Source organism: Buteo buteo, chromosome 14, assembly GCF_964188355.1.
Source record: "Buteo buteo chromosome 14, bButBut1.hap1.1, whole genome shotgun sequence".
NCBI lineage: Eukaryota > Metazoa > Chordata > Aves > Accipitriformes > Accipitridae > Buteo > Buteo buteo.
Window position 1 is genome coordinate 44297 of NC_134184.1, and position 69720 is coordinate 114016.

Here is a 69720-nt window from a genome sequence, read left to right on the forward strand (position 1 = left end):
TAACCATAACCCTAAACCCTAACCCTAACCCTAACCCTAACCCTAGCCCTAACCCTAGCCCTAAGTCGTACCCTAAACCTAATCCTAACCCTAACCCAACCTTAACCCTAAAACTAACCTTAGCCCTTAAAACTAACCTAATAGAAACCCTAACCCTAACTCCTAACCCTAAGCCTAACCTAACCCTAACCCTAACTCTAGCCGTAACCCTAACCCTAACCCTAACCCTAGCCCTAACCCTAACCCTAACCCTAACCTTAGCCCTAACCCTAACCCCTAACCCCTAACCGTAACGCTAACCCTAAGCCTAACCCCTAACCCCTAACCCCTAACCCTAACCATAACCCTAAACCCTAACCCTAACCCTAACCCTAACCCTAGCCCTAACCCTAGCCCTAAGTCGTACCCTAACCCTAATCCTAACCCTAACCCAACCTTAACCCTAAAACTAACCTTAGCCCTTAAAACTAACCTAATAGAAACCCTAACCCTAACTCCTAACCCTAAGCCTAACCTAACCCTAACCCTAACCCTAGCCGTAACCCTAACCCTAACCCTAACCCTAGCCCTAACCCTAACCCTAACCCTAACCTTAGCCCTAACCCTAACCCCTAACCCCTAACCGTAACGCTAACCCTAAGCCTAACACCTAACCCCTAACCCCTAACCCTAACCATAACCCTAAACCCTAACCCTAACCCTAACCCTAACCCTAGCCCTAACCCTAGCCCTAAGTCGTACCCTAACCCTAATCCTAACCCTAACCCAACCTTAACCCTAAAACTAACCTTAGCCCTTAAAACTAACCTAATAGAAACCCTAACCCTAACTCCTAACCCTAAGCCTAACCTAACCCTAACCCTAACCCTAGCCGTAACCCTAACCCTAACCCTAACCCTAGCCCTAACCCTAACCCTAACCCTAACCCTAACCTTAGCCCTAACCCTAACCCCTAACCCCTAACCGTAACGCTAACCCTAAGCCTAACCCCTAACCCCTAACCCCTAACCCTAACCATAACCCTAAACCCTAACCCTAACCCTAATCCTAACCCTAGCCCTAACCCTAGCCCTAAGTCGTACCCTAACCCTAATCCTAACCCTAACCCAACCTTAAACCTAAAACTAACCTTAGCCCTTAAAACTAACCTAATAGAAACCCTAACCCTAACTCCTAACCCTAAGCCTAACCTAACCCTAACCCTAACCCTAGCCGTAACCCTAACCCTAACCCTAACCCTAGCCCTAACCCTAACCCTAACCCTAACCCTAGCCCTAACACTAACCTCTAACCCCTAACCGTAACGCTAACCCTAAGCCTAACCCCTAACCCCTAACCCCTAACCCTAACCATAACCCTAAACCCTAACCCTAACCCTAACCCTAGCCCTAACCCTAGCCCTAAGTCGTACCCTAACCCTAATCCTAACCCTAACCCAACCTTAACCCTAAAACTAACCTTAGCCCTTAAAACTAACCTAATAGAAACCCTAACCCTAACTCCTAACCCTAAGCCTAACCTAACCCTAACCCTAACCCTAGCCGTAACCCTAACCCTAACCCTAACCCTAGCCCTAACCCTAACCCTAACCCTAACCCTAACCTTAGCCCTAACCCTAACCCCTAACCCCTAACCGTAACGCTAACCCTAAGCCTAACCCCTAACCCCTAACCCTAACCATAACCCTAAACCCTAACCCTAATCCTAACCCTAACCCTAGCCCTAACCCTAGCCCTAAGTCGTACCCTAACCCTAATCCTAACCCTAACCCAACCTTAACCCTAAAACTAACCTTAGCCCTTAAAACTAACCTAATAGAAACCCTAACCCTAACTCCTAACCCTAAGCCTAACCTAACCCTAACCCTAACCCTAGCCGTAACCCTAACCCTAACCCTAACCCTAGCCCTAACCCTAACCCTAACCCTAACCCTAACCTTAGCCCTAACCCTAACCCCTAACCCCTAACCGTAAAGCTAACCCTAAGCCTAACCCCTAACCCCTAACCCTAACCATAACCCTAAACCCTAACCCTAACCCTAACCCTAACCCTAGCCCTAACCCTAGCCCTAAGTCGTACCCTAACCCTAATCCTAACCCTAACCCAACCTTAACCCTAAAACTAACCTTAGCCCTTAAAACTAACCTAATAGAAACCCTAACCCTAACTCCTAACCCTAAGCCTAACCTAACCCTAACCCTAACCCTAGCCGTAACCCTAACCCTAACCCTAACCCTAGCCCTAACCCTAACCCTAACCCTAACCTTAGCCCTAACCCTAACCCCTAACCCCTAACCGTAACGCTAACCCTAAGCCTAACCCCTAACCCCTAACCCTAACCATAACCCTAAACCCTAACCCTAACCCTAACCCTAGCCCTAACCCTAGCCCTAAGTCGTACCCTAACCCTAATCCTAACCCTAACCCAACCTTAACCCTAAAACTAACCTTAGCCCTTAAAACTAACCTAATAGAAACCCTAACCCTAACTCCTAACCCTAAGCCTAACCTAACCCTAACCCTAACCCTAGCCGTAACCCTAACCCTAACCCTAACCCTAGCCCTAACCCTAACCCTAACCCTAACCCTAACCTTAGCCCTAACCCTAACCCCTAACCCCTAACCGTAACGCTAACCCTAAGCCTAACCCCTAACCCCTAACCCCTAACCCTAACCATAACCCTAAACCCTAACCCTAACCCTAACCCTAACCCTAGGCCTAACCCTAGCCCTAAGTCGTACCCTAACCCTAATCCTAACCCTAACCCAACCTTAACCCTAAAACTAACCTTAGCCCTTAAAACTAACCTAATAGAAACCCTAACCCTAACTCCTAACCCTAAGCCTAACCTAACCCTAACCCTAACCCTAGCCGTAACCCTAACCCTAACCCTAACCCTAGCCCTAACCCTAACCCTAACCCTAACCCTAACCTTAGCCCTAACCCTAACCCCTAACCCCTAACCGTAACGCTAACCCTAAGCCTAACCCCTAACCCCTAACCCCTAACCCTAACCATAACCCTAAACCCTAACCCTAACCCTAACCCTAACCCTAGCCCTAACCCTAGCCCTAAGTCGTACCCTAACCCTAATCCTAACCCTAACCCAACCTTAACCCTAAAACTAACCTTAGCCCTTAAAACTAACCTAATAGAAACCCTAACCCTAACTCCTAACCCTAAGCCTAACCTAACCCTAACCCTAACCCTAGCCGTAACCCTAACCCTAACCCTAACCCTAGCCCTAACCCTAACCCTAACCCTAACCCTAACCTTAGCCCTAACCCTAACCCCTAACCCCTAACCGTAACGCTAACCCTAAGCCTAAACCCTAACCCCTAACCCCTAACCCTAACCATAACCCTAAACCCTAACCCTAACCCTAACCCTAGCCCTAAGTCGTACCCTAACCCTAATCCTAACCCTAACCCAACCTTAACTCTAAAACTAACCTTAGCCCTTAAAACTAACCTAATAGAAACCCTAACCCTAACTCCTAACCCTAAGCCTAATCTAACCCTAAACCTAACCCTAGCCGTAACCCTAACCCTAACCCTAACCCTAGCCCTAACCCTAACCCTAACCCTAACCCTAAACTTAGCCCTAACCCTAACCCCTAACCCCTAACCGTAACGCTAACCCTAAGCCTAACCCCTAACCCCTAACCCCTAACCCTAACCATAACCCTAAACCCTAACCCTAACCCTAACCCTAGCCCTAGCCCTAACCCTAGCCCTAAGTCGTACCCTAACCCTATTCCTAACCCTAACCCAACCTTAACCCTAAAACTAACCTTAGCCCATAAAACTAACTTAATAGAAACCCTAACCCTAACTCCTAACCCTAAGCCTAACCTAACCCTAACCCTAACCCTAGCCGTAACCCTAACCCTAACCCTAACCCTAGCCCTAACCCTAACCCTAACCCTAACCCTAACCTTAGCCCTAACCCTAACCCCTAACCCCTAACCGTAACGCTAACCCTAAGCCTAACCCCTAACCCCTAACCCTAACCATAACCCTAAACCCTAACCCTAACCCTAACCCTAACCCTAGCCCTAACCCTAGCCCTAAGTCGTACCCTAACCCTAATCCTAACCCTAACCCAACCTTAAACCTAAAACTAACCTTAGCCCTTAAAACTAACCTAATAGAAACCCTAACCCTAACTCCTAACCCTAAGCCTAACCTAACCCTAACCCTAACCCTAGCCGTAACCCTAACCCTAACCCTAACCCTAGCCCTAACCCTAACCCTAACCCTAACCCTAGCCCTAACCCTAACCCCTAACCCCTAACCGTAACGCTAACCCTAAGCCTAACCCCTAACCCCTAACCCCTAACCCTAACCATAACCCTAAACCCTAACCCTAACCCTAACCACAACCCTAGCCCTAACCCTAGCCCTAAGTCGTACCCTAACCCTAATCCTAACCCTAACCCAACCTTAACCCTAAAACTAACCTTAGCCCTTAAAACTAACCTAATAGAAACCCTAACCCTAACTCCTAACCCTAAGCCTAACCTAACCCTAACCCTAACCCTAGCCGTAACCCTAACCCTAACCCTAACCCTAGCCCTAACCCTAACCCTAACCCTAACCCTAACCTTAGCCCTAACCCTAACCCCTAACCCCTAACCGTAACGCTAACCCTAAGCCTAACCCCTAACCCCTAACCCTAACCATAACCCTAAACCCTAACCCTAACCCTAACCCTAACCCTAGCCCTAACCCTAGCCCTAAGTCGTACCCTAACCCTAATCCTAACCCTAACCCAACCTTAACCCTAAAACTAACCTTAGCCCTTAAAACTAACCTAATAGAAACCCTAACCCTAACTCCTAACCCTAAGCCTAACCTAACCCTAACCCTAACCCTAGCCGTAACCCTAACCCTAACCCTAACCCTAGCCCTAACCCTAACCCTAACCCTAACCCTAACCTTAGCCCTAACCCTAACCCCTAACCCCTAACCGTAAAGCTAACCCTAAGCCTAACCCCTAACCCCTAACCCTAACCATAACCCTAAACCCTAACCCTAACCCTAACCCTAACCCTAGCCCTAACCCTAGCCCTAAGTCGTACCCTAACCCTAATCCTAACCCTAACCCAACCTTAACCCTAAAACTAACCTTAGCCCTTAAAACTAACCTAATAGAAACCCTAACCCTAACTCCTAACCCTAAGCCTAACCTAACCCTAACCCTAACCCTAGCCGTAACCCTAACCCTAACCCTAACCCTATCCCTAACCCTAACCCTAACCCTAACCCTAACCTTAGCCCTAACCCTAACCCCTAACCCCTAACCGTAACGCTAACCCTAAGCCTAACCCCTAACCCCTAACCCTAACCATAACCCTAAACCCTAACCCTAACCCTAACCCTAGCCCTAACCCTAGCCCTAAGTCGTACCCTAACCCTAATCCTAACCCTAACCCAACCTTAACCCTAAAACTAACCTTAGCCCTTAAAACTAACCTAATAGAAACCCTAACCCTAACTCCTAACCCTAAGCCTAACCTAACCCTAACCCTAACCCTAGCCGTAACCCTAACCCTAACCCTAACCCTAGCCCTAACCCTAACCCTAACCCTAACCTTAGCCCTAACCCTAACCCCTAACCGTAACGCTAACCCTAAGCCTAACCCCTAACCCCTAACCCCTAACCCTAACCATAACCCTAAACCCTAACCCTAACCCTAACCCTAACCCTAGGCCTAACCCTAGCCCTAAGTCGTACCCTAACCCTAATCCTAACCCTAACCCAACCTTAACCCTAAAACTAACCTTAGCCCTTAAAACTAACCTAATAGAAACCCTAACCCTAACTCCTAACCCTAAGCCTAACCTAACCCTAACCCTAACCCTAGCCGTAACCCTAACCCTAACCCTAACCCTAGCCCTAACCCTAACCCTAACCCTAACCCTAACCTTAGCCCTAACCCTAACCCCTAACCCCTAACCGTAACGCTAACCCTAAGCCTAACCCCTAACCCCTAACCCCTAACCCTAACCATAACCCTAAACCCTAACCCTAACCCTAACCCTAACCCTAGCCCTAACCCTAGCCCTAAGTCGTACCCTAACCCTAATCCTAACCCTAACCCAACCTTAACCCTAAAACTAACCTTAGCCCTTAAAACTAACCTAATAGAAACCCTAACCCTAACTCCTAACCCTAAGCCTAACCTAACCCTAACCCTAACCCTAGCCGTAACCCTAACCCTAACCCTAACCCTAGCCCTAACCCTAACCCTAACCCTAACCCTAACCTTAGCCCTAACCCTAACCCCTAACCCCTAACCGTAACGCTAACCCTAAGCCTAAACCCTAACCCCTAACCCCTAACCCTAACCATAACCCTAAACCCTAACCCTAACCCTAACCCTAGCCCTAAGTCGTACCCTAACCCTAATCCTAACCCTAACCCAACCTTAACTCTAAAACTAACCTTAGCCCTTAAAACTAACCTAATAGAAACCCTAACCCTAACTCCTAACCCTAAGCCTAATCTAACCCTAAACCTAACCCTAGCCGTAACCCTAACCCTAACCCTAACCCTAGCCCTAACCCTAACCCTAACCCTAACCCTAAACTTAGCCCTAACCCTAACCCCTAACCCCTAACCGTAACGCTAACCCTAAGCCTAACCCCTAACCCCTAACCCCTAACCCTAACCATAACCCTAAACCCTAACCCTAACCCTAACCCTAGCCCTAGCCCTAACCCTAGCCCTAAGTCGTACCCTAACCCTATTCCTAACCCTAACCCAACCTTAACCCTAAAACTAACCTTAGCCCATAAAACTAACTTAATAGAAACCCTAACCCTAACTCCTAACCCTAAGCCTAACCTAACCCTAACCCTAACCCTAGCCGTAACCCTAACCCTAACCCTAACCCTAGCCCTAACCCTAACCCTAACCCTAACCCTAACCTTAGCCCTAACCCTAACCCCTAACCCCTAACCGTAACGCTAACCCTAAGCCTAACCCCTAACCCCTAACCCTAACCATAACCCTAAACCCTAACCCTAACCCTAACCCTAACCCTAGCCCTAACCCTAGCCCTAAGTCGTACCCTAACCCTAATCCTAACCCTAACCCAACCTTAAACCTAAAACTAACCTTAGCCCTTAAAACTAACCTAATAGAAACCCTAACCCTAACTCCTAACCCTAAGCCTAACCTAACCCTAACCCTAACCCTAGCCGTAACCCTAACCCTAACCCTAACCCTAGCCCTAACCCTAACCCTAACCCTAACCCTAGCCCTAACCCTAACCCCTAACCCCTAACCGTAACGCTAACCCTAAGCCTAACCCCTAACCCCTAACCCCTAACCCTAACCATAACCCTAAACCCTAACCCTAACCCTAACCACAACCCTAGCCCTAACCCTAGCCCTAAGTCGTACCCTAACCCTAATCCTAACCCTAACCCAACCTTAACCCTAAAACTAACCTTAGCCCTTAAAACTAACCTAATAGAAACCCTAACCCTAACTCCTAACCCTAAGCCTAACCTAACCCTAACCCTAACCCTAGCCGTAACCCTAACCCTAACCCTAACCCTAGCCCTAACCCTAACCCTAACCCTAACCCTAACCTTAGCCCTAACCCTAACCCCTAACCCCTAACCGTAACGCTAACCCTAAGCCTAACCCCTAACCCCTAACCCTAACCATAACCCTAAACCCTAACCCTAACCCTAACCCTAACCCTAGCCCTAACCCTAGCCCTAAGTCGTACCCTAACCCTAATCCTAACCCTAACCCAACCTTAACCCTAAAACTAACCTTAGCCCTTAAAACTAACCTAATAGAAACCCTAACCCTAACTCCTAACCCTAAGCCTAACCTAACCCTAACCCTAACCCTAGCCGTAACCCTAACCCTAACCCTAACCCTAGCCCTAACCCTAACCCTAACCCTAACCCTAACCTTAGCCCTAACCCTAACCCCTAACCCCTAACCGTAAAGCTAACCCTAAGCCTAACCCCTAACCCCTAACCCTAACCATAACCCTAAACCCTAACCCTAACCCTAACCCTAACCCTAGCCCTAACCCTAGCCCTAAGTCGTACCCTAACCCTAATCCTAACCCTAACCCAACCTTAACCCTAAAACTAACCTTAGCCCTTAAAACTAACCTAATAGAAACCCTAACCCTAACTCCTAACCCTAAGCCTAACCTAACCCTAACCCTAACCCTAGCCGTAACCCTAACCCTAACCCTAACCCTATCCCTAACCCTAACCCTAACCCTAACCCTAACCTTAGCCCTAACCCTAACCCCTAACCCCTAACCGTAACGCTAACCCTAAGCCTAACCCCTAACCCCTAACCCTAACCATAACCCTAAACCCTAACCCTAACCCTAACCCTAGCCCTAACCCTAGCCCTAAGTCGTACCCTAACCCTAATCCTAACCCTAACCCAACCTTAACCCTAAAACTAACCTTAGCCCTTAAAACTAACCTAATAGAAACCCTAACCCTAACTCCTAACCCTAAGCCTAACCTAACCCTAACCCTAACCCTAGCCGTAACCCTAACCCTAACCCTAACCCTAGCCCTAACCCTAACCCTAACCCTAACCTTAGCCCTAACCCTAACCCCTAACCGTAACGCTAACCCTAAGCCTAACCCCTAACCCCTAACCCTAACCATAACCCTAAACCCTAACCCTAACCCTAACCCTAACCCTAGCCCTAACCCTAGCCCTAAGTCGTACCCTAACCCTAATCCTAACCCTAACCCAACCTTAACCCTAAAACTAACCTTAGCCCTTAAAACTAACCTAATAGAAACCCTAACCCTAACTCCTAACCCTAAGCCTAACCTAACCCTAACCCTAACCCTAGCCGTAACCCTAACCCTAACCCTAGCCCTAACCCTAACCCTAACCCTAACTCTAACCTTAGCCCTAACCCTAACCCCTAACCCCTAACCGTAACGCTAACCCTAAGCCTAACCCCTAACCCCTAACCCCTAACCCTAACCATAACCCTAAACCCTAACCCTAACCCTAACCCTAACCCTAGCCCTAACCCTAGCCCTAAGTCGTACCCTAACCCTAATCCTAACCCTAACCCAACCTTAACCCTAAAACTAACCTTAGCCCTTAAAACTAACCTAATAGAAACCCTAACCCTAACTCCTAACCCTAAGCCTAACCTAACCCTAACCCTAACCCTAGCCGTAACCCTAACCCTAACCCTAACCCTAGCCCTAACCCTAACCCTAACCCTAACCCTAACCTTAGCCCTAACCCTAACCCCTAACCCCTAACCGTAACGCTAACCCTAAGCCTAAACCCTAACCCCTAACCCCTAACCCTAACCATATCCCTAAACCCTAACCCTAACCCTAACCCTAACCCTAGCCCTAAGTCGTACCCTAACCCTAATCCTAACCCTAACCCAACCTTAACTCTAAAACTAACCTTAGCCCTTAAAACTAACCTAATAGAAACCCTAACCCTAACTCCTAACCCTAAGCCTAATCTAACCCTAACCCTAACCCTAACCCTAACCCTAACCCCTAACCCCTAACCGTAACGCTAACCCTAAGCCTAACCCCTAACCCCTAACCCCTAACCCTAACCATAACCCTAAACCCTAACCCTAACCCTAGCCCTAACCCTAGCCCTAAGTCGTACCCTAACCCTAATCCTAACCCTAACCCAACCTTAACCCTAAAACTAACCTTAGCCCTTAAAACTAACCTAATAGAAACCCTAACCCTAATTCCTAACCCTAAGCCTAACCTAACCCTAACCCTAACCCTAGCCGTAACCCTAACCCTAACCCTAACCCTAGCCCTAACCCTAACCCTAACCCTAACCTTAGCCCTAACCCTAACCCCTAACCCCTAACCGTAACGCTAACCCTAAGCCTAACCCCTAACCCCTAACCCCTAACCCTAACCATAACCCTAAACCCTAACCCTAACCCTAACCCTAACCCTAGCCCTAACCCTAGCCCTAAGTCGTACCCTAACCCTAATCCTAACCCTAACCCAACCTTAACCCTAAAACTAACCTTAGCCCTTAAAACTAACCTAATAGAAACCCTAACCCTAACTCCTAACCCTAAGCCTAACCTAACCCTAAGCCTAACCCTAGCCGTAACCCTAACCCTAACCCTAACCCTAGCCCTAACCCTAACCCTAACCCTAACCTTAGCCCTAACCCTAACCCCTAACCCCTAACCGTAACGCTAACCCTAAGCCTAACCCCTAACCCCTAACCCCTAACCCTAACCATAACCCTAAACCCTAACCCTAACCCTAACCCTAACCCTAGCCCTAACCCTAGCCCTAAGTCGTACCCTAACCCTAATCCTAACCCTAACCCAACCTTAACCCTAAAACTAACCTTAGCCCTTAAAACTAACCTAATAGAAACCCTAACCCTAACTCCTAACCCTAAGCCTAACCTAACCCTAACCCTAACCCTAGCCGTAACCCTAACCCTAACCCTAACCTTAGCCCTAACCCTAACCCCTAACCCCTAACCGTAACGCTAACCCTAAGCCTAACCCCTAACCCCTAACCCCTAACCCTAACCATAACCCTAAACCCTAACCCTAACCCTAGCCCTAACCCTAGCCCTAAGTCGTACCCTAACCCTAATCCTAACCCTAACACAACCTTAACCCTAAAACTAACCTTAGCCCTTAAAACTAACCTAATAGAAACCCTAACCCTAACTCCTAACCCTAAGCCTAACCTAACCCTAACCCTAACCCTAGCCGTAACCCTAACCCTAACCCTAACCCTAGCCCTAACCCTAACCCTAACCCTAACCTTAGCCCTAACCCTAACCCCTAACCCCTAACCGTAACGCTAACCCTAAGCCTAACCCCTAACCCCTAACCCCTAACCCTAACCATAACCCTAAACCCTAACCCTAACCCTAACCCTAGCCCTAACCCTAGCCCTAAGTCGTACCCTAACCCTAATCCTAACCCTAACCCAACCTTAACCCTAAAACTAACCTTAGCCCTTAAAACTAACCTAATAGAAACCCTAACCCTAACTCCTAACCCTAAGCCTAACCTAACCCTAACCCTAACCCTAGCCGTAACCCTAACCCTAACCCTAACCCTAGGCCTAACCCTAACCCTAACCCTAACCCTAACCTTAGCCCTAACCCTAACCCCTAACCCCTAACCGTAACGCTAACCCTAAGCCTAACCCCTAACCCCTAACCCTAACCATAACCCTAAACCCTAACCCTAACCCTAACCCTAACCCTAGCCCTAACCCTAGCCCTAAGTCGTACCCTAAACCTAATCCTAACCCTAACCCAACCTTAACCCTAAAACTAACCTTAGCCCTTAAAACTAACCTAATAGAAACCCTAACCCTAACTCCTAACCCTAAGCCTAACCTAACCCTAACCCTAACCCTAGCCGTAACCCTAACCCTAACCCTAACCCTAGCCCTAACCCTAACCCTAACCCTAACCTTAGCCCTAACCCTAACCCCTAACCGTAACGCTAACCCTAAGCCTAACCCCTAACCCCTAACCCTAACCATAACCCTAAACCCTAACCCTAACCCTAACCCTAACCCTAGCCCTAACCCTAGCCCTAAGTCGTACCCTAACCCTAATCCTAACCCTAACCCAACCTTAACCCTAAAACTAACCTTAGCCCTTAAAACTAACCTAATAGAAACCCTAACCCTAACTCCTAACCCTAAGCCTAACCTAACCCTAACCCTAACCATAACCCTAGCCCTAACCCTAACCCTAACCCTAACCCTAGCCCTAACCCTAACCCTAACCCTAACTCTAACCTTAGCCCTAACCCTAACCCCTAACCCCTAACCGTAACGCTAACCCTAAGCCTAACCCCTAACCCCTAACCCCTAACCCTAACCATAACCCTAAACCCTAACCCTAACCCTAACCCTAACCCTAGCCCTAACCCTAGCCCTAAGTCGTACCCTAACCCTAATCCTAACCCTAACCCAACCTTAACCCTAAAACTAACCTTAGCCCTTAAAACTAACCTAATAGAAACCCTAACCCTAACTCCTAACCCTAAGCCTAACCTAACCCTAACCCTAACCCTAGCCGTAACCCTAACCCTAACCCTAACCCTAGCCCTAACCCTAACCCTAACCCTAACCCTAACCTTAGCCCTAACCCTAACCCCTAACCCCTAACCGTAACGCTAACCCTAAGCCTAAACCCTAACCCCTAACCCCTAACCCTAACCATATCCCTAAACCCTAACCCTAACCCTAACCCTAACCCTAGCCCTAAGTCGTACCCTAACCCTAATCCTAACCCTAACCCAACCTTAACTCTAAAACTAACCTTAGCCCTTAAAACTAACCTAATAGAAACCCTAACCCTAACTCCTAACCCTAAGCCTAATCTAACCCTAACCCTAACCCTAACCCTAACCCTAACCCCTAACCCCTAACCGTAACGCTAACCCTAAGCCTAACCCCTAACCCCTAACCCCTAACCCTAACCATAACCCTAAACCCTAACCCTAACCCTAGCCCTAACCCTAGCCCTAAGTCGTACCCTAACCCTAATCCTAACCCTAACCCAACCTTAACCCTAAAACTAACCTTAGCCCTTAAAACTAACCTAATAGAAACCCTAACCCTAATTCCTAACCCTAAGCCTAACCTAACCCTAACCCTAACCCTAGCCGTAACCCTAACCCTAACCCTAACCCTAGCCCTAACCCTAACCCTAACCCTAACCCTAACCTTAGCCCTAACCCTAACCCCTAACCCCTAACCGTAACGCTAACCCTAAGCCTAACCCCTAACCCCTAACCCCTAACCCTAACCATAACCCTAAACCCTAACCCTAACCCTAACCCTAACCCTAGCCCTAACCCTAGCCCTAAGTCGTACCCTAACCCTAATCCTAACCCTAACCCAACCTTAACCCTAAAACTAACCTTAGCCCTTAAAACTAACCTAATAGAAACCCTAACCCTAACTCCTAACCCTAAGCCTAACCTAACCCTAAGCCTAACCCTAGCCGTAACCCTAACCCTAACCCTAACCCTAGCCCTAACCCTAACCCTAACCCTAACCTTAGCCCTAACCCTAACCCCTAACCCCTAACCGTAACGCTAACCCTAAGCCTAACCCCTAACCCCTAACCCCTAACCCTAACCATAACCCTAAACCCTAACCCTAACCCTAACCCTAACCCTAGCCCTAACCCTAGCCCTAAGTCGTACCCTAACCCTAATCCTAACCCTAACCCAACCTTAACCCTAAAACTAACCTTAGCCCTTAAAACTAACCTAATAGAAACCCTAACCCTAACTCCTAACCCTAAGCCTAACCTAACCCTAACCCTAACCCTAGCCGTAACCCTAACCCTAACCCTAACCTTAGCCCTAACCCTAACCCCTAACCCCTAACCGTAACGCTAACCCTAAGCCTAACCCCTAACCCCTAACCCCTAACCCTAACCATAACCCTAAACCCTAACCCTAACCCTAGCCCTAACCCTAGCCCTAAGTCGTACCCTAACCCTAATCCTAACCCTAACACAACCTTAACCCTAAAACTAACCTTAGCCCTTAAAACTAACCTAATAGAAACCCTAACCCTAACTCCTAACCCTAAGCCTAACCTAACCCTAACCCTAACCCTAGCCGTAACCCTAACCCTAACCCTAACCCTAGCCCTAACCCTAACCCTAACCCTAACCTTAGCCCTAACCCTAACCCCTAACCCCTAACCGTAACGCTAACCCTAAGCCTAACCCCTAACCCCTAACCCCTAACCCTAACCATAACCCTAAACCCTAACCCTAACCCTAACCCTAGCCCTAACCCTAGCCCTAAGTCGTACCCTAACCCTAATCCTAACCCTAACCCAACCTTAACCCTAAAACTAACCTTAGCCCTTAAAACTAACCTAATAGAAACCCTAACCCTAACTCCTAACCCTAAGCCTAACCTAACCCTAACCCTAACCCTAGCCGTAACCCTAACCCTAACCCTAACCCTAGGCCTAACCCTAACCCTAACCCTAACCCTAACCTTAGCCCTAACCCTAACCCCTAACCCCTAACCGTAACGCTAACCCTAAGCCTAACCCCTAACCCCTAACCCTAACCATAACCCTAAACCCTAACCCTAACCCTAACCCTAACCCTAGCCCTAACCCTAGCCCTAAGTCGTACCCTAACCCTAATCCTAACCCTAACCCAACCTTAACCCTAAAACTAACCTTAGCCCTTAAAACTAACCTAATAGAAACCCTAACCCTAACTCCTAACCCTAAGCCTAACCTAACCCTAACCCTAACTCTAGCCGTAACCCTAACCCTAACCCTAACCCTAGCCCTAACCCTAACCCTAACCCTAACCTTAGCCCTAACCCTAACCCCTAACCCCTAACCGTAACGCTAACCCTAAGCCTAACCCCTAACCCCTAACCCCTAACCCTAACCATAACCCTAAACCCTAACCCTAACCCTAACCCTAACCCTAGCCCTAACCCTAGCCCTAAGTCGTACCCTAACCCTAATCCTAACCCTAACCCAACCTTAACCCTAAAACTAACCTTAGCCCTTAAAACTAACCTAATAGAAACCCTAACCCTAACTCCTAACCCTAAGCCTAACCTAACCCTAACCCTAACCATAACCCTAGCCCTAACCCTAACCCTAACCCTAACCTTAGCCCTAACCCTAACCCCTAACCCCTAACCGTAATGCTAACCCTAAGCCTAACCCCTAACCTCTAACCCTAACCATAACCCTAAACCCTAACCCTAACCCTAACCCTAGCCCTAACCCTAGCCCTAAGTCGTACCCTAACCCTAATCCTAACCCTAACCCAACCTTAACCCTAAAACTAACCTTAGCCCTTAAAACTAACCTAATAGAAACCCTAACCCTAACTCCTAACCCTAAGCCTAACCTAACCCTAACCCTAACCCTAGACGTAACCCTAACCCTAACCCTAACCCTAGCCCTAACCCTAACCCTAACCCTAACCCTAACCTTAGCCCTAACCCTAACCCCTAACCCCTAACCGTAATGCTAACCCTAAGCCTAACCCCTAACCCCTAACCCTAACCCTAACCCTAAACCCTAACCCTAACCCTAACCCTAACCCTAGCCCTAACCCTAGCCCTAAGTCGTACCCTAACCCTAATCCTAACCCTAACCCAACCTTAACCCTAAAACTAACCTTAGCCCTTAAAACTAACCTAATAGAAACCCTAACCCTAACTCCTAACCCTAAGCCTAACCTAACCCTAACCCTAACCCTAGCCGTAACCCTAACCCTAACCCTAACCCTAGCCCTAACCCTAACCCTAGCCCTAACCCTAACCTTAGCCCTAACCCTAACCCCTAACCCCTAACCGTAACGCTAACCCTAAGCCTAACCCCTAACCCCTAACCCCTAACCCTAACCATAACCCTAAACCCTAACCCTAACCCTAACCCTAGCCCTAACCCTAGCCCTAAGTCGTACCTTAACCCTAATCCTAACCCTAACCCAACCTTAACCCTAAAACTAACCTTAGCCCTTAAAACTAACCTAATAGAAACCCTAACCCTAACTCCTAAACCTAAGCCTAACCTAACCCTAACCCTAACCCTAGCCGTAACCCTGACCCTAACCCTAACCCTAGCCCTAACCCTAACCCTAACCCTAACCTTAGCCCTAACCCTAACCCCTAACCCCTAACTGTAACGCTAACCCTAAGCCTAACCCCTAACCCCTAACCCCTAACCCTAACCATAACCCTAAACCCTAACCCTAACCCTAACCCTAGCCCTAACCCTAGCCCTAAGTCGTACCCTAACCCTAATTCTAACCCAAACCCAACCTTAACCCTAAAACTAACCTTAGCCCTTAAAACTAACCTAATAGAAACCCTAACCCTAACTCCTAACCCTAAGCCTAACCTAACCCTAACCCTAACCCTAGCCGTAACCCTAACCCTAACCCTAACCCTAACCTTAGCCCTAACCCTAACCCCTAACCCCTAACCGTAACGCTAACCCTAAGCCTAACCCCTAACCCCTAACCCCTAACCCTAACCATAACCCTAAACCCTAACCCTAACCCTAACCCTAACCCTAGCCCTAACCCTAGCCCTAAGTCGTACCCTAACCCTAATCCTAACCCTAACCCAACCTTAACCCTAAAACTAACCTTAGCCCTTAAAACTAACCTAATAGAAACCCTAACCCTAACTCCTAACCCTAAGCCTAACCTAACCCTAACCCTAACCCTAGCCATAACCCTAACCCTAACCCTAGCCGTAAACCTAACCCTAACCCTAACCTTAGCCCTAACCCTAACCCCTAACCCCTAACCGTAACGCTAACCCTAAGCCTAACCCCTAAACCCTAACCCTAACCATAACCCTAAACCCTAACCCTAACCCTAACCCTAACCTTAGCCCTAACCCTAACCCCTAACCGTAACGCTAACCCTAAGCCTAACCCCTAACCCCTAACCCCTAACCCTGACCATAACCCTAAACCCTAACCCTAACCCTAACCCTAGCCCTAACCCTAGCCCTAAGTCGTACCCTAACCCTAATCCTAACCCTAACCCAACCTTAACCCTAAAACTAACCTTAGCCCTTAAAACTAACCTAATAGAAACCCTAACCCTAACTCCTAACCCTAAGACTAACCTAACCCTAACCCTAACCCTAGCCATAACCCTAACCCTAACCCTAGCCGTAAACCTAACCCTAACCCTAACCCTAGCCCTAACCCTAACCCTAACCCTACCCTTAGCCCTAACCCTAACCCCTAACCCCTAACCGTAACGCTAACCCTAAGCCTAACCCCTAAACCCTAACCCTAACCATAACCCTAAACCCTAACCCTAACCCTAACCCTAACCTTAGCCCTAACCCTAACCCCTAACCGTAACGCTAACCCTAAGCCTAACCCCTAACCCCTAACCCCTAACCCTAACCATAACCCTAAACCCTAACCCTAACCCTAACCCTAGCCCTAACCCTAGCCCTAAGTCGTACCCTAACCCTAATCCTAACCCTAACCCAACCTTAACCCTAAAACTAACCTTAGCCCTTAAAACTAACCTAATAGAAACCCTAACCCTAACTCCTAACCCTAAGCCTAACCTAACCCTAACCCTAACCCTAGCCGTAACCCTAACCCTAACCCTAGCCCTAACCCTAACCCTAACCCTAACCTTAGCCCTAACCCTAACCCCTAACCCCTAACCGTAACGCTAACCCTAAGCCTAACCCCTAACCCCTAACCCCTAACCCTAACCATAACCCTAAACCCTAACCCTAACCCTAACCCTAACCCTAGACCTAACCCTAGCCCTAAGTCGTACCCTAACCCTAATCCTAACCCTAACCCAACCTTAACCCTAAAACTAACCTTAGCCCTTAAAACTAACCTAATAGAAACCCTAACCCTAACTCCTAACCCTAAGCCTAACCTAACCCTAACCCTAACCCTAGCCGTAACCCTAACCCTAACCCTAACCCTAGCCCTAACCCTAACCCTAACCCTAACCTTAGCCCTAACCCTAACCCCTAACCCCTAACCGTAACGCTAACCCTAAGCCTAACCCCTAACCCCTAACCCCTAACCCTAACCATAACCCTAAACCCTAACCCTAACCCTAATCCTAACCCTAGCCCTAACCCTAGCCCTAAGCCATACCCTAACCCTAATCCTAACCGTAACCCAACCTTAACCCTAAAACTAACCTTAGCCCTTAAAACTAACCTAATAGAAACCCTAACCCTAACTCCTAACCCTAAGCCTAACCTAACCCTAACCCTAACCCTAGCCGTAACCCTAACCCTAACCCTAACCCTAGCCCTAACCCTAACCCTACCCCTAACCTTAGCCCTAACCCTAACCCCTAACCCCTAACCGTAACGCTAACCCTAAGCCTAACCCCTAACCCCTAACCCTAACCATAACCCTAAACCCTAACCCTAACCCTAACCCTAACCCTAGCCCTAACCCTAGCCCTAAGTCGTACCCTAACCCTAATCCTAACCCTAACCCAACCTTAACCCTAAAACTAACCTTAGCCCTTAAAACTAACCTAATAGAAACCCTAACCCTAACTCCTAACCCTAAGCCTAACCTAACCCTAACCCTAACCCTAGCCGTAACCCTAACCCTAACCCTAACCCTAGCCCTAACCCTAACCCTAACCCTAACCTTAGCCCTAACCCTAACCCCTAAACCCTAACCGTAACGCTAACCCTAAGCCTAACCCCTAACCCCTAACCCTAACCCTAACCCTAAACCCTAACCCTAACCCTAGCCCTAACCCTAGCCCTAAGTCGTACCCTAACCCTAATCCTAACCCTAACCCAACCTTAACCCTAAAGCTAACCTTAGCCCTTAAAACTAACCTAATAGAAACCCTAACCCTAACTCCTAACCCTAAGCCTAACCTAACCCTAACCCTAACCCTAGCCGTAACCCTAACCCTAACCCTAACCCTAGCCCTAACCCTAACCCTAACCTTAGCCCTAACCCTAACCCCTAACCCCTAACCGTAACGCTAACCCTAAGCCTAACCCCTAACCCCTAACCCTAACCATAACCCTAAACCCTAACCCTAACCCTAACCCTAGCCCTAACCCTAGCCCTAAGTCGTACCCTAACCCTAATCCTAACCCTAACCCAACCTTAACCCTAAAACTAACCTTAGCCCTTAAAACTAACCTAATAGAAACCCTAACCCTAACTCCTAACCCTAAGCCTAACCTAACCCTAACGCTAACCCTAGCCGTAACCCTAACCCTAACCCTAACCCTAGCCCTAACCCTAACCCTAACCCTAACCTTATCCCTAATCCTAACCCCTAACCCCTAACCGTAACGCTAACCCTAAGCCTAACCCCTAACCCCTAACCCCTAACCCTAACCATAACCCTAAACCCTAACCCTAACCCTAACCCTAACCCTAGCCCTAACCCTAGCCCTAAGTCGTACCCTAACCCTAATCCTAACCCTAACCCAACCTTAACCCTAAAACTAACCTTAGCCCTTAAAACTAACCTAATAGAAACCCTAACCCTAACTCCTAACCCTAAGCCTAACCTAACCCTAACCCTAACCCTAGCCGTAACCCTAACCCTAACCCTAACCCTAGCCCTAACCCTAACCCTAACCTTAGCCCTAACCCTAACCCCTAACCCCTAACCGTAACGCTAACCCTAAGCCTAACCCCTAACCCCTAACCCTAACCATAACCCTAAACCCTAACCCTAACCCTAACCCTAGACCTAACCCTAGCCCTAAGTCGTACCCTAACCCTAATCCTAACCCTAACCCAACCTTAACCCTAAAACTAACCTTAGCCCTTAAAACTAACCTAATAGAAACCCTAACCCTAACTCCTAACCCTAAGCCTAACCTAACCCTAACCCTAACCCTAGCCGTAACCCTAACCCTAACCCTAGCCCTAACCCTAACCCTAACCCTAACCTTAGCCCTAACCCTAACCCCTAACCCCTAACCGTAACGCTAACCCTAAGCCTAACCGCTAACCCCTAACCCCTAACCCTAACCATAACCCTAAACCCTAACCCTAACCCTAACCCTAGCCCTAACCCTAGCCCTAAGTCGTACCCTAACCCTAATCCTAACCCTAACCCAACCTTAACCCTAAAACTAACCTTAGCCCTTAAAACTAACCTAATAGAAACCCTAACCCTAACTCCTAACCCTAAGCCTAACCTAACCCTAACCCTAACCCTAGCCATAACCCTAACCCTAACCCTAGCCGTAAACCTAACCCTAACCCTAACCCTAGCCCTAACCCTAACCCTACCCTTAGCCCTAACCCTAACCCCTAACCCCTAACCGTAACGCTAACCCTAAGCCTAACCCCTAAACCCTAACCCTAACCATAACCCTAAACCCTAACCCTAACCCTAACCCTAAACTTAGCCCTAACCCTAACCCCTAACCGTAACGCTAACCCTAAGCCTAACCCCTAACCCCTAACCCCTAACCCTAACCATAACCCTAAACCCTAACCCTAACCCTAACCCTAGCCCTAACCCTAGCCCTAAGTCGTACCCTAACCGTAATCCTAACCCTAACCCAACCTTAACCCTAAAACTAACCTTAGCCCTTAAAACTAACCTAATAGAAACCCTAACCCTAACTCCTAACCCTAAGCCTAACCTAACCCTAACCCTAGCCGTAACCCTAACCCTAACCCTAACCCTAGCCCTAACCCTAACCCTAACCCTAACCTTAGCCCTAACCCTAACCCCTAACCCCTAACCGTAACGCTAACCCTAAGCCTAACCCCTAACCCCTAACCCTAACCATAACCCTAAACCCTAACCCTAACCCTAACCCTAACCCTAGCCCTAACCCTAGCCCTAAGTCGTACCCTAACCCTAATCCTAACCCTAACCCAACCTTAACCCTAAAACTAACCTTAGCCCTTAAAACTAACCTAATAGAAACCCTAACCCTAACTCCTAACCCTAAGCCTAACCTAACCCTAACCCTAACCCTAGCCGTAACCCTAACCCTAACCCTAGCCCTAACCCTAACCCTAACCCTAACCTCAGCCCTAACCCTAACCCCTAACCCCTAACCGTAACGCTAACCCTAAGCCTAACCCCTAACACCTAACCCCTAACCCTAACCATAACCCTAAACCCTAACCCTAACCCTAACCCTAGCCCTAACCCTAGCCCTAAGTCGTACCCTAACCCTAATCCTAACCCTAACCCAACCTTAACCCTAAAACTAACCTTAGCCCTTAAAACTAACCTAATAGAAACCCTAACCCTAACTCCTAACCCTAAGCCTAACCTAACCCTAACCCTAACCCTAGCCGTAACCCTAACCCTAACCCTAACCCTAACCCCTAACCCTAACCATAACCCTAAACCCTAACCCTAACCCTAACCCTAGCCCTAACCCTAACCCTAAGTCGTACCCTAACCCTAATCCTAACCCTAACCCAACCTTAACCCTAAAACTAACCTTAGCTTTTAAAACTAACCTAATAGAAACCCTAACCCTAACTCCTAACCCTAAGCCTAACCTAACCCTAACCCTAACCCTAGCCGTAACCCTAACCCTAACCCTAGCCCTAGCCCTAACCCTAACCCTAACCTTAGCCCTAACCCTAACCCCTAACCCCTAACCGTAACGCTAACCCTAAGCCTAACCCCTAACCCCTAACCCTAACCATAACCCTAAACCCTAACCCTAACCCTAACCCTAGCCCTAACCCTAGCCCTAAGTCGTACCCTAACCCTAATCCTAACCCTAACCCAACCTTAACCCTAAAACTAACCTTAGCCCTTAAAACTAACCTAATAGAAACCCTAACCCTAACTCCTAACCCTAAGCCTAACCTAACCCTAACCCTAACCCTAGCCGTAACCCTAACCCTAACCCTAGACCTAACCCTAACCCTAACCCTAACCTTAGCCCTAACCCTAACCCCTAACCCCTAACCGTAACGCTAACCCTAAGCCTAACCGCTAACCCCTAACCCCTAACCCTAACCATAACCCTAAACCCTAACCCTAACCCTAACCCTAGCCCTAACCCTAACCCTACCCTTAGCCCTAACCCTAACCCCTAACCCCTAACCGTAACGCTAACCCTAAGCCTAACCCCTAAACCCTAACCCTAACCATAACCCTAAACCCTAACCCTAACCCTAACCCTAACCTTAGCCCTAACCCTAACCCCTAACCGTAACGCTAACCCTAAGCCTAACCCCTAACCCCTAACCCTAACCATAACCCTAAACCCTAACCCTAACCCTAACCCTAACCCTAGCCCTAACCCTAGCCCTAAGTCGTACCCTAACCCTAATCCTAACCCTAACCCAACCTTAACCCTAAAACTAACCTTAGCCCTTAAAACTAACCTAATAGAAACCCTAACCCTAACTCCTAACCCTAAGCCTAACCTAACCCTAACCCTAACCCTAGCCGTAACCCTAACCCTAACCCTAGCCCTAACCCTAACCCTAACCCTAACCTCAACCCTAACCCTAACCCCTAACCCCTAACCGTAACGCTAACCCTAAGCCTAACCCCTAACACCTAACCCCTATCCCTAACCATAACCCTAAACCCTAACCCTAACCCTAACCCTAGCCCTAACCCTAGCCCTAAGTCGTACCCTAACCCTAATCCTAACCCTAACCCAACCTTAACCCTAAAACTAACCTTAGCCCTTAAAACTAACCTAATAGAAACCCTAACCCTAACTCCTAACCCTAAGCCTAACCTATCCCTAACCCTAACCCTAGACGTAACCCTAACCCTAACCCTAGCCCTAACCCTAACCCTAACCTTAGCCCTAACCCTAACCCCTAACCCCTAACCGTAATGCTAACCCTAAGCCTAACCCCTAACCCCTAACCCCTAACCCTAACCATAACCCTAAACCCTAACCCTAACCCTAACCCTAACCCTAGCCCTAACCCTAGCCCTAAGTCGTACCCTAACCCTAATCCTAACCCTAACCCAACCTTAACCCTAAAACTAACCTTAGCCCTTAAAACTAACCTAATAGAAACCCTAACCCTAACTCCTAACCCTAAGCCTAACCTAACCCTAACCCTAACCCTAGCCGTAACCCTAACCCTAACCCTAGCCCTAACCCTAACCCTAACCTTAGCCCTAACCCTAACCCCTAACCCCTAACCGTAACGCTAACCCTAAGCCAAACCCCTAACCCCTAACCCCTAACCCTAACCATAACCCTAAACCCTAACCCTAACCCTAGCCCTAAATCGTACCCTAACCCTAATCCTAACCCTAACCCAACCTTAACCCTAAAACTAACCTTAGCCCTTAAAACTAACCTAATAGAAACCCTAACCCTAACTCCTAACCCTAAGCCTAACCTAACCCTAACCCTAACCCTAGCCATAACCCTAACCCTAACCCTAACCGTAGCCCTAACCCTAACCCTAACCTTAGCCCTAACCCTAACCCCTAACCCCTAACCGTAACGCTAACCCTAAGCCTAACCCCTAACCCCTAACCCCTAACCCTAACCATAACCCTAAACCCTAACCCTAACCCTAGCCCTAACCCTAGCCCTAAGTCGTACCCTAACCCTAATCCTAACCCTAACCCAACCTTAACCCTAAAACTAACCTTAGCCCTTAAAACTAACCTAATATAAACCCTAACCCTAACTCCTAACCCTAAGCCTAACCTAACCCTAACCCTAGCCGTAACCCTAACCCTAACCCTAACCTTAGCCCTAACCCTAACCCCTAACCCCTAACCGTAATGCTAACCCTAAGCCTAACCCCTAACCCCTAACCCTAACCATAACCCTAAACCCTAACCCTAACCCTAACCCTAGCCCTAACCCTAGCCCTAAGTCGTACCCTAACCCTAATCCTAACCCTAACCCAACCTTAACCCTAAAACTAACCTTAGCCCTTAAAACTAACCTAATAGAAACCCTAACCCTAACTCCTAACCCTAAGCCTAACCTAACCCTAAACCTAACCCTAGCCGTAACCCTAACCCTAACCCTAGCCCTAACCCTAACCCTAACCTTAGCCCTAACCCTAACCCCTAACCGTAACGCTAACCCTAAGCCTAACCCCTAACCCCTAACACTAACCATAACCCTAACCCTAACCCTAGCCCTAACCCTAGCCCTAAGTCGTACCCTAACCCTAATCCTAACCCTAACCCAACCTTAACCCTAGAACTAACCTTAGCCCTTAAAACTAACCTAATAGAAACCCTAACCCTAACTCCTAACCCTAAGCCTAACCTAACCCTAACCCTAACCCTAGCCGTAACCCTAACCCTAACCCTAGCCCTAACCCTAACCCTAACCTTAGCCCTAACCCTAACCCCTAACCCCTAACCATAACGCTAACCCTAAGCCTAACCCCTAACCCCTAACCCTAACCATAACCCTAAACCCTAACCCTAACCCTAGCCCTAACCCTAGCCCTAAGTCGTACCCTAACCCTAATCCTAACCCTAACCCAACCTTAACCCTAAAACTAACCTTAGCCCTTAAAACTAACCTAATAGAAACCCTAACCCTAAATCCTAACCCTAAGCCTAACCTAACCCTAGCCGTAACCCTAGCCGTAACCCTAACCCTAACCCTAGCCCTAACCCTAACCTTAGCCCTAACCCTAACCCCTAACCCCTAACCGTAACGCTAACCCTAAGCCTAACCCCTAACCCCTAACCCTAACCATAACCCTAAACCCTAACCCTAACCCTATCCCTAACCCTAGCCCTAAGTCGTACCCTAACCCTAATCCTAACCCTAACCCAACCTTAACCCTAAAACTAACCTTAGCCCTTAAAACTAACCTAATAGAAACCCTAACCCTAACTCCTAACCCTAAGCCTAACCTAACCCTAACCCTAGCCGTAACCCTAACCCTAGCCCTAACCCTAACCCTAACCTTAGCCCTAACCCTAACCCCTAACCCCTAACCGTAACGCTAACCCTAAGCCTAACCACTAACCCCTAACCCTAACCATAACCCTAAACCCTAACCCTAACCCTAGCCCTAACCCTAGCCCTAAGTCGTACCCTAACCCTAATCCTAACCCTAACCCAACCTTAACCCTAAAACTAACCTTAGCCCTTAAAACTAACCTAATAGAAACGCTAACCCTAACTCCTAACCCTAAGCCTAACCTAAGCCTAACCCTAGCCGTAACCCTAACCCTAGCCCTAACCCTAACCCTAACCTTAGCCCTAACCCCTAACCCCTAACCGTAACGCTAACCCTAAGCCTAACCCCTAACCCCTAACCCTAACCATAACCCTAAACCCTAACCCTAACCCTAACCCTAGCCCTAACCCTAGCCCTAAGTCGTACCCTAACCCTAATCCTAACCCTAACCCAACCTTAACCCTAAAACTAACCTTAGCCCTTAAAACTAACCTAATAGAAACCCTAACCCTAACTCCTAACCCTAAGCCTAACCTAACCCTAACCCTAGCCGTAACCCTAACCCTAACCCTAGCCCTAACCCTAACCCTAGCCCTAACCCTAACCCCTAACCCCTAACCGTAACGCTAACCCTAAGCCTAACCCCTAACCCCTAACCCTAACCATAACCCTAAACCCTAACCCTAACCCTAGCCCTAACCCTAGCCCTAAGTCGTACCCTAACCCTAATCCTAACCCTAACCCAACCTTAACCCTAAAACTAACCTTAGCCCTTAAAACTAACCTAATAGAAACCCTAACCCTAACTCCTAACCCTAAGCCTAACCTAACCCTAACCCTAACCCTAGCCGTAACCCTAACCCTAACCCTAGCCCTAACCCTAAACCTAACCTTAGCCCTAACCCTAACCCCTAACCGTAACGCTAACCCTAAGCCTAACCCCTAACCCCTAACCATAACCATTACCCTAAACCCTAACCCTAACCCTAGCCCTAAGCCGTACCCTAACCCTAATCCTAACCCTAACCCAACCTTAACCCTAAGAGTAACGTTAGCCCTTAAAACTAACCTAATACAAACCCTAACCCTAACTCCTAACCCTAACCCTAGCCCTAACCCTAGCCCTAACCCTAACTCCTAACCCCTAACCGTAACGCTAGCCCTAAGCCTAACCCCTAACCCCTAATCCTAACTGTCGCTGTAGAGACGGACACGACAAGTAATAGATCACGCAAAATGGCTACTTTATTGTTCTAACCCACCTTTTTATACCCTCCTTTTGAGTATGTGTTAGTATATGATTGGTTTGGTTAGTAACTAACAATTCATGATTGCTGAGTTCGTTAGGACGGTTCTTCTTATTACTATCTTGTTTTTGTACTGGTCTTCTCGGATTTTTCCAGACTCTCAAGGATACACTACAAGCTGCTCAAGGTCGCGCTGTTCTCAAACTGTCAGGAATTCCGTAGGCTCGTTGCATCCCCCGACAATTCCCCCTTTTTGTATTTGTGCTAAAGATATTGTCCCAGCTGCCCTCTGCAGGGCCCTTTGCAGAAGGCTGAAAAGACAGGGTAACATCAGGAGCATAGTTATCACAACCAAGATCACTACCCCCACAGTCTTGAGCAGAGATATCAACCATCCAGACAATCCCCAACCCTCGAACATCTTCGTCAGCCAATCTAATTCATCGCTTTCTGTCAGCTTCCTGACTCCCTTCTTTAATTGTTGAATACTACTGAAAATGGATCCTGAGTGATCGGATAAATTCATACAACACATCCCTTCAAACTCATCACAACCATGTCCTTGTGCTAAAAGCAAGAAATCAATTGCAGCTCTATTTTCTAGCATAGCATGTCTGACACTATCAAAGTCTAGCAGTAAATCAGATAATACTACACCAGTCTGTATTCAGGGACCCCAGAATTTGTGATTCCTGGGGTGGCGATGAGGGTGAATGTCCGATTCGTGGAAACCAGGCATTCCCATTCATTGAGTCCATGACCTGCTGCACAGGGGTCTCCATCAATAAGTTCTTAAACTCTGTTGATGTCAGTGTAACCCCCTATTAAACCTGCAAAAAAAGGATTGCTTAGTGTTACTGTACTAAGGTATAAGCAATCTTGTCTGGTCACGTCAGCCAGGGTCATCCAGATGTTTTCTTTGGTTTGCGGTGGTATCCATGACTACGTCCATCTGAGGACTGTGAGGTAGATGAACCATCTGTACATTCTTGTGCTGTCTTGCTCTGCGAACTCAGCCCAGCAATCGGTAGATGCCAGCTTTGCGTGGGCCTCCCCACGGAGGCAACGATGGCCTTGCTGTACACCAGCCCGATGCTCTTTGGAAAATCCCGGTATTTATACAATTGCAGAGGAATGGATTTCAACACACGTGGCCAGCGGGTGCCAAAATCCGCCTCAGTTGCAACCTATGACGCATGCGCTCGCTGGCCAGGCGCGCTGCACGAGTCATAGCCATCCTGTCTATTGGTTCATGGGCTTTGTGATGCGGTTGCAATGCACAGAGAATCTTGACCTGTTATATTAGCCAAGGTGACCTACACTTAGTTTTTTGGTTGAGGTGGTATTTATATTGCCGCACCCTCTGGGATGTTCCAGATGATGACGGTCGCACAAATCGAGCGGGAGTCCATTGTGGGCCTGCATCTGTGGAAACACAAGCATAACCTCGCCCCCAGGTTAATAGCTCACATGGTCAATTCCACTGACCAGTAACTAAATCTTTAACATGTACTTTGATACCCTTTTGTAAATTCTGTGTTGAAAAGAGAGAAGTGTTGAAAAAGAGGAGGTAGGGAAGAATTATCCCCATAACGGAGAAAGTTAACATAAACTGCTTTATCTAAGCATGCCTATGGTGGTTCCCCAATCATTCCCCCTTTTTGTTTTATTTTTGGTTTTTGTTTTTTTTTTTTATTATTCTAGCATTACCTTCCGTATAAAAACCTGGTGAAGTGGTATGACTCCGGATATGCATGATTAAATAAGGTTCTATTCATAGGTGAATACTTTTCCAGAGTTCTAAAAGCACATCAAATAATAATTGATTGTCTGACATGGTCAAAGCTACTTTGTCTAGTCGAGAAACCAAATTAGCTACATACGCTGAGTCAGTTACAATATTTACAGGAGTAGAAAAAATAGAAAAAGCAACAGCCATTGCATGCAGCTCTACCACTTGTGGAGAACCATTTTGATGTACTACTTTGCCGTTCCAGTTATTGTTTTCATACCATACTACTGCTGCTTTATCCGGTATTCCAGAACCATCTGTGAAGACAGTAGGGCCTTTCACAGGTTCCGGCTGGCTTAAGTTTTTCTGACCAAATGGTATTTCTCGAGCAAATTTCAGGAGCGGGTGCGACAGTAGATGATACGAAATCTGTCCTTGAAAACCCGCCATAGCTGCTTGCAGCTCATAATTGTTTGCCAGACACCATTCAAAGTACCAATTTTGAACAGGTAAAACAATCGTAGCTGGATCACGTCCTATTAGTTCTACACAGCGTTTTCTAGCTTTTATGATTACATCAGCAATAAGTTCAAACAAGCCAGAAGCAGTATTTCATGGCTGGAATAACAAAAACATCCATTCTAAATTACGTAATGGGTCATCCCACTCAGAATTCCACTGCACCAAAGCACCAAATGGCAGTTTTGGCAATTAGCACAAAGAATTGTACCAATCAAGACAGATCAATTCGAGAAACAAATTTCTTGAATATACATTGTTCCACCACGTGAATTACATTTAACGCTTCCTTATTCAATATTCTGGGTTCTGTTGGATCATTGGAATGTTTTAAGAAGTCCAATAGAGGTTGTAACTGCGAATTGGTCAGTCCAAGATAGGGCCTGATCCAGTCCAAGGATCCCGTTAATTTCTGTACATCATTGAGTGTCTTAACCGCAAGATTAAGTTTCACAGGTTGGGGCACAGCCTGCATGTTTGTAATTGCCATTCCCAAATATTTCCAGGGTGCTATTTCTTGCACTTTTCCAGGGGCAATAACCAACCCATATTGTCGTAGCGAATTCGTGGCCAAATATTTCATGTCATTCAACTGCTCCTTGTTGTCTGATGCTAACAGAATGTCATCCATATAGTGATAACAATAACTAGTGGGGAATTTTTCCCTTACAGGTGACAGAGCTTGTGCAACAAACCATTAACAAATGGTTGGTGAATTTTTCATGCCCTGCGGCAGAACTCTCCATTGATATCTTTTTGCCTGTTCTGCATGATTGATAGAAGGCACAGAAAATGCAAATATTTCTTTGTCTCAGGAAGCTAATGGAATTGTAAAAAAACAATCCTTAAGGTTCGTGACAATGATTTCCCAATCTTGAGGGATCATGGCAGGTGAAGGCATGCCTGGTTGCAGAGCCCCCATCGTGGCCATGACAGCATTGACTTGCCGCAGGTCACGCAAAAATCACCATTGTCCTGATTTTTTTTATCACAAACACTGGAGTATCCCATGGACTGTGAGATGGTGCAACGTGTCCGGCAGCTAGTTGTTCTGCTACCAATTCTTGCAGGGCCTTTAATTTTTCAATTAGTAGGGGCCACTGATCCACCCACACAGGGTTATTTGTTAACCAGGTTAAAACAAGCGTGGGTTGTCTAACACCCTGCAGCACAGTGGCCCCCGTTAAAAATCCGTGGTAATTCTCACCCCCCACTGCGACAAGCAATCCCTCTCCCATAAATTGAGGGGAGCTGCCGTCACATATGGTTTAATAACTGCTTGTTAGCCCTCAGGATCGGTAATCAGAACTGGTGTGTCTGCCGTCTTTGCTCGCGCAGAGCCTCCCAGCCCCACTACTCCCAAACCAGCCTCCTCTGTGGGCCAGGTGGACAGCCACAATCAGCAGTAATAGTCACATCGGCTCCGGCGTCCAGGAGCCCTGCAAGCCTTACTGTAGTTGGCGATCTTCCGTGATTCAACAGCGTGCACATCACGTGGTCGGGATGACAAGACAGTCCGAGACCAGCAGAACTGAGGGGGTCCCGTAGAGCCGAAGCCTCCATCGCATCGCAGGTGCTATCCTGCTCTTGAAATAGAACTCGAAAAAGGAACAAGTTGAGCAATATGAGTACCTTTAGGGATTAATACTGGTGGGTAGGGGGTCGAAACCATCGTGCAAATTTGATCTGGTGATGTTTTGTGTGGAGAAGTTACATTGATGTGCCCTTCACTGCCACACCCACAGCACTTTCCAGAATTTCTCATAGTATTGGCTATGGTGGTCACCGTGTATTCCAGTGTCCCAGCTTTAGAACATGCAGCTACCATGTCAGGGACAGAAGGATCTCCTGGTAAAGCCTGTATGATCTTTTGACAGTCCTTATCAGCATTATCTCTTGCTAACCGTTTACATAGAATTTGCCTTAAGACCTCATCTTCTACCTGTTTTTCCAGGGCAGCAGATATTTTTTCTACAAATTGTAAAAAGGGTTCTGTGGGGCCTTGGTGGATAGTGGCATATTTTCGCTTCGGAGCTGCCACGTCCATGGGTCGCTTTATTGCCATAAGGCCTATATTGTGTGCTTGTTCGAGAGCCATCGGAGGCCATGTAGCCTGCAGCTGAGGGCTACTATACTGCCCTGCACCAAGCAAAGCATCCTCTCCAAGACCTAATATCAGGTCACCCTGTAGCAGTCGGAAATTATGCTGTGCTGCTGTGCATGCCATCTGCCTCCAAGTAGATTGAAATATTTGCAATTGTACGGGCTGAAACAGCACTTGTGCTAGATGCATAATGTCATATGGACACAGCAGATCTATGCTGATTACACGAATAAGTTGCATCACCTCAGGAGAATTGATTCCGTATTTTTGTACTCTGTTCTGCAAATCCTGCACTACTCTCCAGCCGATTGGATTGTGCTCATCGTGCCGGTTTGTGCCTGGAGCAGCTCTGAAAACAGGAAACGTAACAGGAGCCTCTGCTGCTTTATCTAGAGGCTTGAGAAACGCCGGTGTTAGAGAGCACGGGCTGAGGCGTTCTACTAGATCCCAGTTGCCAGAGTCGGCAGCATATTTTCGAACTCCCTCCCAGAACTGATCAGGGGATCTCGAGACCACAGTTATTGTGGATGGAGGGAGAGCCCCCAGCAGGGGTTCCTTCAGTATGGTTTTATCTGTGAGCTGCAGAGATCGCATAGTGTCAATTAGAGATTTTTCTGCCTCAGTTTCATTTCGGTTCTCACTTTCCATTCGGCCCTCGCATTCAGTGTGACTCTCACCGTCCTTTCGGCCCTCAATTTCAGTACGGCCCACACTGTCCGGCTCGGTGTTAATCGCCACATCATTCTCCTCGGGGGGGGCTGATGGAGTCACCCCTTCTGCAGCCGCACCAGTAGGTGAGGAGGGCCCCTCATCGCCCGGTAAAGTAATTAATGGCGTAGGAGGAGGAGGAGGTGAATAAGGGTATGATCTGATTTTGCCCATGAGGCGTATTCTGCCCGCAACTGCTGAGATTGCAGCATTAGCTGCAGCTGTTACTTGAGCAGAAACATTTTCATTGCTAACATTACCAGAGTGCTCAGCTTTCTTTTGCCAATCATTCGCATCACATTCTGCTTTCCGTTCTTTCAGAGTCTCAGTTAGTAAATGCCATCCGACCGCCAACTCGCACAGCTCTTTCTGTCCTTTAGAAATCTCATCAAACGTTTTCAAGGCCACAGATTGCCATGCACCCACACTAAACGCAATAACTGTTGTGGCTTGAAAGCCTTGCATCCTACACCATAGTAAAATCCTTTTCAAGCCTTGTTCTGGGGTTTTAACCCCTTTTCTTTTTAATAGGGCTCTCCAGGTAGACAAAATCATCTCCTTTTCTTTTATTAATTGCTGCCCCATTCTAACAGTTTTGTACACGGTAGCTCACCTTATTAGGTGTCCAGGCTCAGGTCCGGACCAGGCAGATTCCACTGCTCTCAGCTTCACCGGGCTCTGTCTCCGCAGCTTGTCTCGCTGCCCGTATACTCTTTCGCAGCTCTCGTCACCGCTGGTATACTTCTTGCTAGTGCTGGATTTATTGCCTTTAAATGATCTGTTCGCTCAGACCCATCGGGGTCACCATTTGTCGCAGTAGAGACACACACGACAAGTAATAGATCACGCAAAATAGCTACTTTATTGTTCTAACACACCTTTTTATACCCTTCTTTTGAGTATGTATTAGTATATGATTGGTTTGGTTAGTAACTAACAATTCATGATTGGTGAGTTCGTTAGGACGGTTCTTCTAATCGCTATCTTGTTTTTGTACTGGTCTTCTCGGATCTTACCAGACTCTCAAGGATACGCTACAAGCTGCTCAAGGTCGCGCTGTTCTCAAACTGTCAGGAATTCCGTAGGCTCATTGCATCCCCCGACACCTAACCATAACCCTAAACCCTAACCCTAACTCTAGCCCTAACCCTAGCCCTAAGTCATACCCTAACCCTAATCCTAACCCTAACCCAACCTTAACCCTAAGACTAACCTTAGCACTTAAAACTAACCTAATACAAACCCTAACCCTAACTCCTAACCCTAACCTAACCCTAACTCTTACCCTAATGCTAGCCCTAACCCTAAACTTAGCCCTAACCCTAACCATAACACTAACCCTAAGCCTAACCCCTAACCGTAACCCTAGCCCTAACCCTAAGTCGTACCCTAACCCTAATCCTAACCATAACCCAACCTTAACCTTAAGACTAACCTTAGCCCTTAAAACTAACCTAATAGAAACCCTAACCCTAACTCCTAACCCTAACCCTAGCCCTAACCCTAACCCTAACCTTAGCCCTAACCCTAACCCCTAACTGTAACGCTAACCCTAAGCCTAACCCCTAACCCTACCACAACCCCTAACCCTATTGACCAACCCCTAACCTAACCCTAAAACCTAAGCCCAAACCCTAACCCTAATGACTAATCCCTAACCCTACCACAACCCCTAACCCTAATAACTAAGCCCTAACCTAATCCTAAACCATAAGCCTAACCCTAACCTCTAAACCTAATGACTAACCCCTAACCCTACCACAACCCCTAACCCTAATAACTAAGCCCTAACCTAACCCTAAACCATAACCCCTAACCCTAACCCCTAAGCCTAACGACTAACCCCTAACCCTACCACAACCCCTAACGCTAATGACTAACCCCTAACCTAACCCTAATGACTAACCCCTAACCCTACCACAATCCCTAACCTAAGCCTAACCCCTAACCCTACCACAACCCCTAACCCTAATGACTAACCCCTAACCCAAACCCTAACCCCTAACCCTAAGGACTAACACCTAACCCTACGCACAAACCCTAACCCTAATGACTAACCCCTAACCTAACCCTAAAACCTAAGCCCTAACCCCTAAACCTAATGACTAACCCCTAACCCTACCACAAACCCTAACCCTAATGCCGAACCACTAACCTAACCCTAAACCCTAACCCCTAACCATACCACAACCCCTAATGCTAAAGACTAAACCCTAACCTAACCCTAAACCATAACCCCAAGCCCTAACCCTAATGACTAACCCCTAACCCTACCACAACCCCTAACCCGAATCCCTAACGACTAACCCCTAACCCTAATGACTAAACCCTAACCCCACCACAACCCCTAACCCTAAAGACTAACCCTTAACCTAACCCTAAACCATAACCCCAATCCCTAAACCTAACAACTAACCCCTAACCTAACCCTAAACCATAACCCCAACCCCTAACCCTAACAACTAACCCCTAAGCCTAACCCCTAACCATACCACAACCCCAACCCTAATGAGTAACCCCTAACCTCACCCTAAACCATAACCCCAACCCCTAACCCTATCCCCTAACCCTAATGACTAACCCCTAACCCTACCACAACCCCTAATACTAATAACTAACCCCTAAACTAACCCTAAACCATAACCCTAACCCTAATGACTAACCCCTAACCCTACCACAACCCCTAACCTAAGCCTAACCCTAACCCCTAACCCTAATGACTAACCCCTAACCCAAACCCTAACCCCCAAGGACTAACCCCTAACCCTACCACAAGCCCTAACCCTAATGACTAACACCTAACCTAACCCTAATGACTAACACCTAACCCTACCACAACCCCTAACCCTAATGACTAAACCTTAACCCTACCCCAACCCCTAACAACTAACCCCTAACCTAACCCTAACCCCTAACAACTAAACCCTAACCCTACCACAACCCCTAACCCTAATGACTAACCCCTAACCTAACCCTAATCCCTAATCTAACCCTAATAACCATGATCCTAACTCTAAACATGACTAACCCTAACTGCTAACCCTAATCCTAACCCCCTAACCCACCCTAAACTAACCCTAATGGCTGCGCACACGCGACCCTAACAGCCCTAACCCAATACTAGCCCTAACCCCCAACCCTAACCTAACCCTAATAAGCTACACACACACGCGACCCTAACAGCCCTAACCCAATACTAACCCTAACCCCCAACCCTAGTAAGCTACACACGCGCAACCCTAACAGCTACACGCACGCGCGGCCCTAACCTGCTACCCTAACCCAACCCTAATAGCTACGCACACACGACCCTAACGGTAATGGCTATACACACGCGTGCACGACCCTAGCCCTAATAGCCCTAACCTGCTACCCTAACCCCTAACCCACCCTAACCCGATACTAACCCTAACCTAACCCTAATGGCTACACACATGCACGACCCTAACGGTAGTGGCTACGTGCGCAACCCTAACCTGCTGCTCTAACCCCTAACCTAACCCTAATAGCTACACACACACGCAACCCTAACGGCTACACGCACACGACCCTAACCCTAATAGCCCTAACCCACTGCCCTAACCCTAACCCCCCTAACGGCCCTAACCCTCCCTCCCAACCCTAACCGCTACCCCTACTGGCTACACACACGACCCTAACCCTAATGGCCCTAACCCCTAACCACCCTAACCCTAATAACTAACCCTAACCCCCCCTCCCCCTATCCCTAACCTAAACCTAATGGCCACGCACACACACGGCCCTAACCCTAACCCCTAACGGTTCCCTAACCCTTAACCCTAATCACTCCCTAACCCTAATGGCCATGCCCACTGCCCTAACCCGCTACCCTAACCCCTAACCCACTGCCCTAACCCCTAAACCTAACCCAAGCCCTAACCCTAAACCCTAACGACCCTCAACCTAACCTAACCCTAATCCTCACCCCCTAACCCTAACAGTGTGACTGACATTAATCCTAATGCTGTGACAAAGCATACTCCTAACCCTAATGGTGTGACTAACTCTAACCCTAACCCAACACCCTAACCAGACACGCTAACCCTAACCCCCTAACCGGACACCCTAACGCAACACCCTAAACCTAACGTGACACACTAACCCAACAACCTAACACTAAACCCTTAACAGTAACCCTAACCTGACAGCCTAACCATAAGCTCACAACCTAACCTGACACCCTAACCCTAATCCGACACCCTAAGCCTAACCCTAACCTGACACCCTAACCCGACACCCTGAGCCTAACCCTAAACTGACAACCTAACCATAACCCGACACCCTAACCCAACACCCTGAGCCTAACCCTAAAGACTAACCCCTAACACTAACCCCTACCGCTAAGCATAACCCCGAACTCTAATCCCTAACCCTAACACACTAACCCTAACCCGACACCCAAACCCTAACCCCTAACCATAACCTGATGCCCTAAGCCTACCCTAACCTGACACCCAAGCCTAACCTGAAACCCTAACCTGACACTCTAACCCCTAACACGACACCCTAACCCGACATCGTAACCCTAAGACGAAACCCTAACCCAACACCCTAACCCCTACCTCTACCCCTAACCCTAATCCCTAAGCCTAACCCTAACACGCTAACCCTAACACTAACATGACACAGTAACCCTAACCCCCTAACCGGACACACTAACACTACCCCAACAACCTGATGCTAAACTCTTACCAGTAAGCCTAACCCTAATCCGACACCCTAACCCTATCACCCTAAACCTAAGCTCACAACCTAACCTGGCACCCTAACCCTAACCTGACACCCTAACCCTATCCCCTAAACTGACAACCTAATCCTAAACCTTTGACCTTGAGTCCATGACCCCTGACCTCCACTTTTACCCTCAGCACTGTGACCTTTGACCCCGGACCCCAGTGACATTTGACCTTGGCCCCGAAGCCAACACCCTAACCTGTCACCCTAACCCCAAACCTAAACACTAACAGCCCTAATCCCAAACCCACATCCAGCCACCAGAGGGCGCTGTCCCACCACTCATACCACTCTCTGGTGAGGCCCTGCCCACTGGGTGTAACCCTTGTTAGGGTTCCTCTACAGTAGGGTTTCCAGGGAGTAGGGGTAGTGGAGCCTGGGGTTCTGCAATGCTAGGGTTAGGGGTGTTCTGGGTATGGTTAGGGCAGTCTAGGGTTATGGGTCCCTGGGGTCTAGAGTGCCTGCAAATGCAGGGACCCCTGACTCCAGGGACCACTAACCCTAGCCCCCCTAACCATAGCCCTGCAGATTAGGGGGGCCTAATTAGGGGTTCCCCAGTGGGGTTAGGGTGGGGTTCTATGTCTAAGAAGTCCCCTAACCGTAGAGCACTGGGGGGTGTAATGTGGGGGTACCCCCGCAATAGGGTTAGGGTGGGGTTCTGGGTCCCAATGGTACCCTAACCCTACCTTGAGCTAACTAAAACTGGAGGGGTGGGGCACGGGGCAGCTATTACCCTCATTGATTACTATGGGGAGAGTTCTAGCTTACTCTAATTATTGCATTGGGGGGGTGTAGAGGTGTGCAAAGTAGGGGGTGGGGCTCAGGGAAGGAGTAGGTAGTGGGGGCAGCGCTCCTAATTAGGGGGTGGGGGTTGGGGAAGGATTACCTACAGGGGGGGGCTGCTAATTAGGGGACTGGTGCTGGGGCAGGGCCTGCTAATCCCAGGGCAGGTGCTGGGGGGAAGCCCACTAACACCAGGGGTGGGTGCTTGGGGGTGAACTTACCTCAGGAAGTGGTAGGTGGGTGGGGAAGGTGTAGAAAATCTATAAAAAAAAAAAATTAAGAATATGTAAGTTTGGTGCAGCAGTAGAAATTGGCTTCCTGCCCAGGAGCAAGTGTTTTCTGGTTTGCTTTTTATTAACTCTTTGCTCCCAGAAAGTCTACCAATTTCTACTGCTTTTTTTTAAAAATGTTTACTTTTGAACTTAAAATTAAGTTTAAGCGCAGCAGTACTGTCACTTTCTCAGTTAAACACAGCAGTACTGCAAAATCTAAACTTAAGCACTACAGTACTGCAAAATCTGAGGTGAAGCGCAGCAGTACTGCAAAGTGGCAGTAGGAAAGGGCTTCTGCCCTGGAAGTAAATTTTTTACCTTTGTTTTATAACTCTTTACTCCCAGAGCCTGAGCCATCTGCTACTGCTCTTTTGTTTTAAATTTACGTGCCACAGTAGCAACTTCCACGTGCCACAGTAGCAACTTCCACGTGCCACAGTAGCAACTTCCACGTGCCACAGTAGCAACTTCCACGTGCCACAGTAGCAACTTCCACGTGCCACAGTAGCAACTTCCACGTGCCACAGTAGCAACTTCCACGTGCCACAGTAGCAACTTCCACGTGCCACAGTAGCAACTTCCACGTGCCACAGTAGCAACTTCCACGTGCCACAGTAGCAACTTCCACGTGCCACAGTAGCAACTTCACAATATCAACGTTCAAGTTTCACAGAAGCAACATGCAAGTTTCACAATACCAACTTTCAAGTTTTACAATACAGTTTCACAATAGCAACTTTACATTTTTACAATACAGTTCCAGAATACATTTGTACAACAGTAACTTCAAAAATTGCAGTATAAAATGGCTTCCAACATAATAGTAAATTTTTTATTTTTTTACTTGATTACACCCAGGGACAGTACCATATCCTACTGCTTTTTATTGTTGTTTCACCGGGTATTTAAATACAGAGTTTACAGACCATGTTCTGAATCTACAGACCATGTTCCAACCTATCAGTCTTTTCCACATTCCTCACTGCCATTATGGCCGTTGCTGCACGTCCAGAAGTTTTCCTCCCCGAGGTTATGTTACCTTCACAATCCCTGTTCTCAAGTAGAAAACGAGTTAGCTCTGCTCCTCTTCACAGACTGTCCACTTCCACACCTAGGCACAAAAACAAAAATCGAAAAATATCATTACATCGCAAACTACAAAGAGCACCCAAATATTTTACAAACACACCAAGGAAAAATACAGTTACACTCACACACTTCACAACCCTGGCCTACTCTATGCTGGCCATCTAGTCCAACTCCCCCCACCCTTCGCCCGCAAAATCCTCAACTATCTTCCAAAGACCATCTGCTGACCAACATAATTCCCTGCGCTAATTGGCAATGACCATGTTCCAGGGGAGTGCCGTTCCCGGGAGCCTAGAAAAAAATCCCCCTGCCTGCCAAAACCCCGGCCCGAGCCTGACCCCCATCCGAACATTGGCAATGAACATCGCCTCACAGAGCACCAGGACGGGGGGGGGGGGGGGGGGGGGGACCAAAACACACCTGACTGGGGGGAAAAAAAATCCCCCAGCTAGGGTTTGTTTTTATTCTAACTGTATTTTTTTTTTCAATTCTAATTCCCTAGAAAACATCTCACCTGTACAACCTGAAAGGAAAAAAACATTAAAAAGTCAAAACACATAACCCTACAAGGTTACACACATTCACAACACACTACGCATTGACATCACATGCACACCGGCCCTCGCTCTCAACTCATCCATCCAACAGCCTGCCACCCTCAAGGGGCCATTGCCCTGTGTCTGCAGCACCAGGGGTCTCAAAAATCACCCTGCCTGCCAAAACCCCGGCCTGACCCAGACCCCCGTCTGAACACTGGCCATGAACATCGCCTCACAAAGCAGCCAGGACTGGGGGGAAAAAAAAAAAAAAAATCCACTGGCTGGGGATTTTTTATTCTAATTGTATTTTATTTTTTCCTAATCGCCTAACAAACATCTCTACATCCACCCTGCAAGAGACCACTGAAAAGCTAAACCACGTAACCCCACAAAGTTACGCACATTCACAACACACCACTCATTCAGATCACATGCACACTAGCCCTCACTCTCAACTAACCCATCCTGCAGCCAAAGGGTGTCAAGTGGCCATCGCCCCTTACTTGCAGCACCGAGGACCTCAATAATCACCCTGCCTGCAAAACCCCCAGCCCCAGCCCAACCGCCTTCCAAGCTCCCCACAAACTACCCTTCCATTACAGCAACGCTTCAACACACACCATCTGCACCATACACAGATTTTCAACCAGATACTTAGCTTTCATAGTGGCACATGTCACAGTCCAACCTCCGTAGCAGCCACATCGCCTAAAGGTGAGGTTCCTTCAAATGCCTCGTGGCCTATGATCACCTGCAAAACCAACACACAAAACTCTTGAACACGCACTTCACCCTCGGCATAAAAAGAAATCTTCCACAGCTCCAAACACCTGCTTCTCACCGATTCCAAAAACAAAAAACTCAATACCTTAACCATTTCTAGAAGCTTACCACAAAGTGTCCACATAAACAATATTAACACCCACACCCAATTACCACCTTACTATATTCTACCTCACAATCCACTTGCAATCCACTCCCCTACTGGCATGCAATGACTCAAAAATCTTTTAACCCTCAATGCTAGCAATCGAGACATATCAACATTTCACCCATAGACTCTTATCGCTGTTCCACCTACCGCCGACTCTACGGCCCCGGGCAGGGCGGCTCCAAGCCAAACACACCTGTGCACACACCAACACAAGACAGAACAGAACAGTACAGACAAGGTGATTCAGAGAGAAGACTCTCAGCAAGAAGAATGACTCCCGGGCGGGAGGTGCCGTCCGGCAAGATGACCTACAGGGTCCAAAACGCCGAGGCGAGGAGGCTGTATGGCAGACCCCCGAGGAGTCCAACGTAACGGCCTGTTACAAGATGGTACTGTCAAAGCCGAGACGATTGATGCGCCAGAAGCCTGTCATCAAGACCTAGGAACGTCAAGATGCGGGGAAGAACTCCCAGTCCGAGAAAACGGACAGCTAGAGAGCGGAGCTGCCAAAGAGGCCCGAAAGAACGCCGCAAAAAGAACCGACTGGAATCTGCCGAGACCGATCCGTGCTTTAGAGCTCCGAATGCAAGAAAAGAAGCGCCCGATTGGCACCGGGCCGATGAGCAAGAGCATTCGAGACCCTAGGGACGGCGCCTAAAGCGCGTGCCGTGCTCCCCCGGCACAAAGCGCGACGAGGACATTGAGATCTGAGGAAGGTCTAAGCCACGGAGGACAGACTACACAAACCACGCGCCACCACAGACACAGGCCGGAACCGCCCTGCCCGGCACACGCTGGTCTCGTGCTGAAGAGCAACCCACTCCCTTCGCCTGCGCAAAGGCGACTGCTTTGAGACGGTCCTCTCTCCTGCGCTAACTGTAAAACCCCTCCCGGCAATTCCCAGCTTCGTCCCTTCCTCCCAGCCGCTCCCCAGCCCGGGTCCCTCAGCTTAGCTTTCAGAGGGCCAAGAATACGAATCCATCCTCCGCAAAAATCGCGTGGGCCAACTGGGACGATCCAGCAGTCGCCAGGTTCCTCTTCATCATCTGCAGTGAAGACAAAAAAAAAAAAAAAAAAAGAAAAAAGGCAACAAAATCAGAAGAGGCAGCAAGTAACCTATCAGCCAACACCAACTACTTTCCTACTTTCCCAACCCCCCACTTAATCACACACGCCACAGCGTTACGCTTACCTGCTCATTCCAGAGTCAGACCCTGCGGCCATCGTCACTCAGGGTACCCGAGACAGCAAGACGCACAAAACTAGCACAGCAGTCGTGAGACTCACCGGGCCCATTCTCCTCCTCCCTAATCCACGGCTCGCCTCGAACGCTCATCCAGATCCAAAGGCGGCCCGCACAGCGCCTGCAACACAAAAGATAAATGCTTAACCAAGCAACCGCGTAATAATTGATATTCAACACCAACTCGGCCCACAACCACCTCACCTTCTCAAACTCCTTGGTGGCCTGCGGCACAGCTCCTCTGAGGCTGCGTGCGCCACCTGCAAAAACCAAAGCAGAAGACGCGTGCCGGGAGGCCGCCCGAAACCCTGAGCCTGCCCGAAACCCTGAGCCTGCCCGGACCGATTCCCAACTCCCTCTGCTTTACCTTGGCCGCTCAACTACCCTGCTCCGTCACCGAGAGCTTGCCACGTCAAAGCACGCGTACTACCTGCAAAAAACAAACAAGGGACGCTTCCAACTTTGCCAACAATGCGACACCTCCAAAGGAACGGTTTCTTTAACCCAGTAGTCACGGCTCACCTTGCCCGAGACACCTCCGGTGCCGATGGCCCGCTTCGCTCCTTGCTTCGCACCTTCCAAATAAAAGAAAACCAGAACCCCATCAGCTAGTCATAGAGCCACCGGCCCCATCTTCCCTCCGACTCCACTCGCAGACCCACCTCCTTACGGCGCTCCGCTCCCCTCCTCCATCGCTCTGGGGCACACATCTTGCCTCTCCACATCTGAAAAAAAACCCATATTGAACGAGTCAGCCTGGATGCGGAGCAAGAGCCTAACAACTCCAGAGATCTTGATTCCATCTAGGAATACCAGTACTCCACCTACAACCAGCCATTTTTTAAAAAACAAAAAACAAAACCAACAAAAAAAAACAGGGCCAAACTTTAAGCCCATCACATGCAAGCCTCAACACCTTAGAGGCTCAAATCCACTTCACCACCCCTCAACAGCCTCTGCCACAGGCCTACAATCATTGCCATAAAGAAATCTCAACATTGCTGTCCGCACAGCCCACCAATGCCTACTCGATCCCAGATGACTGTACAACCCTTGCCTAAACAATTAAAGCAAATCAACGTTTCACCCATAGACTCTTATCGCTGTTCCACCTACCGCCGACTCTACAGCCCCGGGCAGGGCGGCTCCAAGCCAAACACACCTGTGCACACACCAACACAAGACAGAACAGAACAGTACAGACAAGGTGATTCAGAGAGAAGACTCTCGGCAAGAAGAATGACTCCCGGGCGGGAGGTGCCGTCCAGCAAGATGACCTACAGGGTCCAAAATGCCGAGGCGAGGAGGCTGTACGGCAGACCCCCCGAGGAGTCCAACGTAACGGCCTGTTACAAGATGGTACCATCAAAACCGAGATGATGGATGCGCCAGAAGCCTGTCATCAAGACCTAGGAACGTCAAGATGCGGGGAAGAACTCCCAGTCCGAGAAAACGGACAGCTAGAGAGCGGAGCTGCCAAAGCGGCCCGAAAGAACGCCGCAAAAAGAACCGACTGGAATCTGCCGAGACCGATCCGTGCTTTAGAGCTCCGAACGCAAGAAAAGAAGCACCCGATTGGCACCGGGCCGATGAGCAAGAGCATTCGAGACCCTAGGGACGGTGCCTAAAGCGTGTGCCGTGCTCCCCCGGCACAAAGCGCGACGAGGACATTGAGATCTGAGGAAGGTCTAAGCCACGGAGGACAGACTACACAAACCGCGCGCCACCACAGACACAGGCCGGAACCGCCCTGCCCGGCACACGCTGGTCTCGTGCTGAAGAGCAACCCACTCCCTTCGCCTGCGCAAAGGCGACTGCTTTGAGACGGTCCTCTCTCCTGCGCTGACTGTAAAACCCCTCCCGGCAATTCCCAGCTTCGTCCCTTCCTCCCAGCTGCTCCCCAGCCCGGGGCCCTCAACTTAGCTTTCAGAGGGCCGAGGATCCGAATCCATCCTCCACAAAACCACACGGGCTAACCAGGATGTTCTTCAAGGGGACACATTGATCTTCAACATCTGCAATGAAACAAACAAACAAACAACAAAAAAAACCCACAAATCAGAAAGGGGAGTAAGCATCCCGCTGGCCAACGCCAACTACTTCCCCAACTCCCCCCTCCTCACAAGTCCCACCGTGTTTGCTTCCCCACTCATTTCAGAGTCAGACCCTGCAGCCGTCATCACTCGTGGTACCTAAGGTACCAAGAGACACCAAGTTAGCATGGCGCTCGCGAGAAGTCATCGGCCCCACGCTCCTCCTCACTAATCCACAGCTCACCTCAAACGCTCATCCAATTCAAAGATAGCCCACACAACGCCTCCAGAACGGAAGGTAAATGCTTAACCGAGCAGCCCCATAACACTTAGCTATTCAACACCGACCCGGCCGACGACCGCCTCACCTTCTCGGACCCCTCACCGGCATGCAGCTTATAGCAGACCGGAGACCTTATAGCAGACTTCACGGTACGTAAAGGGTGCCTATAAGAAACCTGCAGAGGGACTTTTTACAAGGGTGTACAGCAATAGGACAAGGCGGTAACAACTTCAGCCCTAAAGAGGGTACATTTAGTTTAGGCGTTAGGAAGACGTTTCTCACTAGGGGTGGCGAGGCACTGGAACGCGTTGCCCAGAGAACCTGTGGATGCTCCCTCCCTGGAAGCATTCAAGGCCAGGTCAGATGGGGCTTTGAGCAACCTGGTCTCACGGAAGGTGTCCCTACCCATTGCGGGGTGAGGGAACTAGAGGATCTTTATGGTGCCTTCCAACCCAAACCATTCTATGATTCTATGACATCCAAATCCAACTGCAAAACTCCTCTGAGAAGGGCTGGTGAACCCTCCTCCCTTTCCCCAGCAGTCCCAAAACTTTAGAAACCTCTTTTCTTCTCCTCAACTGTCAGGAAAGGAACCCCACTGCTTCCTGACACCTCCTGCCCTCGATTCGCACCCCTGAACCCCCTTCAGTGGCTACTCCTCAGGAGCCGCTCTTCTGAGCCACATCCCAAATTCTAGGGGCACCTCCTAACCTACAGCTTCCCAGAGACTCTGAGCTCTGCTACATCCCCACAAAATAAAGTCAAGTCCCAAGGCTTGTAATCTACGAGGGGCCTGCCATAAGCTGCAAAGGTTCTAGGGACAACGTGGCATTCTGTGGGCAATGAGGAAAGGCATCCCAAACCCTGAAGGGCACTGTGCATCACGGCCCTTCTGCTTGCTTCAGAAATACTAAAACTCCATATACAAATGCATACAAGATACTGACCCTGACCCCTGCTAAACAATGTCACCATCGGTCTCATTAAGAGATATATCAGCAACTTACACAGCATACAGCAGAACTGGTGAAAAAAACAAGGTTCCTTTTTCAATAAAGCTGGGAATTCCAGGAAAACAAAATGCATGAAGAATTTAAAAAAAAAAACAAACAACAAACTATGCATACTATTAAACCATCTTTCTACACCTGAACACTCAAAATTACTGACCTGAAAAAAAGAAAGGAAAAACAAAAAAAAGCTGCATACAAGTGTTACTTGCTACCACACATGCTGCTGAACCTTGACTGGTCCTGAAGCTCTTACCTCAGGCAGACACCTCTTCCCAAAGGGCTGAGCCAGCTCCAAAGCTGCAAAGGACTCAAGAAAGAGCTGAGCACCAACACCAGAGAAACCCAGGAGCACAATGAGCTCCCTCAGCAGAGGCTGTGGCTCAAATACCCCGAGCCTCTGCCCACCACCCTTAGTGCAATCACCTGGGAAAGGGGAAGGGCAAACCACCGGAAGTTATAAGAGTCAGCTGGAGGAGCAGCAGCACTGTTCTCACCTGCCTTAAATTTACAGCAAGCAAAGCCCTGAACAGACAAAGTAACCCCTCCAGGAAATGACACTACTTGCTCCTTTACTATAGCTACACCTATTGCATCAGCAATAGGACTGGGTAGGGAATTAAACTTAATTTTTCTGGGGTGTAGCTAGAAAACAATAGATGCCCTTCTAAACTAGGTAAGAAACTAGCTCATTAAATGCAATGACAATGTTATCAAAATGATGTGCTTTAGTTTCCTATAAAAAAGCCAAAATGCTCTGGGGTTATGCTTCATTTCTAGCAAGACTGTGCATACCACCTAACTTCTACCAGAACTACTGTATGAATAGCAATAAGAAAAACATTCCTGTATTATCAACACTGTTTTCAGCACAAATCCAAAATGTAGCCCCATACTAGCTACTGGGAAGAAAATTAACTCAATCCCACCCAAAACCAGCACAACAGGGTATGTGACAGAGACAAAAGAATTAAAAAATGGGGACAGCTAACTAAACAAACAGACATAGGAAGAAAATTTAAAAGGTGATGGGCTACATGACAGACAGGAACAACTTAAAGACAGTGAATAGGTTAAAGTAGACATAGAAAGAAAAAGTAAAAAGCAACGGGGTACACAATAGTGAGGAAAGAATTAAAAAACAGTGATACACAGCTCGATACAAGTAGACATCGAGGGAAAATTTAAGAAGTGATTGGGTACAGGACAAAAAAAATTTTAAAATAGCCACAGTGAACTAAAACTGAGAAATATCAAGGAAATTTAAAAGTGACACAGGGGCACAGGACAGAGAGAAAAAAAATAAAAAATAAAGACAGGGAACTGGATAAAAGCAGACCTAGAAAGCAAATTTTCAAAGCAACAGGGTACACAACAGACAGGAAATAATTAAAAAATAGCAATAGGCAGCTTCATAAAAGTAGATGTAGCATTGTTGTTTAACCCTGGCTGGCAACTAAGTACCATACAGCTGCTCACTTACTCTACCACAGTGGGATAGCGGGAGAATCGGGAGGGTAAATGTGAGAAACTCATGGGTTGATATAAAAAGTTTAATAATTAAAAAGACTATTTTTTAAAAAAATTGTACGAGGAAAAAAAAACAGCAAATGAAAACAATTGCTCACCACCAACTGACCGATGCCCAGCCAGACTCAAGCAACTGGGTACAGGACAGAGAGGGATGAATTAAAATATAGGGCCAGGGAGACAGAGAGGGGAAGACATAGAAATTAAATTTTCAAAGTAATGGGGTACAAGGCAGCGCAGAAAAAAAATAAAAAACAGGGAGAAGCAGCTGGTTAGAGAGAGGCATATTAAAAATTTAAAAGGCAACAGGGTACTGGGCAGAGTTGACAGAAGAATAACAAGTTTTGAGGAGCCATACACATAGGTGGGCAGGCAGAGAGGGAGACAGAGGAAGGGAGGCAGAGGTGGGCCAGGATGCAGAGGATAGGACTTGTGACTCACCACAGCTCCTGGTGCTGGCAGGAGACCTTCACCGCCCCAATGCTTCTCTCTCTGCCTCTGCCCCTTCCTCCTCCCCAGTGCCGGCTGCCTGACCCTCACGTACTCGGCAGCACGCAGTGGATGCCTCGATGCTCCTCATCCACAAGGCTTGCTTTGATACACGGTGGCTCACGCATGTAGCCAACAAAGGCCAGGGACAGCTCAGAGGGATCCTTCCTTGCCACAGGGACTGGCCATTCCTTGCTGCAGGCACCTACCAGCCAGACCCCCCTGCACTCCCTCCTCAGTCAGTTCCCCTGCCCAGGCAGCCCCCTTTACAGCTGGAGCCCCTTCACACAGCAGGGCCAGCCCCATCCTCAGCCTCACTGGCCACACCTGGGGCCATCCCAGACCCAGCTGGAGCCCATCAGGAATAGGGGCCATTGCCAAAGCCCCACAGCACATCATCCCTGCCCCTGCACCTACCCACATCCAGGGAGACAGAGGAGGCAGGAAAAATTTATTCATTAAGATAAGAATTCCTGGCATATAAGAAATCCTGGCAATAAGTTGGCTACAAGGCTCAGTGCCCAAAGGCAGCAGGATGGGGGGATAAAAGGGAAGAGAAAAGCAGGAGGAAGGACAGAGGGACACAGATGTGCAAGACAGGGAGCCAGGAAACTGGATGCTGGGAACAAGAGAGGGACAAGAAGCAGGAAAACAGTGTAGAGAGAGAAGAGCAGAGAGACTGAGCAGAACAACAGAGATGGAGATGGAGGAATAAATAATAGGAAGCAGGGGAGAGAAGGGGAAGAGACTGGCAGGACAGGAAGATAAACACAGGACAAGGGACAGGGAAACATTCTCAAGTGATACAGGAGAAGAAACAGCAAGAACTAGAAAAAAGAAACAGGGAGCCAGGTAGAGAGAAAAATTTTAAAAAGCAACAGCATACAAGAAGCATAGGCAAGAACTAACAAACAGGCACAGGGAGATGTAGAAAGAGGGAGATGTAGAAAGAAAATGTAAGAAGTGACAGCGTACAGGACAGAGAAGGAAGAGTTAAGAACTAGAGACAGGGAGATGGATAGAAGGAAACAGAAAGAAAATTTTGAAAGCAACAGAGTACAAGAATCAAAAAGTAGGTACATGAAGCTGCATAGAGGGAGACATTAAGAACGAAATTTGAAAAGCAACAGGGTACAAGAAACACAGGTGAGAAATTAAAATAAGGTCAGGGAGACAAAGAGAGGGAAAAGTAGCAAGAAAATTTTAAAAGCATCTGGGTTTAAGAAACATGCAAAAATTTAAATAGGGATGGAGATGCAGGAAGTTTCAAAAGTGATGATATACAAGAAACATAGGCAAGATTTAAAAAACAGGGACAGGGAGCCTGATAGAAGGAAACTCTGGTGGGTTGACCTTGCCTGGCTGACAAGTGTCCACCAAGCCACTCTATCATTCCTCCTCCTCAACAAGACAGGAGGGTAGAAAATACAACAAAAAAAGCTTGTGGGTCAAGATAAGGACAAAGAGATCACTCACCAATTACTGTCACAGGCAAAACAGACTCAACTTAGGGAAAATACTTTGTCAGTCAAAATCAGAGTACAATAATGAGAAATATGAACAAATCTGAAAAACACCTTCCCCCCACCCCTCTCTTTTCTTCCTGGGCTCATCTTCACTCCTGACTTCTCTACCTCCTCCTACCGAGCAGCACAGGGGGAGAGGGAGCGGGGGATTGCAATCATTCATCACAAGTTGCCTCTGCTGCTCCTTCCTTCTTCGTGTTCTTCTTCTGTTCCAATGTGGTGTCACTCCCATGGGGCCACAGGGCCTGCCAGAAAACCTGCTCCAGTGTGGGCTCCTCTCCACAGCGTCACAGCCTCCCCTTTGGGTGCATCCGCCTGCTCTGGCGAGGGGTCCCCCATCGGCTGCAGGTGGATATCTGCTCTGCCATGGACCTCCGTGGGCTGCAGGGGGACAGCCTGTGTCACCATGGTCTTCACTGCAGGCTGCAGGGGAATCTGCTTTAGGACCTGGATCACCTCCTCCTTTTCCTTCTTCACCAACCTTGGTGTTTGCAGGACTGACAGCTTCTGCATAGCATTTTTTTAGCCCTTCTTAAATATCACAGAGGTGCTACCAGCGTTGCTGGTTGGCTCAGCTTCGACCAGTAGCAGCTCCATCTTGGAGCTGGAACTGGCTGTGCCCAATATGGGGACAAGTCCTGCTGTCTTCTCACAGAACCCACCCCTGCAGCCCCTGCCCACTCCCCTGCCCCAGCTTGCCACACAAACTCACTATAACAGTGATCGGCTACAGGGCAGAGAGGAGGGATTGAAAAGTAGGAAAAGGGAGACAGAGAGAGATGGGGCGGGGGGAGGGGGGTAGCAATAGGCTACAGGACTGAGAGGAGAAACTAATAAAAAGGGAGAGGGTACCAGACAGAGAGATGGAGAAAAACAAATACTAGTGATGAGCCATAGGGCAGAAGAAAGAATTAAAAAAGGGGACAGTGAGGTAGATGAGAGAGACTGAGAAATATCAAAACCACTGATGATCTAAAGGGGAGAGAGAGGGAAAATAAAGAATAGGGACAGGGAATCAGACAGAGAAAGAATAATAAAGACAACAATGGGCTATGGGACAGTGAGGGAAGAAGTTAAAACATAGGGACAAGGACCTGGAACAAGAGAATCTAAGAAAGTAAAAGTGTATCCAGAATACAGGACAGAGAAAGGAATTTAAACCACAGCTCTCGCTCTTGGACCTGCCAGGAGACCTTGCCAGTTCAGATGCTTCTTTCTCCTTCTCTCCTCCCTTCCTCTTCTGTAACTCCAGTCGCTTGGCTGTCCTCCACATAACGGAACACGCGAGCGCCTCGCAGCTCTTAGGAGATGAGGCCTCCTAGACACGTAGCCTCGCTCGCTCACTACATGGCCGTACCATGCTGCTGGTCATGCACACAGACCCTGGCGGTCTGACCTGCTGTGGACTACGAGGAGGGATCCTCCCACACCCAGAGAGGTAGGCTCTCTCTTGCCTGCAGCAGGAGGCAGCTGCCAGCCAGATGGCCTTCTGTTTCTTCTTCTTTACCTTTCTCTGGCCTCTCCAGCTTCAGCAGCTCCCGTCCACAGCCAGCAAGCGCTCCGCCTGTCCCTCTGTGCTCCTGCGCCACGAGGAGAGGGAGGCTGGGCAGAGACAGCCCACGCGAGCCTGAGGCTGCTGCAGGCAACGGCATCCCCGGGGACGAACGGACAACCGCACTCACAACGTGGCCTCTGGGAGAAGGAAAGAGGCAGCAGTGACCGTTATTAACATAGCTCGACCCTGGCCGGAGCCCCTCCTTCCGCAGGGGCTTCCGCAGACGCCGCTCGTTCCCCGCGCCGCTGCTAACGGCACCCACGTTCAGGGAGACTCGAGAACATGGGAGGGCCAGCTTGCTGCCCTCACGACAGGGCTCGGGGGCTGCCTGCGGCTACAGCACAGGCTTCAGGGGAGGGGCTGGAGCTGGGGGCAGCCGCACGGGCCGAGCGGGGCCGGGGGAAGGCGCCGAGGGAGCTCCGGCGACTCGGGGAGGCGCCCGCTGGCCGCGCCTGGGGGGTGCCCGCCTCTGTCCCCTCTCCCCTTCTATCGGCTCTCGGGGAACTGCCCGGCGCTGCCCTGGCCCGGCTCGCCTCCGGCGGACCGGGAGCCTGCCGCGGCGGCCGCTTCGCAGCTTCCCGTCCCGCCAGCCCCGGGCGGCCGGCGGGCAGGAGGCACCCCCCGCCACCGTCCCCGCCGGAGGGGATCGCTCGCCTCACCCGCGGTCCCAGCGCTCGCCCGCTGCGCGCCGCCACGCTGCCCCCGGGGACGGCGCATGCGCCGGAGGGGCCGGAGCCGGCGCACGAACGCCGGGCTGCCCCACACGCAGGGCGGCGCATGCGCCCGGGCGGCGCATCCGCACGGCTGGTCGGGGAGCCGGCGCAGCGGGAGGCCCACGGAAAACCACGGGAAACCGGCAACGCTCCTGAGTCTGACCTAGTCAGACTCCGGGGGCCGCGGCGAAAGCAAGGACTACGCCGCGCCCGAGAGCCGCGCTGCTGCCCGGCCGCCGAGTCCGCGAAAACTACAGCTCCCGGCATGCCCCGGGAGGCAGCCTGCCCTGCTGCCTGACCCCGAGGGGAAGCCGCTTCCGTTTCCGCCCACCCCAACGCCGGCGCAGCCGCAGTTCCCGCCAAGCCTCCAGCCCCGCTCCGGGGCGTTCCCGCCGCCGCCGCTCCGCGGCCCCCCCCGCCCGGCTGCGGCTCCCTGCAGCGCCCCTCCGCCGCGGCGCGGCCCCCCCCCGCCCGGCTCCGGGCAGCGCCCGCCGCCGCCACTCCGCCGCGACGCGGCCCCCCCCGCCCGGCTCCGGGCAGCACCCTCCGCCGCCGCCGCTCCGCCACGGCACGGGCCCCGCTGCTGCTCCGTGCATCCGACACGGACCCCGCCGTCCTCCTCGGGGCTTTCCCTGGGACCCGCTGGGCGACTGCGCAGCCCCGCCACGGGGCCCGGCCCGGCCCGGCCCGGCCCCCCCCCTCCCCCGCACGCACGTTCTCCCAGCCGCCCTGTGAGCCCCTAGGCCTCCCCCCCGGCCTCGGCAGCGCCAGCTCCCACCTCCCCCGGGCCACCCCCGCCTCCGACGTTCGCGGTCCGAGGGGCGCCCGGCCCCGCTCACCTTCTCCCGAGGGGCAGCCGCAGCCCCGCCACCGCTCCGCTCCTGCCTCGGCTCCCACCGGCCCCGCCCCGGCCCCTCCCCCGGCAGCCCCCCTTTCCAGGGAGGGGCCGTCCCCATCAGCCTCACTGCCCGCACTTGCGGCTCCTCCAGACCTGGCCCGCAGCTGGGGGACCAAAATCCGGAACAAAACTCCTCAACACCCATGGGAAGTTAAGCAGCAGGCACTGCCGTGATTAAATGAAAGATGTCAAGAGTCACCTCATTTGGAAGAGGTGTTAACTGCAGTCAAAATACAATTTTAATACCCATCTTATTTTAGTTCTAAGACTTGGCGAGTGCTAGGTATCATCTTTTCCATTTACCCAGGTCCACCAGCGAGGCCATAAGGGAGATTTTTTCCAGAGAAGATAGAGTTATTAAGTCTAAAGTCCATGATTTGCTTTTCTCTTTCATGAAAAGGTGAGTGGATCACGTAATAAACTTTGCGTAACCAATTTGTTAATCAAACCTGTTGATTGTTAAAATATATTGATCTCTACAACTTCGTAACTAAGCTGCTTTTAACTGTAATAACCCCAGTAACAAGTGCAGAAACTAGATATTGAGCTAAGTAAGCAGGATGTGCCAGTCTTGATTACCTTATCATATAGCTCCTCAAGAGCAGTTTCCTGAGAAAATAAGGAACTGGTCCCAGAAACTGGCCAAGGCCGATTCCGTGGCTTGGATAGATAAACTTGAGGGAGTGTCCCCATGGAACTAATTATAATACCTCTTGGAATTAATTACAATACCTCTTGGAATTAATTTTAATGCAAAGCAGGAGTAGGTCATGAATATGTATAGGCCTACCTGGAATTCCCATACATATGTAACACTTAACTGTTTAACTGTGAAACACGTTACCACATCAAGTGTGCGCCGTTGGTGGAGCGGAGACTCCCCGGCCACCCAGGGCTGTTTGGCCTGCTTGGTGGTTGCTACAATAAACCTTGATTGGATTATCCCTGGGCTGGCGTACAAATTTACGTCGTAACTTAGAACAGATCATATATCATCACTAGTCACCCAAACAGTTAACCCTGAACTTTTCACCTGTCCTTTAATACAGTCAACTCCAAGCTAAATTTTTTCCGTCATTAAGAGGGGACCAAAGATCATTTAAAATATTATTATACTTTCTACAAAGACATCCCCATCTGAGAGCTTTAGCTACTAGAGAAAGTCTTTGGAGTTTGGGGTCAGAGGAGCTGCAAGTATAAACTTTAATACAGCTCTGTTTAGGATGTGTGATTTTTCTCTGGTTGTCTAAACCAGTCTAAATTTCCATAGATGGTCCCGACACTGGGTAGCTCTAACAAGGATCCTGGAACTCCAGGAAATTCTAAACAGTGTTTTATATTTCAAATATGATGCCAAGTTCCTTTTTGCACTTGTCTCTACGGTTTTGGCAACTGACAGCCCCAAGGGGTGCCTGCACAAGTTTCTCCCGAAGGGCGATTAAATTAATTCTTTTGTCCATCAGGTGGATGGTTTGGTAATGTTATAATTCACAACGCTCTAATTCCTTCTTTCAAATTTTAAAAAAATAATTGCCTTTTAAATCCATCCCATTTAATTTGCTAAAATGATTCTCATTGTTCTGCATCTTTTCTCAAGTTTTGGTTAAATTCAATGTCAGTATTCTCCACGGAACTAGATTTTCATTTGACTTTGGAATCGGAAGGCAGGCTGTTACTGAGGTTAAATTTTGTGTCTTTACCAAACTTTGAATCAATTACAAAACTAGATATTTTTTTTTAAACCAAATTACAAAAGCGGTTAATATCAAGATTAATAGCTCAAACAATAATTGTTTCATTTTGTTTATCTCATGTTTAGAACCCCTCAAAAAAACCCACATAAACCCTATACACACACAAAAAGATTACTGCCCTCGACAATATTCCTAATAGCAACCCCAATAGTATAAACTTTACACAGCTGTTTTCCCAAATAGATAATGTGAAACTTACTTATAGATTTTCAGTTTTAAAGGGCCAGTTTCTTTAGACTTCCAATTTCTTGTTGGTGCTTTCTTTATTCTTGAATAATGAAGCCAAGGTTCTTCTCCCAGACCTTTACTGCTCTAAGGGTTGTTAAAATGACTCGATACAATCCTTTCCACTTCTCAGTGATTTTATATATATTCAATCTCCTGGTCGGAAGGGAAGCACTGCTACGTCCAATTCTAAGGGTCCAGCTGTGGAGACATACTAACAAAGTTCCTGAAAAGAATTGCTTAAAGAAATCATAACACCTTTTAAAAACCTATCTCCAAAGGCACTCAAGATGCTCAGAACATAGGACTCTTGATATGGTCTTCCATACAACATTTCATAATGACTTAAATTTTCTTTCTCTTCTGGCTATACTCTGATTCTTAATAGAGCCATGGGTAATGCTTTAACCCATGTGAGGAGTGAGGTTTCCTGACAAATTTTACTCGACTGTTGCTTAAGGGTATGGTTCATTCCCTCTCTCTCTCTCTTCCCCCCCCCCCACCCCCCCACTTGCTTGTGGTCTAGATGGGGTGTGATAGTCTCAATCTATAGATAATACTTTGCTCAGCTTGTCTCATAATCTTTGCTATAAAATGAGGGCCATTGTCAGATGACATTCTTACAGGCACCCCACATTTTGGTATTATCTCTTTGAGCAAGACTTTGAGTACTTCCCTTGCTTTGTTGGTGCGACAAGGGAAAGCCTCGGGCCACCCAGTAAAGATATCGACTAAAACTAGGATAGATCCTTCTTTTCAAGGCAATTCTATAAAATCAATTTGCTAATATTCTCCTAAAAAAATTTCCTTCTTTAATAATCCCAAAGATGATCTTATTACTGATTCGGGGATAATTTTATATATAAATTTCACATCCGCTTATAATTGTTTAAGCAACCTTTGTCATATTTCACTTTCTGTTCCCCAGTATACTTTGTGATGTTCAGCTCGGGCAATTTCTCTTATTATTGTGGGTGGGACTATTATTTGACCTGTCGGTGTTACAGCCTATCCTGTTTCATTTTGTTAGCCTGCAATCTAATAATTAATTCTTCATCTTTTTCGTTATAATTTGGAGTTTCTTTAGGCAATTTTATACTTTTCTCTGGAACTAGTACTAGGATGCCTTTTTCTGCAGCCTCTTTAGCAGCTTTATCAGCCAGTCGGTTACCTGTGTTCGGACCGGTCTTACCTAACTGATGTGCTTTACAGTGCATTATCGTGACTGCTGTTGGTTTTTGAATGGTTTCTAACAATTTCAGTATTTGTTCTGCGTGCTGAATGGTGGTTCCTTGTGCAGATAACAGTCCTCTTTCTCTCCGTATCGCTCCATGTGCGCGTACTACTCCAAAAGCATACTTTGACTCTGTCCTGTTGACTCGCTTTCCTTGACTTAGTTCCAGAGCTCGAATGAGAGCTATCAATTCAGCCTTTTGGGCAGATATCGTCGAAGGCAAAGCTGGCAACGCAATTACCTCCTCAGTAGTTATTGTCTATCTTGATAAACGTTTTCCTTCACAGATGGAACCGCTTCCGTCAGCATATAGTTCCCAATCCGTTTCTTCTAGCAGGACATCTCAGAGATCCAGTCGGCTGGAGTAAACTCTTTCGATTGTCTGCAAGCAGTCACGTTCCAGTTCTCCTTTAACTTGATCAGTTGTTGAAAACGCAACAGGGTTAACAGTGGTAGTAGTGTTTAGGTAAACATCATCTTGTTCCAGCAACACCACTTGGTATTTCAGCATCCTGCTAGGGGATACCCAATGCCCCCCTTTCTGTTTTAGCACAACAGTTATCATATGGGAAACGTACAGTAATCCTTTGTCCTCAGGTTAAACTTACGAGCTTCCTGGATCAGTAGCACAGTTGCAGCGATGGCTCTCAGACGACCAGAGCATCCCAGACTCACATTATCTAATCGCTTCGAAAAGTAGGCCACAGCTCGCCCACTTGGCCCTAAATATTGGGCCAGGATACCCAGAGCTACACCTCTTCTTTCGCGAGCAAAAAGTTCAAGTGTCTTTGTGAGATCTGGCAGGCCTAGGGCTGGCACCCCTATTACAGCCTGTTTCAGTTCTTGGAAAGTAGCTTTCTCGGCATCGGTCCAATCCATTGTTTGAGGTTTTGAGCTGCTCCTATAAAGGTCAGGCCAGCAAGCCACAATTTATAATCTACAGGTGACACCACTCAACCATTCCCGGAAACGCTCGTCATTAATTTTTTTCGTCTTAGGTTCGGGGAGACAACAAATTGCCTCTTTTCTCTCAGTTCCCAATTGTCTCTGTCCTTTTAGGATTTTAAAACTCATTTATATAAGTTTCTTCTTTCTGGGTTATTTGGTTTTTTTCTTTTGACGCTCGATATCCACCGATTCCCCAAAAGTTCAACAAGTTAATAGTTAACTTTGTGCATTGTTCTTCCGTCTCAGCTACAATTAACAGATCATCCATATATTTCGGCAAGATTTCTTGATTATTTTCTTTCTTCCAAATCTCCAATTCTCGTGCCAATTGATTTCCAAAAATGGTAAGACTATTCTTAAAGCCTTGAGGCAAGACTGTCCACGTATATTGTGTTTTTCTCCCAGTCTCAGGATTTTCCCATTCTAAAGCAAAAACCTCTTGACTACCGGGATCCAAGGGAATATGGAAAAAGGCATCTTTTCGGTCTAGCACTGTGAACCATTCTTGTTTCTCCGTTAGGGTTGTTAACAAAGTATAAGGATTTGCTACTACCGGATGAATATCTTGTACTATTTGATTTATTGCTCTAAGGAGGTCTTGAACTAATCTACCATCTTTTTCATTAGCCTTTTAACAGGCAAGATCGGGGTGTTATATCTGGATTCACATTCTATTAACAATTTGTATCTTAAAAATGTTTGTATTACCATTGCTAACTCTTTCCGACTTTCCGGTTTTAGGGGGTATTGTTTAATTCTTACCGGATTCCATCCTGGCTTTAAATCAACTCTCACAGGTTCTGCTTTTCAGATTTTCCGGGAACTTCCCAGTCCAGACGATTGGAATTACAGCATTAGACTTTGACTGGTATAATCTTCTGCTTTCGGTAACCATCCTGTTAACAACAAAGCCACTGCTTCGATACGTTTAGTTTCTGGAATTAAAATTTTAATCTCTCCATTTTTTAATTTAACTTCTGCCTCTAAGTTCTCAAATAGATCTCTCCTTCACAGGAGTTTAGGAGAATTTGGCAAACACAAAAACTGCTGAGTGACCCATTACTTTCCTAATTTCATTGTTAAAGATTTAAAGAAGGGTCTAGTTTCTCGTTCACTTGTTGCACCGACACCACCAATTTCTTCAAAACTTAACTCTCCCTCTAAGGTATTTAAAACTGGAAACGTGACTCTAGTGTCAATGCAAATTCAATTTTCTGTTCTCCCGGTTTAGCTGTAACCAGAGGTTCTGCTGGGAGACTCCCCTCCGGTCCCCGTCAGATACGTTCACTTAAAAAGAACAAACCTACATATGGCACCTTATTCCATTTACTCTCTCTCCTACAAAACAAAAGTAATTGCAATATAGTATTGTAACTCAAAGTTCTGTTCGTTTACCATTTTTCCTGCAATTCACCCCAATGTGCCAATAAACATCCCAACGGTGATGGTTTTGGTATCTTTTCATCAGCAGTTCCATTTCCTGCACTCTTATTCTTAAACAATTTTGCTAATGCCATTATACTTATATACATTCAAATACCAACTACCAAACAAATGCAAATGACAATTGTCCCAAATAATACACAAAGTCCAACCCAGCAATAGCTTTCGCTTATGACTTACGGGCAGACACCTAGGCTTCCACTGCAGACGGGTACCCTCCAAGCCCCAACCCTGCGAAGCTTTCGCCGCGCCTCACGGGCAGGCTTTCCAAACAAATTCCAACACAGTGGCGCCTTACCTTTTTTCCAGGGAACGCTGCGAGGAGCTTTGCGAGTCGAGGGTGACGGTTCTCCCCGAGAATACCTCGGTGCCGGCCGGAGTTCGATCAACACTCGATCTCGTCCAGTCTCACTCGCAAGGTCCCATCTGGGTCACCAAAACCGTTACCGAAATCTGGAATAAAACTCCTTAACACCAACGTGAAGTTAAGAAGCGGGCACTTCGTTTATCGCAGCGCTGGGGACACAGGGGATCGCTCCTCCAAAGGCGTGTCCCACTCAGTATCAAAATCCATCAGTTTTTACAGACTTTTCCTGTCAGGTCATTGTTACCTAAGCTCCTTCCGTAAAAATGCATACTATACTCGTTCTTAAATTTAACCTTTATAATGATCGGTCCTTTGATTATATAACCTTATCAATATTCTTATTTAAAAACAATCATTGGTCAGTTACACTTAGCTCTGCTGACTGGCATCTTCGATCCTCAAATCGAGATGGGAAGGGTAAGGGGGTTTCCAAGCAGCAAACTGGTGTCCACGACAGTTTCCTTAGTTTCCTGAAACAGAACGTAGAAAAGCCAGTAACTTCCTGGTGAGGTTTCTAGGGTTAGCTCTTTCAAACTTTAACAATATTAAGGTTCCTAGAGTCACGCATAACACAGCTCCTAAAGTTTCTATGGCTACGTTTCAAACTTAACAATCCTATACGTTATGCTTCACAATTTTACTTCTTAATCAAACCTAACTCTTCTATGTGATTAAATTTTGATTTCTTTACCAGAATATTTGCAACAGCTGGAGCCCAGCAGGAACAGGGGGGACACGGCCCGACCCCCCCAGCGCCTCACCTCCTCCTCCTCCCCTGGGCTCCCTCATGGCCCCTCGCCCCGTGCAAAGGGAGCGCAAACGCAGCCTGGAGGGCAAAGGGGACGGGCGGCCAGCGTTTATTCAGTCAGTCGCGTGCCTATCGAGTCCCGCCAGCGAGTCTGCTCCGGGGCTCGGGGCGCCCCGCCAGCGCTCCCCCTGCCCCTCAGACACCTCTGATAGCCTATTTCCATACATTCTGTATGGCACGTCTAAATATTGGGATGGTTTTAATATTTTGTACCAGCTGTGGAAACTGGTTTGCTGCTAGGTGACTGCAAAAGTGAGATTTGGTAAATAATTATTAGAAATCTTATACTAACACTACCATTGAAACAATAGACAAAAGTATAGCCAAGCAATCGACTAGCAGAGGTAGGTACTCCTAAGTTTTGCAGTTCTTTGCTCTTATGACTAGATGTTCCTGTACGCTAGATGAGAACAATGCTGAAACTGACCACACGTGATTGAAACTGCGTTAAGCTTCAAGATCAAAGAACAAGGACAAGAATAAAGACTTCAAGGACAGCCAGCAAGAACTTCAGATGGGTCGGTGGTTGCAAAAGCAGCCCTTCGTCTCAAATGGATCCTTCATTGCGCGTGATCGGATGTAGGCAGTACTATGATAATCGGTTGCCATCGTTTTTACGTATATGTATTCTAATCTGATTAACATGCAATTACTTATTCTATATAACCTGTTTGTGCTAAAGCTGTGGCATGCACGCTGGGTGGAACTATCCCCCGTGCATCCAGTGCCGCAATGAAGAATGCCTGCTTTCTAAAACTCCAAAACGAGTCTTAGGGAGTTTCTTCGACCGGCTTTTCAGTATCAGAGGTACAAGGGAGGAAAGAAAAAGAAAAAAAAAAAAAAGAAAAAAGAAAAAAAACAGGCAGCGGTGTGGGAAAGAGAGGGGACCAGGGGAGGGGCAGGGAGGGACCAGAACGCGGAAGAGGGGAGACAGGGCCCCGAGGGCCCGGGGCTCACCACAGCTCTTGGCGCTGCCAGGAGAATTTGCCAGTTCAGACGCTTCTTTCTGCTCCTCTCCCGCTCCCCTCCTCTTCTGTAACTCCGGCGGCGTGGCCGTCCTCCCCCTAGGAGAACACGCATCTCATAGGTCTTGCAAGACGAGGCTTCCTAGGCACGGAGCCTCGCTCGCTCGCACACTACGTGGCCGTACCGCACCGTCGGTGCCGCATCCGGACCCTGCGGTGCACCTCGGCGGTCTGACCTGCTGCGGACTACGAAGAGGGATCCTTCCACACGCGGAGAGGCAGGCTCTCTCTTGCCTGCAGCGGGAGGCAGCTGCCGGCCGGCCAGCCTTCCATTTCTTCTTCTCTACCTTTCTCTGGCCTCTCCAGCTTCAGCCGCAGCAGCTCCTGCCCGCAGCCGGTAAGCGCCCCGCCTGTCCCTTTGTGCTCCCGCGCCGCGAGGAGAGGGAGGCCGGGCAGAGACAGCCCGTGCGAGCTTTCCTTGCCGGCGGCGTTTCCTTACCGGGAGGAAGCAACGAGCGCGGCGGCACCTCCCGCCGGTGCCGCATTACCGTTACCGTCGGACGGCACGTGCAGGACCGGGGCAGCCCCGCGCACTTGCAGCCTCCGGGCTGCAGTACCGAACATTGGTCGCGGGGTGGCAGCGGCGAGCGCTTGGCACAACGCGTCAGCGCGCATGCGCGGCACCCCAGCCGCAGTACGGAACTCTGCTCAATAGGTGGCGGAAGAGAGCGCAGGAGAAACGCGCCGCTACCGCGCATGCGCGGCTCCCGAGCTGCTGTACCGCGTTTTGGTTGCCAGGCAACAGCAGGAGGGCGGCAAAAGCCGCCACCGCGCATGCGCGGCTCCCGACGGCCAGGGCCGCGTTTTGGTTGCCAGGCAACAGCAGGAGCGCCGTAAACCGCGTCGCCGCGCATGCGCAGTGGCCGAGGCGTCGTGTCGCGCTCTGGTTGCCAGGCAACAGCGGCGAGCGCCGTAAAAGCCGCAGTGCGCATGCGCGGTTGCTGAGCTGCCGTAACGCGCTCCGGTTGCTGGGCAACAGCAGGAGCGCCGTAAACCGCGTCGCCGCGCATGCGCAGTGGCCGAGGCGTCGTGTCGCGCTGTGGTTGCCAGGCAACAGCGGCGAGCGCCGTAAAAGCCGCAGCGCGCATGCGCGGTTACCGAGCTGCCGTAACGCGCTCCGGTTGCTGGGCAACGGCAGGAGAGCCGTAAACCGTGTCGCCGCGCATGCGCGGTGGCCGAGGCGTCGTGTCGCGCTGTGGTTGCCAGGCAACAGCGGCGAGCGCCGTAAAAGGCGCAATGCGCATGCGCGTTTGCCGAGCTGCCGTAACGTGCTCCGGTTGCTGGGTAACGCCAGGAGCGCCGCCGCGCATACGCGGTTGCCGCGACGCCGTGTTGGAGCTCCGGCGACTCGGGGAGGCGCCCGCCGGCCGCGCCTGGGGGGTGCCCGCCTCCGTCCCCTCTTCCCTTCTATCGGCTTTCGGGGAACTGCCCGGCGCTGCCCTGGCCCGGCTCGCCTCCGGCGGACCGGGAGCCTGCCGCGGCGGCCGCTTCGCAGCTTCCCGTCCCACCAGCCCCGGGCGGCCAGGAGGCACCCCCCGCCACCGCCCCCGCCGGAGGGGATCGCTCGCCTCACCCGCGGTCCCGGCGCTCGCCCGCTGCCGCCGAGACCCGCGCCCTGCACGCCGCCACGGTGCTCCCGGACGGCGCACCGGAGGGGTCAGGGCCGGCGCGCGAACGCCGGGCTGCAGTACCACACTTTGCCCACAAGGCGGCAGCACCCGAGGCGGCGGCGCTGCTGCGCACCTGTGCGGTGCCGGCGCTGCTGTTCCGCGCTTTGCGCGCTGAGCGCCCGCCCACACCGCGCACGTGGGGCGGCACCGGCGTTTCCTTACCGGGAGGAAGCAACGAGCGCGGCGGCACTCTCCCCCCGTGCCGCACTGCCGTTACCGTTGGACCACGGGTGCCGTTACAGGGGCACCACCGCGCCTTTGCAGCCTCCGAGCTGTAGGACCCCATTTTGGTCGCCGGGCAGCAGCATCCCCACAACGATCCTCTTCGGAGCATCGGCTGGATGAGGGATGACCGACAGCTCAGCCCAGGAGAGACCAGACACAGGCGGCAACTACTTACTGGGGGCACAGGGCTTACGTTGCCCTGCCCTTTCCCCACTCGCAGCCCGGGCAGCCATCTTCATCGCCTCCGTTCCAAAAAGCACCCGAGTGCCTGGAGCGTTTACAGCAGTCAAGTGCAAAGAACAGACAATTCGGGTGGTCGCTTCTGCCCCTGCCCCCCCACCCCATTATCTAGAGAGGAGAAGCAGCACAGGGAGCCTGCAAACGGCAGGGGGGAGCGGGGAGTGGTCCCCTGGACCAAGCCCCCAGGGGCTGCTGTATCCCTCTGCATGTGGCATCAGGGTTGCGGGAGTGACAGCAGCCAGTCAACAGATGCTGGCGACAGATTTTAAAAACAAAAAATAACGCCTGGTTCAGCTGACAGCCTGAAGGCAGGCCACAAGAGACCCAAAGCTGCTCTGTGCCAGAGGGGCAGCTCTGTTCAGCAGGAAACGCCGCGTCCCAGCGCACCAGATGCCAGCGGCCCACCTGCAAGCGAGCGATACCCTGGCGACCCTGGGGCTCGGTTGCGGCGGGCGCACCTTTCCTCACCTCCGTGCTGTCAGAACTCTGCTCTCCCACTCCTGCGCGCACACAAGGCTTCTTGTGTGGGGCTTGTCTCTTATCGAAGAGACACTGCACGGTGTTACTTACTGCCCCGCCCTCCAGCGTGCAAAGGAATCAGCCGTGAAGCAGGGATAGCAAAGAGGCCTGTCGGGATATTAGTAGTCCTCAGCAGATGACCGTAGAGCCCTCGACGTTCCATCTTTGCTCCCTACAGGAGCGCGGCTCCGCGCTCCTTGCCGCTCCCGCCAGCAAGCGACACAATTGCCCTTTGCTGCCTGCAACAGGCAGTACCTGCACGGCCCCAGTACTGCCGCTTACAGAGCGAGAGGCGCTCGCTATAAAGCGGCAATAAAGAACAAGGATGGCCCGTCAAGATGGCAGGACGAACATAGAGAGCCTCCAGCATTAGCCAGGCAGGGCTTGCAACTCACCTCGTGTCGTGGTTTAATGCCAGCCAGCAAGAAAGCCCCACGCGACCGCTCACTTGCTCCCCCGCCCCCAGTGGGACAGGGAGACAATCGGAAGGGCGAAAGTGAGAAAACTCGTGGCTTGAAACAAAAACAGTTTAATCATTTAAAAGAAACAACAACAACAACTTGTAAGGAAAAGAAGAAAAAAAATGACAGAGAATGGGGTGCAGGCAGCATGCCAGGGGTCTGGAGCCTGACGGATGATGGGTGGGGTGGTGGAATATGGAGGAGGGAAAGGAAGCGGGGGGGGACGGGACAGGAGATAGGAGAGCAGGGGATGCGGGGGGAAACAACTCGCGTGGGTTAAAAACTCAAATGGGTGAAGGGGGCGGGCTAGAGCAGCGGGGGGCATATGGGGGAGAAACACACACCGCGGAGAGGGTAGGTGAGGGTACAGAGGTGCATGGGGGGACACGGGGGGGGATGACCTACCCCAGGGAGTCCACCCAGGATGATCCACAGCAGGTAACTCACCTGGGATAACCCACAACAGAGCATCCACACCAGATCATCCACACTGGGAGGACCCCCAGCAACGCCCCTCAAACTGCCTGTGCTTCACCCCCAGTCTTCCCCAAACTGGGGAGTTTTTTGCTTTTTCAAAATACTCCGTTTGGGGTGGGTTTCAGTGCTTTTCCACAACATAAAAAGGGGTGATCTTTTGGGTGTGGTTTGTGCATGAAAATGGGGTGGGTTTTTTGCTTTCCAGCTGCACAAATCCAGGTGGATTTGGCTTTCCCAGGAGTCCCAAATTTGTTTGGTTTTTTCCATTGCAGACCCAGAATCAGGGGGTTTGGGGTTGTCCTGGCTTCAGCTGGAATAAAGTTCATTTTCTTCTGAGTAGCTGGTACAGGGCCATTTTGGATTTAGGATGAGAATAACGTTGACAACACCCCAATGCTGTAGTTGTTGCTAAGCAGTGTTTATACTAAGTCAAGGACCTTCCAGCTTCTCATACCGGCCTCCCAGCAGAGGCTGGGGGTGCACAAGAAGAGTCGCTGAGCTAAAGCAGGATGCCAGGTAAACAGGTCAGCTCGAAATACACCACCTCCTTTAAAAGTTAAGAGCGATTTGAACACTTAAAATCAGCATTTAGGCTAATCGATACCATTTTGAACGCCGCCTTAGCACACAAGTAAACACTCTTGCCGGTGTTGGAAAACGTCTCCTCCCTTCCTTACAGCACTGCTGCAGGGAGATAACCCTGGGAGGCTGCGGGACGAGGTCGTACACAATCGGAATCTACGCTTACGGATCCACCGCAACAGCTACCGACACAAAAGGGGTTCAAGGGAGAGAAGCACCCACTGACACGGAGCAGGGGGAGGGGGAGAGGGACACACACCGAGGGACACACAGGGGAGGTGTGGGAAGACACACCCTGGCCATGAGAGCAGTGGCGGGGAGAGACACACCAACAGACAAGTGTGGGAGCCACATGTGTCCACCCACTTGCGGTCACATAGGGAGAGCAGGTAGATGCACCCACGGACATGCAGGGGGGGCAGTGGGGGAGGGCCACACCCATGGACATGCGGGGCAGGGGATAAGTGGGAGCACCCCCACGGACAGGCAAGGGAAGGCGGTGACACACCCATGGACATGCCAGGGGGCGAGGGACACACCCACAGACACGTGGGGTGGGGGCAGGGGGGAGACACACCCACAGACACACAGTGGGGCTGCAGGGAGACACACCCACAGACACGCGGGTGGGGTGGTGGAAGAGACATGCCCACGGAGGGGCAAGATGGGCGGGGAGGTAGAAATGCCCACATTCACGCAAGGGGGGGCTGGGCAGGAGACACACTGTCATGTCCCAATTTCTCAGGATGACTCAGGTTTTCTGATTCCCAGGTCAGGAAAAGGTGAAAAAACACCAGGGATCCTGTAACTCACAAAACTCAATTTTTATTTGCTCACAACAAGAACTGGCATGCTCACCACCAAAACTGGTATGAAACTATGTCAGTAAACTGTGTAACGTGCTAACCCTACATCACCAAACGTATCCTAGACACCTGGCTTATTTGGGAATCAGTTCAGGGAAGACAATAAGGCGAGCCCTCCCTTTGAGTCATGGGGTTCAGAGCAGACCCCCTCGCTTTCTAGACTCCTTCTCACAGAGGAGCCCGGGGTGGCTGGATCCACTCCTAGTCCCAGACTTGGTCAACGAGATGAGGTGTAGGGATTACAGAAAAGGGAAAGAGAGAGAAGGGAAAGATTTCACCAGTCCTGGGTCCAGCGTTGGTTAGTCAGCCGAGGGGTCCAGTCCCGGTGGGCTTGCACATGTGGGGCTTCAGTTTGTGTCCTTTTATCATCCTTGCCCCTCCTTCGGGAGGGTACTCAAACTTCTTAGGCTAATTAGGTGTCACGAGCGGTTTTTGAGCCTTTGGGACTTGGGGGTCATTTGGGGAGTAACTTCCCCTTCCCTGCACGGTGAGTTGCCCAGCTCAGCACATCAGACCAGGGGGCTGTGCACCCTCCAGCATGACCTCCCCTTCCCTCCCCTCTTGTTGCCGATGGGTGCTGATCGGCTCCTTTTCACCTGGGGTTCCTTCCTAGGCAGAGATCCTTGTTATGCAGTCAGTCCTTAAGCAGAACTTGCCCCACCACAGTGTTTGAGATACTAACTCTCAGTCCCTCATAGAGAGCTTCCTCCAAAGGAGAAAAATCATCTTGGGTAGCTTGCTTGGAGAAGTCTGGGGTGGCTCCAAAAGAAGCCTCACTCCTGGCACGACCAAGCCCTGCCGCGGGGGCACCGCCTTGCCAGTACATTGCCTCACACCCCCCTGCAAAAGGTGTGGAGAGGCAGGGATACAGCGGACTCAGTGTTGCACGCCCTCCTCCGACTGACCCTGCCTTGAGCATTGGACTAGATAATCTCCGGAGGCACCTTCCAATTACAACGATTCTGTGATTCTGTGGTATTAATCATTACAGCATCCATACTGTATTTATAGCCTATAACTGTAGAGTTATACCAGCTACTAGGAAGAGAATTAACTCTATCCCAGCTGAAACCAGGATGACCCTGTGATGCTGGGAATTGTGTACTGCCTGCATCAAACTGTGTTCCCAACTATTAACTACACCTTTTGTAAGCCAGCTTCTCAAAGTTGTTTGCTGCTAGGTATTGGCCAACAATAAAATGCACAGGGAGAGAGAAGGTTTCAAAGAAAAGCCGAACCCATTAAAAAGTAAACAGATGTTGCACAAATGTCACTTGGAAATAAGGAAATACGGTGGAGTGTAAGGAATTACAGCGTGCAAGTATTATCTGGTATATGGTTTGGCAGGCAGCCATTCTCATATCCTCCACATTCAGGGGCCCCAGGCAGAACTCAGTCAGAGATAAGAACTTTCCTTCCTCTTCAGAAATGCTCTCTCCTTGCTCAATACGGAACAAATTAATGAAAGGAATTACACAGCACACCACAGCAGAAGGACAGATATCACCCACCCAAGACTTACGCTGTGGTCATGAAGTCTTCATGAATCAGCAGGGTCACAAAAGTACGATTCAGGAAGGAATGCTGCCATGGTGATGATGAGAAGAGGGTGGAAAGAATGGAAGAAAGCATGGAGCAATGACGGACTGCCAAACTCAAACAAATACAGTGCTCTCTCTACTATCAGGGGATCAAACACCTGCAGGCTGTTCAGAAACATATACACACTACTAGCAGTGCCTTCCAAAGGGATTACACTGAGGGAAAGAACCTTAGTCACAGACAAGAGCAACATTTCAAGCATCTTCTGAACACTACACGACACCACAAGACATGCAGCAGAATTTCAAGGACCCAGCCTACTTCTCCAAAGGAGAAAGGAGACAAGTGTGGCACAAGATTTAATGTAGCCTCAGGTCTGGAGACAGCCTAATTGGCATGGTGTTCATAGCACATTCTCTTCAATTCTTCTGCAGCTAACAACAGTCACTTCCAGAGTAAACCCAGGCCCTGGCAATGCCTGTGCACATCTCATTGCAAAAGCAAATTCACTCACACTCATAAAACCACCCTCTAGGCAGAGGCTTGAGTCATTGCCTATGGCATTTTTAGCCCTGCTGCAACCTCAATGGCACGAAAACAGGGATTTCGGAATGCCACAATGCTGTTCTGTTTCTCTGATTCAGGGATACTTTCTGGCTCAAAAGGATCTCAGTCCTAGTTTCTGCATGGGTGCCACCACCTGAAAAGAGACTTAACCTCAACAGTTTAGAAGACTTTCCAAAAGCCTGTGAGGACATCAACCTTGAACTGCTGTCTGATGATGATCACAGCCTTGAAGGATGTACACAGGGAGGCAGATTATGCTGAGCTACTGCTTTGGCTTATGAATACTAGCATTATTAATTACTTATCAGAGGCTGAGACAGCCACAACTCATAAAGTTTCAGACCAAGTTTGAGCCCTACAGAACACTCCTTCAGCAGGACCCAATCTATAAGCACCTGCTTTGGAATACCACCCTCAAACCTAAGCAGCTCCAGCTCCTTTTTCAGAGCAGCTCAAACTTCTGGAATTATTATAGATCGCAGGATTCTCAGTCCCCCCTCAAACTAAAAGCTCCAGAGTTCCTTGAGTGAGCTGGTCAAGGTTTTGCCCACTCACAAAAGCACTTGCCCATCATCTCTGTGTGCCTGACTACCAGTCAAAAGCAGATTCCTCCAGGGCAATACCCTCAGGGAAACTCTCTTTTTCACTTCTAAAGGACCATCCTCTTCACTTGTTTTACATCTTCCCCAGCTGACCAGACTACTCAGCACCCTGCGCTTTAGTTACTTTTCTGGCTACTAACTCAAGCTTCCCATTTGAGGCTTACCACACAACTGTTACCTCCCACAACCCTCCTATTCATTGTCCCCTGCATACACAAAGGCTGCTTTACTTTCTCTGCCTTGCATGCCAGCAGTACCACAGACTAAAATACTCTCCCTTCACTCTCATTTCTCAGGCTTGCCACTACAGCGCCTTCTAGAAACTGAGAGCAGCAGTTATCCTAAAAGTCCTGCTCAGCCCCTCTGCCTGCAGGAGAGGCATGCTGTTGTTTCAAAACAACAGGACAGGTTTGTCACAAACACATTTGAAAGAGGAGTGGCAGTGCAAAGGGAACCTTGCAAGAGAAAAAAATCCCAAGAGCACAACAAACTACTGCCAGTGAGAGTTTCCAAAGACTCCTTCTACATCCACACTTGAGTGCCAGATTGCCAGGCCAGTAAAAGGCACATTGCTAACAGCTGACAGCCCAAGAAATAAGTACATACTTTGAGTACAGAGCTCCACAGCTGTGCTGGTTTTGACTGGGAGAGTTAATTTTCCCCACAGTGGCTTGCATGGGGCTGTATTTTGGATTTGTACTGAAAACAGTGCTTACACAGCATCAAGGCCTTTTCTGCTCCTCACCCTGCCCTACCAGAGAGTCAGCTGGAGGTGCACAAGAAGCTGGGGGGGGACAAGGCTGGGATGGCTTACCCCAACTGACCCAAGGGATATTCCAGACCATGGGATGTCATGCTCAGCAATAAAACTGGGGGAAGGAGGAGGAAAGGGGGACATGCCCAAGTAATCATCAGGCATGATGGAGCCTTGCTTTCCTGCAAATTAAACACCTGCCAGACAACGGGAAGCAGTGAATGAATTCCTGATTTTGCTTTGCTCGCATGCACAGCTTTTGGTTTACTTATTAAACCATCTTTATCCCAACCTGCAAGTTGATTCACCCTTCTGATTCTCTCCCTATTCCCACTGTGGGGCAGTGAGTGAGTGGCCGTGCGGGGCTTAGCTGCTGGCTGGGGTTAAACCACTACAAAGGCTCTAGAGCTTCTCAGTTGAACGCTTTAAACAAAATTTCAAAACACCGTCAGTAAAACCAGCCTCTTTTCCCACTGAAGCACAAAATCCACACACGGCAGTGAAAAACAGGAGCGTTTTTTACAGCACACATTACTCTCTCAGGCCGATGCTCAGCCTGTGTGAGGGCAGTAGCCACTCTGAAGTGACCACTTTCACGGTCAGTGAAAGAAAGCAGGAAAAGAGCAGCCCCCACCATCTGCATTTAGGGTCTCCTATGAACTCACTGATACCTGCAGTCACCAAACTGCAGGCTGTAGCTTCAACACGCTCAACCTAGCAGATTTTAAGTCTGTACACAAGCCTGCCTGCATGAAGAAATCTGGTTTCAGACAACCGACAGGTACCTGCTTTCGAGGATGTCCTCCTTTCTCCCGGAACGCCAGCCTGGGGATGGAAGCAGGAGAGTCAACAGGACGCGACTGCTCTGGAAATGCCACTGCCGACCTCCCTGAAGCTTGACAGGCCTCTTGCCCCGGGGGCTGCCAAGAACGCCCGGGCAGGACTGCGTCACAGCCCGCCACCGACGCCAGGCTGTGAGGGAGGGACACCCCCGGCGGCTGCGGGTCCCCGCGGGGACAGCCGGCAGAAACTCCTTTCTCTCCACAGCCGCACGTCTCCGCGGTGCCCGCCGGCCTCCGCCGGACAGCCACCAGCGGCGGGCAGTCCCCTGCTGCCCCCGCAGCCCCGGGGGCGGCAGGGAGGGGCCGGGACCGGCCGGGCCTGCGGGGGGAAGGCCGGGTCCCGGCGCCCCGGCCTGCCGCGAGGGGAGATGCCGCCACCGCCGCCGCCTCAGCCCCGCTGCCGGCCTGCGAGGCCCCCGGGCAGCTCCGGCGCTGGCGACCGCCGGGCAGCCCACCGCTCCACGGACGGCGAGTAGCCCCCGCCACGGCCACCGGCCCCGCCGCTCGCCCTTACCTCAGACGAGGCCGGGCCAGAGCGGAGCCGAGCCCAGCCGAAGCGAGATGAACCGAACGGAGCCGAGCCCAGCCGAGCGGAGCCGAAACGAGAAGAGCCGAGCCCAGCCGAGCGGAGCCGAAACGAGAAGAGCCGAGCCCAGCCGAGCGGAGCCGAAACGAGAAGAGCCGAGCGGAGCCGAAACGAGAAGAGCCGAGCGGAGCCGAAACGAAAAGAGCCGAGCGGAGCCGAAACGAAAAGAGCCGAGCGGAGCCGAAACGAGAAGAGCCGAGCGGAGCCGAAACGAGAAGAGCCGAGCGGAGCCGAAACGAGAAGAGCCGAGCGGAGCCGAAACGAGAAGAGCCGAGCGGAGCCGAAACGAGAAGAGCCGAGCGGAGCCGAAACGAGAAGAGCCGAGCGGAGCCGAAACGAGAAGAGCCGAGCGGAGCCGAAACGAGAAGAGCCGAGCGGAGCCGAAACGAAAAGAGCCGAGCGGAGCCGAAACGAGAAGAGCCGAGCGGAGCCGAAACGAAAAGAGCCGAGCGGAGCCGAAACGAGAAGAGCCGAGCGGAGCCGAAACGAAAAGAGCCGAGCGGAGCCGAAACGAAAAGAGCCGAGCGGAGCCGAAACGAGAAGAGCCGAGCGGAGCCGAAACGAAAAGAGCCGAGCGGAGCCGAAACGAAAAGAGCCGAGCGGAGCCGAAACGAAAAGAGCCGAGCGGAGCCGAAACGAAAAGAGCCGAGCGGAGCCGAAACGAAAAGAGCCGAGCGGAGCCGAAACGAAAAGAGCCGAGCGGAGCCGAAACGAAAAGAGCCGAGCGGAGCCGAAACGAAAAGAGCCGAGCGGAGCCGAAACGAAAAGAGCCGAGCGGAGCCGAAACGAAAAGAGCCGAGCGGAGCCGAAACGAAAAGAGCCGAGCGGAGCCGAAACGAAAAGAGCCGAGCGGAGCCGAAACGAAAAGAGCCGAGCGGAGCCGAAACGAAAAGAGCCGAGCGGAGCCGAAACGAAAAGAGCCGAGCGGAGCCGAAACGAAAAGAGCCGAGCGGAGCCGAAACGAAAAGAGCCGAGCGGAGCCGAACGGAGTCGAGCACACCCGAAGCGAGATGAGCCGAAACGAGCCGAGCGGAGCCGAGATGAGCCGAGCCCAGCCGAAACGAGAAGAGCCGAACTGAGCCGAGCGGAGCCGAGCCCACCCGAAATAAGATGAGCCGAGCGGGGCCGAACGGAGCCGAGCCCAGCCGAAACGAGAAGAACCGCACGGAGCCGAGCCCAGCCGAAACGAGAAGAGCCGAACGGAGCCGACGGGAACCGAGCAAAGCCGAAACGAGAAGAGCCGAACCGAGCCGAGCGGAGCCGAGCACACCCGAAGCGAGATGAGCCGAAACGAGCCGAGCGGAGCCGAGATGAGCCGAGCCCAGCCGAACCGAGAAGAGCCGAACCGAGCCGGGCGGAGCCGAACCGAGCCGAGCCCACCCGAAGCGAGAAGAGCCGAACGGAGACGAGCCCAGCCGAAACGAGAAGAGCCGAACCGAGTCGAGCGGAACCGAAACGAGTAGAGCCGAACCGAGCCCAGCCGAAACGAGATGTGCAGAACGGAGCCGAGCCTACCCGAAGCGAGAAGAGCCGAGCGGAGCCGAGCCCACCCGAAGCGAGAAGAGCCGAACGGAGCCGACGGGAAACGAGCAAAGCCGAAACGA

General features: G+C 49.9%; 1 protein-coding gene and 1 long non-coding RNA gene across 11 annotated transcripts; both read right to left on the minus strand.

The window, feature by feature from the left end:
• Positions 1-29283: 29283 nt before the first annotated feature.
• On the minus strand, positions 29284-50535 carry LOC142039433 (uncharacterized). Of its 7 annotated transcripts, XR_012652883.1 has the most exons (11): positions 50321-50535; positions 48721-48905; positions 41005-41067; positions 40865-40917; positions 40547-40602; positions 40387-40463; positions 40053-40145; positions 37577-38916; positions 36487-36525; positions 31341-31481; positions 29284-29513 (listed from the first exon to the last, which is right to left on the minus strand). XR_012652883.1 is itself a non-coding variant. In XM_075045850.1 (7 exons), the coding sequence occupies exons 1-6, from the start codon at positions 50522-50524 to the stop codon at positions 40407-40409; spliced, it is 618 nt and encodes a 205-aa protein (XP_074901951.1). In that variant the 5' UTR covers positions 50525-50535; the 3' UTR covers positions 37203-38916; positions 40387-40406. The 7 variants fall into 7 exon arrangements, 1 of the variants encoding a protein (XP_074901951.1); XR_012652887.1 differs by lacking the exons at positions 29284-29513; positions 31341-31481; positions 36487-36525 and adding an exon at positions 42320-42357 and having other exon boundaries at positions 37205-38916; XR_012652882.1 differs by lacking the exons at positions 29284-29513; positions 31341-31481; positions 36487-36525 and having other exon boundaries at positions 37201-38916.
• Positions 50536-52333: 1798 nt separating this feature from the next.
• LOC142039434 (uncharacterized) lies at positions 52334-58596 on the minus strand. Of its 4 annotated transcripts, none has more exons than XR_012652891.1 (4): positions 58360-58596; positions 58116-58222; positions 56718-56820; positions 52334-56436 (listed from the first exon to the last, which is right to left on the minus strand). It is a non-coding gene; the product is annotated as an uncharacterized LOC142039434 (long non-coding RNA). The 4 variants fall into 4 exon arrangements; XR_012652889.1 differs by having other exon boundaries at positions 52334-55436; positions 56282-56820; XR_012652890.1 differs by having other exon boundaries at positions 52334-52559; positions 55303-56820.
• Positions 58597-69720: the final 11124 nt, after the last annotated feature.

Bases quoted from the DNA above. Each gene is read 5' to 3' on its own strand.
- LOC142039433 (XM_075045850.1), bottom strand. From the start codon at position 50,524: ATGGGTGTTGAGGAGTTTTGTTCCGGATTTTGGTCCCCCAGCTGCGGG. The intron at 48,906-50,320 runs GTGAGCGGGGCC...TCCTTCTCCCAG, and splicing joins CGGCTGCCCCTCGGGAGAAG to AGGCCACGTTGTGAGTGCGG. The intron at 40,918-41,004 runs GTGGGTCTGCGA...TTTATTTGGAAG, and splicing joins GAGCGGAGCGCCGTAAGGAG to GTGCGAAGCAAGGAGCGAAG.